We start from the raw sequence: 72,089 nt of genomic DNA on the forward strand, positions 1-72,089 counted from the left end.
AGTGATACACATTTTCATGCCAAAAGATAGTAATGATAGTACCACCTACTTGTGGCACTGCCACGTAAGTCATATCGGTATAAAACGCATGAAGAAGCTCCATATTGATGGATCTTTGGGCTCACTCGTTTTGGAAAAGTTTGAGACATGCGAACCATGTCTATTGGTGTATATGCATGAAGAAACTCCATGCAAATGGATCGTTTGGACTCACTTGATTTTGAATCACTTGAGATATGCAAATCATACCACATGGGCAAGATGACTGAAAAGCCTCGTTTTCAGTAAGATGGAACAAGATAGCAACTTTTTGGAAGTAACACATTTTGATGTGTGCAGTCCAATGAGTGCTGAGGCATGCAGTGAATATCGTTATGTTCTTACTTCACAGATGATTTGAGTAGATGTTGAGTATATTTACTTGATGAATCACGAGTCTAAATTATTGAAAGGTTCAAGTAATTTCAGTGTGAAGTTGGAAGATCGTCGTGATAAGAGGATAAAAATATCTATGATATGATCATAGAGATGAATATCTGAGTTACGAGTTTTGGCACACAATTAAGACATTGTGGAAATTGTTTCGCAATTAATACCGCCTGGAACACCATAGTGTGATGGTGTGTCCGAACATCATAGTTGCACCCTATTGGATATGGTGCGTACCATGATGTCTCTTGTCGAATTACCACTGTCGTTCATGGGTTAGGCATTAGAGACAACCACATTCACTTTAAATAGGGCACCACGTAATTCCGATGAGATGACACCGTATGAATTATGGTTTAGAGAAACCTAAGTTGTCGTTTCTTAAAGTTTGGGGCTGCGACGCTTATGTGAAAAAGTTTCAGGATTAAGCTCGAACCCAAAGCGGATAAAATACATCTTCATAGGACACCCAAAACAGTTGGGTATACCTCCTAATTCAGATCCGAAAGCAATATGAATTGTTTCTAGAATCGGGTCCTTTCTCGAGGAAAGGTTTCTCTCGAAAGAGTTGAGTGGGAGGATGGTGGAGACTTGATGAGGTTATTGAACCGTCTCTTCAACTAGTGTGTGGCAGGGCACAGGAAGTTGTTCCTGTGGCACCTACACCAATTGAAGTGGAAGCTTATGATATTGATCATGAAACTTCGGATCAAGTCACTACCAAACCTCGTAGGACGACAAGGACACGTACTACTTCGGAGTGGTAAGGTGATCCTGTCTTGAAGGTCATGTTGCTAGACAACAATGAACCTACGAGCTATGGAGAAGCGATGGTGGGCCCGAATTCCAACAAATGGTTAGAAGCCATGAAATCCGAGATAGTATCCATATATCAGAACAAAGCATGGACTTTGATGGACTTGCCCGATGATCGGCAATCCATTGAGATAAATGGATCTTTTAAGAAGAAGACGGACGTGGATGGTAATGTCACCATCTATGAAGCTCGACTTGTGGCGAAGTGTTTTCCGACAAGTTCAAGGAGTTGACTACGATGAGTTTTTCTCATCCGTAGCGATGCTTAAAGTCCGTCGGAATCATGTTAGCATTAGCTGCATTTATGAAATCTGGCAGATGGATGTCAAGACAAGTTTCCTTACTAGTTTTCGTAAGGAAAGGTTGTATGCAATACAATCAGAAAAGTTTTGTCGATCCTAAGGATGCTAAAAGGTATGCTAGCTCCAGCGATCCTTCTAAGGACTGGAGTAAGCATCTCGGAGTTGGAATGTACGCTTTGATGAGATGATCAAAGATTTTGGATTTATACAAAGTTTATGAGAAACTTGTATTTCCAAAGAAGTGAGTGGGAGCACTATAGAATTTCTGATGAGTATATGTTGTTGACATATTGTTGATCAGAAATGATTTCTAGAAAGCATATAGGGTTATTTGAAAGGTGTTTTCAATAGAAAACCTGGATCAAGCTACTTGAACATTGAGCATCAAGATCTATAAGGATAGATCAAAATGCTTAATAATACTTTCAAATGAGCACATACATTGACATGATCTTGAAGGTGTTCAAGATGGACCAGTCAAAGAAGGAGTTCTTGCCTGAGTTGTAAGGTACGAAGTTAAGACTTAAAGCTCGACCACGGCAGAAAAGAGAGAAAGGACGAAGGTCGTCCCCTATGCTTAAGACGTAGGCTCTTCAGTATGCTATGCTGTGTACCGCACCTGAAGTGTGCCTTGCCATGAGTCAGTCAAGGGGTACAAGAGTGATCCATCAATGGATCACAGGACAGCGGTCAAAGTTATCCTTAGTAACTAGTGGACTAAGGAATTTTTCTCGATTGTGGAGGTGGTAAAAGAGTTCGTCGTAAAGGTTACGATGATGCAAGCTTAACACCTATCCGGATAGCTCTAAGTAGAGATACCGGATACGTACAATGGGGCAACAATTTAGAATAGCTCCAAGTAGAACAGTTATTTGGAATAGCTCCAAATACAGCGTGGTAGCTACATCTAGGAGATGACATAGAGATTTGTAAAGCACACACGGATCTGAAGGTTCAGACCCGTTGACTAAAAACCTCTCTCACAAGCAACATGATCAAACATAAAACTCATTGAGTGTTAATCACATAGTGATGTGAACTAGACTACTGACTCTAGTAAACTCTTGGGTATTAGTCACATGATGATGTGACCTGTGAGTGTTAATCACATGGCGATGTGAACTAGATTATTGACTCTAGTGCAAGTGGGAGACTGTTGGAAATATGCCCTAGAGGCAATAATAAAAGTGTTATTATTATATTTCCTTGTTCATGATAATTGTCTTTTATTCATGCTATAACTGTATTATCCGGAAATCGTAATACACGTGTGAATATATAGACCACAATATGTCCCTAGTGAGCCTCTAGTTAACTAGCTCGTTGTGATCAACAGATAGTCATGGTTTCCTGGCTATGGACATTGGATGTCATTGATAACGGGATCACATCATTAGGAGAATGATGTGATGGACAAGACCCAATCCTAAGACTAGCACAAAGATCGTGTAGTTCGTTTGCTAGAGCTTTGCCAATGTCAAGTATCTCTTCCTTTGACCATGAGATCGTGTAACTCCTGGATACCGTAGGAGTGCTTTGGGTGTATCAAACGTCACAACGTAACTGGGTGACTATAAAGGTGCACTACAGGTATCTCCGAAAGTATCTATTGTTTTATACGGATCGAGACTGGGGTTTGTCACTCCGTGTAAACGGAGAGGTATCTCTGGGCCCACTCGGTAGGACATCATCATATGCGCAATGTGACCAAGGATTTGATCACGGGATGATGTGTTACGGAACGAGTAAAGTGACTTGCCGATAACGAGATTGAACAAGGTATCGGTATACCGACGATCGAATCTCGGGCAAGTAAAATACCGATAGACAAAGGGAATTGAATACGGGATCGATTGAGTCCTTGACATCGTGGTTCATCCGATGAGATCATCGTGGAACATGTGGGAGCCATCATGGGTATCCAGATCCCGCTGTTGGTTATTGACCGGAGAACGTCTCGGTCATGTCTGCATGTCTCCCGAACCCGTAGGGTCTACACACTTAAGGTTCGATGACGCTAGGGTTATAAAGGAAGCTTGTATGTGGTTACCGAATGTTGTTCGGAGTCCCGGATGAGATCCCGGACGTCACGAGGAGTTCCGGAATGGTCCGGAGGTAAAGATTTATATATAGGAAGTCCTGTTTCGGCCGTCGGGACAAGTTTCGGGGTCATCGGTATTGTACCGGGACCACCGGAAGGGTCCCGGGGGCCCACCGGGTGGGGCCACCTGCCCCCGGGGGCCACATGGGCTGTAGGGGGTGCGCCTTGGCCTACATGGGCCAAGGGCACCAGCCCCAAGAGGCCCATGCGCAAGGAAACTTGGGGAGGGAAGAGTCCTCAAGGGGGAAGGCACCTCCGAGGTGCCTTGGGGAGGATGGACTCCTCCCCACCCTTAGCCGCACCCTTCCTTGGAGGAAGGGGCAAGGCTGCGCCCTTCCCCTCTCCCTTGGCCCTATATATAGTGGGGAAAAGGAGGAGCAATCATACCTAAGGCCTTTGGTTGCCTCCCTCTCCCTCCCGTGACACATCTCCTCTCCCGTAGGTGCTCGGCGAAGCCCTGCAGGATTGCCACGCTCCTCCACCACCACCACGCCGTTGTGCTGCTGTTGGATGGAGTCTTCCTCAACCTCTCCCTCTCTCCTTGCTGGATCAAGGCGTGGGAGACGTCACCGGGCTGTACGTGTGTTGAACGCGGAGGTGCCGTCCGTTCGGCACTAGGATCATCGGTGATCTGAATCACGACGAGTACGACTCCATCAACCCCGTTCACTTGAACGCTTCCGCTTAGCGATCTACAAGGGTATGTAGATGCACTCCCCTTTCTACTCGTTGCTGGTCTCTCCATAGATAGATCTTGGTGTTGCGTAGGAAAATTTTTGAATTTCTGCTACGTTCCCCAACACTCATACATTGCCATCATTAGTCCTGGACACAACTTGGAGCAAGGCCTTAGCCTAGCACAGTGCCACCGCCTCTCGCCCGAGCCCATACCGGTCAGGAGGCAGTTCCCATGGGCCCCACATGACCAGGGGTGCCCGTGTGGCCCCTAGAGGGCCCCTGGCCCCATCTTCTTGCTTCATGGGTCTTTTCTTCTTAAATAATTTCCGATTTTTTTGGTGATTTACTAAGCTCCAGAAAATTACTTTCTTTACTACCATTTTTCTGCTCCTGCTTTCAGCTTTCCGGTAATTTTCCTCTTCGTGTAATTCATGCAAATTGAAGGGGAGATACATTAAAATTGAGCTATAATGTGAAAAATGTCAATGATAAATAGGAAATTATAATAGAAAATGGTGGTGCAAAATAGGCATATCAACTCCCACAAGTTTAGACCTTGCTTCTATCCAAGCGGAAACCGAGGGTAAATATGGCTGCAGGTTTATGAAAAAGAATATGAAATTGACAGCATCACTATTTACTCTCATGATTAAACATTCAACAATCATGTCTTACAAAGCTTCTTATAAGGAGGTCATGACACCCTAGGTTGAACATATAATTTTTTTAGTATAACAAACCATGTTCTCAATTTAAAAAATTGCATTCTATTACTTTTTCAGAAGGGTCTATGTGAGACTTGTTTGATCAACAAATATCACATGCTCAACTATCTTTTAGTCTTTGCATAATTATCTAGCACTTAGGAGCATTTTTTTTAGAATAAATGTGTTTCAACCGAACACAAAGAAAAAAATATTAAAGGTTAGTAAGTTCTTAGCTTCTCAACTTATTTGTCTCGGGTATAATGTCAACAGTAATGAATCGAAATAATTATGCACATCAATAGTTTACATGTTCATGGATCTTTCTCCACCATGCTATGTTTACCTTAAGAGTTTAGAACGATAAATGAATTGACTCGACATACCTTCGCACAGGGGAGCAGAGATTAGCATGCGCTTTTTTCGGTTTTGGTTGCACAAGAGATTACTGGAAAATAATCTTACTTTACATTGCCGCTTATGATGGCGCCCCATTTGCTTTATTATTATGGTTGTACAGCTCATCACAAGGTTGCGTAAAGGTTCAATTCCCTTCTAATAAAAACTCATACTTAATTAAATGGCAACATTGATGCCTGCCGAAAAAGGCTTTCGCCCCGCTTTATAAATAAAGCAATGACCAACAACATCCAGGTACAGACGCACACCACCACAACACACGCACACACCCAAGGCGGATACATAGGCGCTGAGCGCAGCAACACGACCCCCAGCACTACTCGAGCACCCGGGACTCCACCAGTGAACACGCCACCACGAAGAGAAGCAACCGCATACGACGAACCGTGGGCTTCAAGACGGTGCCTTCAGGAAGGGTACGACCCGGGAGCGTCGCCACCGCCTGATCCGAGTATCAAGGTTTCCCCCGGAGCCACACGACAGACAATGAGAGCCGCGACGACGCCTTCAAGAAAGGAGCGAGCTACGCCGCCGCCGGTCTGTCCGAAGAAAGAGCAGGTTTTCACCCCGGCCAATACTCACTGCCATCGAACGCCGCACCCCGACAACGCATTGCATACCTACACAAATGAGACTTGTATACACCCTAGGTATGCTCCGGGCGTGTGGATCACATACCCCAACGGAAGGGTCTATTCGTCCTACAACATTGATGCCTAAACCGATGATAACTTGCTTGGAAGGCATTTCTTGACCCATAGGTATGCATACTGGACGCTCAGGAATGAAAATGGGGTTTAGGGTTTTTCGGATGCACAAGCAGAATTCAAGCTTAGTGCATGATTTAGTCTAGCAAAGGTTGAAGTAAATCATGCATGTTGGAGGACCCGTGACATATTCTTTTTCCCATTTCCTTTTTCTTTCCTTCTTTGGTTTTCTTTGTTCCTTTCTTCGGTTTTCATTGATTTTCTTCCCTTTTCTCATTTTCTTTTTTCCTTTTTAATACATACCTAAGTTTTTCATACACATTGTACATTTTTTCTTATACATCAGGAACAACTTTTATACAGGTTTAGTGTTTTTTAAATACATTATTAACATTCTCCAAATATATGTTTTCATGTCTACTTTTTTCATACACACTGTACATTTTTGTATGAATCTATACTTTTTTATACATGTTTAACATTTTATTCTAGTACATGTTTTTGAACAGTTTCCGAACACGTGTTAAACAGTTTCCAAATACATGTTTAAACATTTTTTTGAATGATACGATTTTTTCAAACTATGTGAATTTTTTACATTCTATAAACATTTAAAAAATGCTTCAAACATATTTTTCAAATGCATGATTTTTCTAAACGCAGTATATATTTTTTTTGAATGGTACGAAACATTTTTCTAATTACACGAACAATTTTTACATTGTAGTAACATTTTTCAAAATGTTACATACATTTTTTTGACACACGTGAACATTTATTAAATGTCACATACTCTAAAAGTTGAGCGAACATTTTTTTACACCGCATGAACATTTTTAAAATGTGTGATGAACACTATAAAAAATATTTTTTTTCATAATGTATATGTTTTGTATTTTTCAGAATATACGAAACGTAAAAAAACACGCCCGTGACGTGAGCTTGACGAACCCACATGACTTTTAGGCGAGCCGAGCTACTATCTCGCCCCAAGAGAGACATAGCCGCTCCCTCCAAACACGCCCGTACACTCTGCACATTTTATTCTTGACCATGGACTTTGTGTTAAACGAGAATGATCAACAACGGCTCCACAAACATGTGCAACATCGTCTGCCTACGCATGATAGTTTTCTCGGCAAGATACTTCCAACATCTTAAACGTGGTGTGGTTTCCAACTGAACTGAAGTGCGTCGTCCTGATTCTTCCTTGCTGCCGTTCCTCCCTCACGAATCCTTCCTCAACTCCGAACCAACTGACCCTGTAGCCGCGGCTGCCGGAGACCGAACAACTGCCGCCTTAATGGCGACTGGCTCCATTAAAATGGCGCCCAGCGTGGTGTGGCTTCCGATCAAACGGACGGCAGCCCTGCGAGCGGACGAGCGAGGGGGGAGATCCGAGGAAGCGGAAGGGAGGATCGATGGCGAAGGGGAGGACGGAGATGGAGGTCGGGTCCGACGGCGTCGCGGTCATCTACGTCGCCAACCCGCCCGTGAACGCCCTCTCCATCGACGGTGAATCCATCCCCTCTTCCTCTCCTTCTTCAGCCGGCATTTGGGAGAGAGATTCCCAGCAGCCTCCTTACCTAGGGGCTATCTGCTAGTACTTGCCATTGTGCTGTGTCCTTGGAATAATTCTTAGATGCATCTGGGGAATAAGTAGAGTACTGACCATTGATCATTTAGATGCAAATTATTCTGTCAAGTAGATCAACAGGTTCTCACAAACACTATTTGCTCCTTAAGACCTTGAAGAAGAATATTAGCCATTAATTATTCAAGTTCTTTTGCCTAAGATCCTTCTCGTCATATATTTTCAGTCCTGTTTAGCTTGAAAGGGCACTACGAAGAGGCGCTTCGAAGGAATGATGTGAAAGCTATTGTTCTTACAGGTAATAGACAGTTTAAGATACAGGTACCATTCTGTGGATAACGTGCACTTCAAAAAATCCTAAAGAAAATGCACGCACCACAATCTTGCCGATTTTTTCTCATCTTTTACTCTGTAGCAGTTTTCCTTCATGTGAATCTTTTTAAAGATGTGTGTGGAAATTCTTTTTGGGGGAATTAATTTTCCTTATGTGTGGGAATTTGTAACAGGAAGTGGAAGGTCATTTTCTGCTGGACTCGACATTAGTGCCTTCGCTGATATTCGCAAACGTGCGATTAGCCCCCATTAAGCAAATTTTCTGTCGAGATCGTCATTTTACTGTGTCTCTACATACCTACTATACCAGCATTGACATACAGAATTTATATGTTCCTAACAGCGGAGCAGCTAAAGGATCACTGCATATTGATTGAATCCATGACTGATATTTTCGAAGGTGTTTGAGCAATTCATCATCTTTTCTCAAATATCTTTTCTGGCAATACACGTACCATCAGACTAGTAGATTTAAAAGTTCCATAATACATTTTTCGTGGGCGTTATCTCTGTCAGATGCTGGGAAGCCATCAGTGGCTGCTATTGATGGCCCTGCTCTTGGTGGAGGTTTAGAACTTTCCATGGTACAGAGTTGACCTCCTTCCTCAGTTCTCCACCTTACAAGAGAAGTTTTGAAATGAAAAGTCTTACTAAGTTTGAATTCTTCTATTAGGTATGCCAAGCACGCATTTCAACTCCTAATGCTCAATTAGGCCTCACGGAGCTTCAGTTTGGAGTAATACCTGGATTTGGAGGTACTGTCACTTTTATATTTTCTTACAGAAATAAGGCTATTATTATCTATACTTGATGTCGTAGCTGATCCAATGATTTCCCTTGATTACACTAATATAGGAGAGAAAGTTAATGTATTGATGTTCCTTGTGATATGCTATGCACTCCAATTTACCATATGCATCACAAAACATAATTAAGTTATTTCCCTTCCGTTGTTCCTTGTACCATGCCATGCAATAGATTATGAATTATTAATATCAAGAACTGCTGTCATGGAATTGTACTTTATACGATGTGTTTGGCACTGGTCGATCCCACATTTCAGGAACACAGCGCCTGCCCCGCCTTGTGGGACTGACAAAAGCACTTGAAATGATGATGGTACGTTCATTTACTTCTCTCATTTCACAAAATTCCTTCTTTCATTCCTATGCTATTGCACACTAACTTCTTACATTGAAAACCCTGAAACACACTCATTTTCACCAGCTCTCGAAGCCAATTAATGCCGAAGAAGCCCATGAGCTGGGTCTGGTCGACGCTGTTGTTTCACCTAATGATTTGTTGAATGATGCCCGCCGTTGGGCTTTGGACATCTGTGAGTCGAAAAGGCCATGGGTCCGAGCCCTCTACAAAACCGACAAGCTTGAATCCCCTGAGGTGGCCAGAGAGATCCTCAATTCTGCCAGAGTTCTGTCTCGTAAGCAGGCTGCCAATCTTCAGCATCCACTCGTCTGTATCGATGCTGTCGAAGAAGGTATAGTTTCAGGGCCACGAGCCGGGCTTCGGAAGGTATGATTGTCCTCACTGTTTAGCATTTGGCTTGACAAGAAAACTCAATACAAATTTAAGATTTCACCTGAGCTGTGTGCAACACAAATGCAGGAAGCCATGGCTTTTCAGGAACTCTTTTTCTCAGATACATGTAAAAGCTTGATTCATGTGTTCTTTTCACAACGTGCAACATCAAAGGTAAAGAACAAGGAAAAAACACTGTGCCTGTTCGAGATAAAATGTCATACCTTTGAGTTGCATTGTTTGAAGCCATGAGAGTATGAGATATACATGTTGTAGGCAGAATTATACCCACTTACCCGTAGCTATATTATAATGCATTACAGATGTTCCAAATTATAAGCCGTTTTGGATATTTCAATATGGACTACATACGAACTGAAATTATAGAACAAACGCACCAAAACGCATCTATATACATCCGATTCAGAAAAAAGTTTGAACATCTTATAATCGAAACGGAGGGAGTAGCAAGTCTTATATCAAATTGCAGCAGGTTCCTGGGATCACAGACTTAGGGTTGACGCCAAGGAAGGTATCTAAAGTTGCCATCGTTGGTTGTGGACTTATGGGTTCTGGGATCGCAACCGCGCTGATACTAAGCCATTATCCTGTGATACTCAAAGAAGTCGATGAGAAATCCCTAAACGCGGGAATTGACAGGATCAAAGGTATAGAGGGTGGCTTAACATTACCTCATCACTTCCTATCTGAATATTATTTCATCTTGATGTCCAGACCAACATGAAAATGGAAGGGGGTGCCTAACTATAACACTTTGATCAGAAAACTTGCTGAGTCGTGTAAGGAAAGGAAAAATGACCAAGGAGAAATATGAGAAGACACTCTCACTTCTTACAGGTGTCCTCGATTATGAGAAATTCAAGACTGTAGACCTAGCAATCGAGGCAAGTTCTATATCTAATGGACATACATCTGCTGAATCAAGCAAAGAATAGTAGGGGAGAGCCCTACTAGAATTTACCGCTTTCACTATTTTAGTTAACCCGGTTATCCTTATGCTGCTTGTTCAGGCAGTTGTAGAGAATGTGAAGTTGAAGCAGCAAATTTTTGCTGAATTGGAGCAACACTGTCCTTCCCATTGTATTCTCGCCACTAACACTTCCACCATTGATCTTAACCTAATTGGAGAGAAGACAAATTCCCAAGAACGCATTGTTGGCACACACTTCTTCGCGTAAGGAAATGCTAATCAGGTTTAGAGTAAACTCTTTAGTTGTGATTCCTGAACTACTTCCTAATGCACTCCCTTTTTTTCGACAGTCCAGCTCATATCATGCCTCTTCTTGAGATAGTCCGCACCCCTCGTGCGTCTCTGCAAGCAGTTGTCACCTTGCTGGATGTAGGGAAGAAGATCAAGAAGACACCAATAGTGGTCGGAAATTGTACCGGCTTTGCGGTCTACCGGATGTTCTTTCCGTACACTCAGGCAGCACTCTTGCTTGTTGATCATGGAATGGATGTTTACAAGATCGATCAGGCTTGTACTGAATTCGGGATGTCAATTGGTCCATTCAGGTATTTAGATAACACTAAATCTCCTTGGCGGTCTCTCTCTCGGATATTGCAATTGTGATGATTCAAACGGGAATGCACATCAGTGAGACTGTCAGCATCATTTAGCTTGCCTTATGCACTTATGCTGATCAAATCATGTTGAATCACACACCATTTTCATTTAAAGAGCTTCTCTGCAGAATGACAGATCTGGTTGGTTTTGGAGTTGCTCTAGCCACAGGCATGCAGTTCCTTGAAAACTTCCCTGAGCTGGTCTACAAGTCAATGCTGATTCCTCTCATGGTTGAAGACAAAAGAACAGGTAAAATAAATCATTTATAACTTGCAACGTTTCCTTGGTTCCCATTGATGAGTATGCTGTCCACAGGTGAAGCCTCCCAAAAGGGGTTTTACAGGTATGAGGGTAAGAGGAAGGCGAGCCCTGATCCTGAAATCATGAACTATGTCAACGAGTCGAGGAGAATTGCAGGAGCCACACCTGATCCCGAGGTTTGGTTTCACTTTCCAGTGTTTTTACCTACGTTCCTTTGTTCTTAACTTTGTCAATATGATCTTTTCTTGAGGGTTTGTGAAAAGAAAAAAAATTGGAAATGTCAACATATGTTTCCCAGTACACATTAAAAATAGGTTCTTCATGAGGTTAGTGTTGGCTTGTACTCCCTCCGTTCGGAATTACTCGTCCAAGAAATGAATGTATCTAGATGTATTTTAGTTATAGATACATCCATTTTTATCCATTTTTGTGACAAGTAATTCCTAACGGAGGGAGTAGATAATACGTGCTGATCGTCAAATAAGCAAGACAGCTTTCAAATTAACCTGCTGTCTTTGGTGAAATCTCACTATGTGGTGGACTAGATATAAGCTAAACTAGTTTCAGTATTGATGGCAGATAGATTTGTCTCACTGGTGCATACATTTATTTGGACTGAATGGATCTCTTACTCTCCATTAACACCATATTTCAGTTGAAGGCAAAATGTTGATAGATACTCCCTCCGTTCCGATTTACTCGTCGTGGTTTTAGTTCAATTTGAACTAAAACCACGATGAGTAAATCGGAACGGAGGGAGTATCAGAAACACAAATGGCCATTTCTAATCACCATGATTCTTGTACATGATGGCAGTTGCTCAAGCTTGACAACAGCGCGATAGCAGAGATGGTGTTCTTCCCGGTTATCAATGAAGCCTGCCGTGTCCTGGGCGAGGGCATTGCCTTCAAGGCCTCTGACCTTGACATCGCCTCCATCTTCGGCATGGGTTTCCCACCATACAGGTGATGTTTCCGAATCATCTATAATTTTGAAAGCTAATAAGATGATTCGTCAAGCTCTGTGACTGCCGACAAACTGCTGAAGAAACCAATTGTGAAATGCAACCAGGGGTGGCATCATGCACTGGGCGGATTCCATCGGCGCAAGGCGCATTTGCACGATGCTGTCGGAGTGGGAGATGAAGTATGACCAGTTCTTCAAACCTTGCAGCCACCTGTTGGAGAGGGCAGGTGCAGGTCTTCCTCTGGTGAGAACAATGTCTGGGCACACTGCAGTCTGGTTCTTCAGATATCTCAATTAAATTTTTGTGTGAGATTATGCATGTATTTTGATTATTGTGTCCTGAAAATAAAATGAATTCCATTTGCAGAGCGCATCGGCGACGATGATGATGAACCAGGCCAAGACCAAGATGTAGGTATTTTTTCTTCATTCTACCATCATGTGTCCTTTGCCGGTGTTGATGCAGAATATGATTAACGTGGCTTCGAATCACTTCCAGACTGGGAGGCTGCTGAATCATGGAAGGGTTGAGCCAGGAGACTGAATAAACAAATAATGATTTGGCAATAAGTTCCTTTCCATTTGGCGAGGTGATTTCACAAAAGTTGATAATGCAAAATGTGTCTGAAACTCTGAATAAGAGTGATCAAAGATGTGTCGCACGAATCCCTTACTAATTGTAACAAATTTCGGTCATTGCATATATCATGTGTGATGTGTGATTGGATTATAAACGGGGTTTAAATCTTGGTTTGTGAAAGAAGCGTTCAAGCAGGATGACCTAACAAGAGTTTGAACTTTGTACTCCTGTTTTACAAGTATTTAGTGCACTATTAAGTTGCTTTTTTATCATAAGAATGTCACTCATCTGACATCATAGCGGTCTTGTTAATCATAACTCCTAGGTGTCCCAATATCAATACCAGCACCAATTAAGACTAATCACATCGTCATCTCTCATCTGTGAATATGCAGTAAATAAATAGAACTAAATGTTTATCTCTTTGGTTGTTAGTATCTTAGATGTGCTTTCATGGGAATCAACCCTGACAATTTCTTTTTATATTTTGATAAGCAAATTATTCCAGTCCTTTCTAGGATTGGTCATGGAACAAGAACCAAAAATAGCTTGGTGTCCATGTCCTCATGGAGGCAACCCCCTTCCCTTTCTTTGACCGAACTCTCACTTCGGTTTCTTTTGATGCCGAAGACCGGACCCGTCTAATTTGCTAAAAGCACAATTAACATACTTGCCTGGAACTGCTGAGCGCTTCCCTATTTTATTTCACTTTGACCACCACGAGTCATTCGATCCAGACCAATGATCTTTTTTTAATATAAATCCAAGTTAGATAAATGAATGTACTTGTAAAAAAGCGCACATGCATAGGAAACAATCTAACAATAAAAATTCCTCGGTTTTCTAATCCATGTGGCCATCCAGGTTCATCAACATCAACAAAGTTTTTTTGGATCTAATTATTACTATAAAATTCCCTCTCGAGAGTGTTAATTTCGTTCCCCACAACCACTGGCGAAGCTAGGTCAGATGTTTTTCTGGGGGCCGGGGGGGCAAACACAAGATATGGATGTTTGGAGGAGGAGGGCGCGGGGGGCGGGGGGGGGGGGGGGGGGGGGGCAAAACACTGTATTTTTCCTAATCTAGTCTCCCTGCAACAGTCAACTTAGCTCCGCCATTATTATTCCAAAAAGCATTATTATACAATAAAACAACATAAATAACAGTAGGTAAACATGATTCAAAATGGACATATCACGACGCCCTCGTCATCAACGAAGGCGGCCGTGGCCCCTCTCCTCCCTCTTCCCGCCTGGTCAGGCCAAAGACCGAGCCGGGGCTGCTCCCCGTGAAGGAGCACGAGGCCATGGCCGCCAACAACGAGACCGCCCTCAAATGGGCGCGGGAGGACTACGTCCGCGAGGAGACGGCGCGCCAGCGTCGCACCCTCGAGGAGATCGCCGCTCGGCGCCGCGGGCGCGAGGAGGACGGCATCATTGTCCTCGGGGACAGCGGCGACGAGGCGCCCGGGCCATCCACCCCCCCCCCCCCCCACACACACACACGCATTGGCGACGCTAGTCAGGGGTGTAGCAGGGACGGTGGCGACAACGACGGCGGCGGCGGCGATGACTACACCACCAAGATGTACAGGATGCTCGGCATGTAGAAGGCAAGCCGTGACGGCTTATCTAGTTGTTTTTAGTATTTTAGTAGTTTAGTTGTTTTAAATTTATGTTTTCAATTTTTTGTACAAATATGAATGAAATCGTCTAGTTTGGCCGACTTTGTGTTTCGTTTGGCCGAATTTCGGCCGAGTTCAGTTTTCAAAAAACGGCATCTGGGGCGGCCTTGGGGCGGCGGTTGGGAAACCGACCGCCCCATGCCGATTTTTTCGCCAGCGCGCCCTCAGGCGGCGCTATTTTCAAACCCCTGGAGGGGCCGAACGAGTGGAGTTGCTCTTAGCAATGGATGAATGTAGCAAAATTCCTTGCTTGCAGTACAAAAGCGGATGTCAATTGCAGCAAAAGACGTCGTCGCTGTCGCAAGTCACACCTCCACCGTGAAGATGGATGTAGTTCTCGCAGGTTCCAGCACGAGGTCACCCCCCCCCCCCCCCCCACACACACACACCCCGACGCAAGATATGGATGTTTGGGGAGGGGGGGGGGCAAAACACTGTATTTTTCCTAATCTAGTCTTTCTAAAAAAAATTCATGTATTTGTACCAAGGCTGGGGGAGGGGGGGTGCCCCCTGCAGGAGTCAACATAGCTCCGTCGCTATTATTCCAAAAAGCATATTATGCAATAAAACAACATAAATAACAGTAGGTAAACATGATGTAAAATGGACCTATCACGACGCCCTCGTCATCAACGAAGGCGGCCGTGGCCCCTCTCCTCCCTCTTCCCGCCTCGTCGAGCCAAAGACCGAGCCGGGGCTGCTCCCCGTGAAGGAGCACAAGGCCATGGCCGCCAACGACGAGACCGCCCTCAAATGGGCGCGGGAGGACTACGTCCGTGAGGAGACGGCGCCTCGTCATCGCGCCCTCAAGGAGATCGCCGCTCGGCGCCGCGGGCGCGAGGAGGGCGGCATCATCGTCCTCGAGGACAGCGATGACGAGGCGGCCGGGCCATCCACCCCCCCCCCCCCACACGCATCAGCGACGCTGGTCAGGGGTGTAGCAGGGACGGCGACGACGACGACGACGACGGCGGCGACGATGACTACACCACTAAGATGTATAGGATGCTCGGCATGTAGAAGGAGAGCCCCGACGGCTTATCTAGTTGTTTTTAGTATTCTAGTAGTTTAGTTGTTTTAAATTTATGTTTTTAGTTTTTTGTACAAATATGAATGAAATCGCCTAGTTTGGCCGACTTTGTGTTTCGTTTGGCCGAATTTCGGCCAAGTTCAGTTTTCAAAAAACGGCATCTGGGGCGGCGGTTGGGAAACCGACCGCCCCCATGCCGATTTTTTCGCCGGCGCGCCCCCAGGCGGCGCTATTTCAAACCCCTGAAGGGGCCGAACGAGTGGAGTTGCTCTTAGCCGTGAATGAATGTAGCAAAATTCCTTGCTTGCAGTACAAAAGCGGATGTCAATTGCAGCAAAAGACGTCGTCGCTGTCGCAAGTCACACCTCCACCGTGAAGATGGATGTAGTTCTCGCATGTTCCAGCACGAGGTCACCCCCCCCCCCACACACACACACACACCGACGCAAGATATGGATGTTTGGGGAGGGGGGGGGGGCAAAACACTGTATTTTTCCTAATCTAGTCTTTCTAAAAAATCTTCATGTATTTGTACCAAGGCTGGGGGGAGGGGGGGTGCCCCCTGCAGGAGTCAACATAGCTCCGTCGCTATTATTCCAAAAAGCATATTATGCAATAAAACAACATAAATAACAGTAGGTAAACATGATGTAAAATGGACCTATCACGACGCCCTCGTCATCAACGAAGGCGGCCGTGGCCCCTCTCCTCCCTCTTCCCGCCTCGTCGAGCCAAAGACCGAGCCGGGGCTGCTCCCCGTGAAGGAGCACGAGGCCATGGCCGCCAACGACGAGACCGCCCTCAAATGGGCGCGGGAGGACTACGTCCGCGAGGAGACGGCGCCTCGTCATCGCGCCCTCAAGGAGATCGCCGCTCGGCGCCGCGGGCGCGAGGAGGGCGGCATCATCGTCCTCGAGGACAGCGATGACGAGGCGGCCGGGCCATCCACCCCCCCCCCCCCACACGCATCAGCGACGCTGGTCAGGGGTGTAGCAGGGACGGCGACGACGACGACGACGACGACGGCGACGATGACTACACCACTAAGATGTATAGGATGCTCGGCATGTAGAAGGAGAGCCCCGACGGCTTATCTAGTTGTTTTTAGTATTCTAGTAGTTTAGTTGTTTTAAATTTATGTTTTCAGTTTTCTATACAAATATGAATGAAATCGCCTAGTTTGGCCGACTTTGTGTTTCGTTTGGCCGAATTTCGGCCAAGTTCAGTTTTCAAAAAACGGCATCTGGGGCGGCGGTTGGGAAACCGACCGCCCCCATGCCGATTTTTTCGCCGGCGCGCCCCCAGGCGGCGCTATTTCAAACCCCTGAAGGGGCCGAACGAGTGGAGTTGCTCTTAGCCGTGAATGAATGTAGCAAAATTCCTTGCTTGCAGTACAAAAGCGGATGTCAATTACAGCAAAAGACGTCGTCGCTGTCGCAAGTCACACCTCCACCGTGAAGATGGATGTAGTTCTCGCAGGTTCCAGCACGAGGTCACCCCCCCCCCCCCCCCCACCACGCCGGGGAGGAAGGTGCTTTGAGAGGGGATGTTTGCAACACAGGTGATCCTCCCCTCGACAGCGGTGCGAAGGAGTGGTGCAGCGACGACGTTTTGTACAGAGAAGGAAGACGGGATAAGGAGGCGTGCAAACAGTGTGGGAATGTGCTGGTGGTCCTAGCTATTGCATGGATGGTCGTGTGCGTGAGGAGCGAGTCGACCGGCCAAAGACCAATTAAAATCGTTTCTCTTAAATTTTGGTTTGCAGATTAAGTTGGAGCTGCTCTTGAGTCTCGACTCCTCACTGTCCTCCTGTTTCAGTTCCAGTAAAACTTTGTACTGTACTGTATTTTCCTTGGGAGAAAAACATCAAAAGTTCTTCTCTGCTCCTGCTGTTTTACCACAAACTTTATTTATCGTCACAGCCGCCCATCGTCCAACGAACGGGCGATATCTTCGCCTAAGCGAACCGGGGTTCCAAAGGATTTCGCGATCCCCATCTCCATCTCTCTCCCATGGCAGAGCCGCCGCCGCCCCCGTCACAGTCGCCGGCGCAGACGCCGCCGCCTACGCAGCAGCAGACGCCCGCGGCAAACGCGCGGGATGGCATGATGGCGTGCGTGGCTGCGCTGGAGGCGGCGCTGTTGCCGTGCCTCCCCGCGCGCGAGCTGCAGGCCGTCGACCGCTCCCTCCAGTCCTCCCACCAGAGTACGTACCCTCTCTCGCCGTCCTCCCTTCTCCTCCTCCTCTTGTCGATCTGAGCGGCCATGTTTCGGGCCAAGATTCGTGTTCTTGGTTGGTCGCTGGCCCCGCTCTCCCCTCGCGCACGCCAGGTGTTCGTTTTAGGGATTATGTCGTGATTGGCCCGTTTGATTCCCGGTAGATTAGACATCAGGTGCTTAGACTAGAGCAATTTGTGTATCTGTAGTTCCGATTGCCGTGTTACTTACTAGTGCCAAATTGGAGATGATGACTGAGGTTTTGCTGTGGACAGTTGATGTCGAGAGGCACGCCAGGGATTTCATGGAGGCCGCCAAGAAGCTTCAGTCTTACTTCATCGGCATGCAGCGCGAGGACCAACCAACAACCGAAGAACTGCTTCGTAAGGTGTGATTCTTCAGCTAGATCCTTCACTTGGGATCACTTCATTGCTTTCTGACTGCAGGTTGAATGAACATGTACATGGTTCTGTGTGTTACGGTAGGGGAGAGGCAGTGGGAGTTTGTTCTGGGGGTCTAGGAATAAACCTATAGGGTACTCTTGCATTGCTGCTACTAGGCTGAGGGTGGGCGAGGTTTGTTACACCATAGTGGCGTCATAGGTGAGTGGTGACACCTGAGTTGGAATGGCCAGGGAGAGGGTGGTAAAAGGAATTCAGACAGTTTTGGTTTAGTTTCATTGGCAGTATTCTTGACATGAGTTGATCAACCCATAGTCCAACCCTTATGATTGTAGGTGGTCCTTAAAGGTAACTAATTTTAACTATAACTTTTACTATTATCAACTATAATATTAATGGCATATTTGGGTAAGGCAGTAGTCTCAAGCACAGCATGGCAAGTGCTGAAGATACGCCGCAAGCGGGCTTTAAAAGCAAGTTGGCGAATTGAATTTTTAGAGAGGGGATTTTTTATTTTTGTTATTTCGTAATGTAAGATATCTTTGCAGTTCAATTTGAACTGCAAAAACGTCTTACATTAAGTTACAGAGGGAGTGGTAGTTTCTTGCATGAGTTTATCAGCTATGAATGGGCGTGGGAGTGATCATACAGTCGACATTGATAGCCATCCGATCAATATCTTCTCATCCCTTGGAACAAATTCCGATGTTCAGATTGGATGGTTCTAAGCATCGACTTAAAGAGTTGTTTCTCAGTTGCCCGAGAAATTGCAAAAGCATTTAATATTATCTTCTGGTAACATGTTTGTTTGAAGAAAATTACATTTGGTACTACGGGCACCATTGTAAAAGCAGCTCTAATTGTAATCTGACCTCACTTTCACTTCTGTGAAAAAGCATAGGTATGTGAATAGGGAGTGTAATGTTTGTGCTTGAGGAGCTTGATGCAACGCTTTTGTGCTATTATTAGCCTCGATTGTGTACTGCACAAGTATATAATTTTATAAAAAAAAATCACATGTATGTTCGCAGGGAGCATAATTTTTGTGATTGAGTGACTTGATGCAATGCTTTTGTGCTATTCAGCCTCAGTTCCGTACTATTAAATGGTATAAAAAGAAACATTCAGACAGATTCAGAAGTGAAGAATCTTAAGAAACCAGTAGCCTTCTTAAAAATCTTTTTTGCTTGAAGATAAAACAAAAATGGTTTCCGGCATGAATATGTAATTATGTTGACACGGGTACAATTAAACACTTCAAAGGCAGGCTTTGTTTATTCTGTATATTATCTTGTACTCCCTCTGTAAAGAAATATAAGAGTGTTTAGATCACTACTTTAGGGGGACAAATCTTAAGTACCTGCAAGTTGAGAAAATTCATATGCAGTATGGCCTTGAAGCTTAATAAATAAATTGCCAGCTCTGAACATATTTTCATGTTTGAGCTGCAGGAGATTACTACAATGGAGGAAGAACTGAAGACCAAGTCTGAGCTCATTGCCAAGCACAAGAGTCTCATTGAAGGGTGGCAGAAAGAACTTAAGGACCAGCTGGGCAAGCACAACACCGAGCTCGAAAGAGTTTGATTCCACCATGTACATTCCCTATTTCGACCAGAATGACCATGAAATTCTGTGTGGCTGAATGTTAGAGTCGTCCCTGGAAAAATTGTGTCAGCCAGGAGACAAGCCAGCATAACTAATGTTTAGGATCTAACCAGTCAAATTGTTCATCGATGTCTTGTTTCGTTGTGGAACATGTAATTTTTTTCTATCTGTTTGGTTACCAAATGTCTTGATTCGGACGTTTGGGGCAAATTTGCCATGCAAAACATGTAGTTAAAAGTTGAAAACAATCTATACATCAGCTAATTGTCCGTGCATTGCAGAGGCAATAACTTACACCCACCATATTCTAATGGTTCAATGCCAGTAGTGTCCAACATCTAACTTACACCCATCATGTTCTAGTTTTTTGGTAAGATTTGATTTGAGTATGTGTAGGGGATGGCAATGAAAGTTTTGATTTAGTTAGGCTCTAATAAGGTTTGAATTGATTGAGTTTAATGTAGGAGATGGTTTTGTTAAGATTTGATTTGAGTTAACAGTTTGTCAAGGAAAGGAAAATATCGATTTGATTTATATTATTCCAAACCAAGGAGGGGGGGGGGGGGGGGATTGAGGAGAACATACCAACTCCCCTTTAGTAGAGAAAGATGATATTGCATGAAAGCAAATTTTCACATGTTCTAGAGAAACAATTGTCATCACAAACATCAACATAATACTCGAAGCTCAGGTTTACGGTTTGTGAGGAACTTGTGGAAAAATAGCGACAAAAGTAGGAAATGGTTATTAAACGAAATTGGCAACATATGATTTGACAAAATATTATCACGACGATGCCAAGCCCAAATACATTACTGGAAATAGCTTCCAAGCATGGACGCATAAATGCAGCTGAACCGTACATTAATTTACTGGATTATCCATGGTGTAGTCTACCTTACATGTGAAGAAAATCTACCAAATGGTGCAAAACCAGGGCTACAACATTAATTCAAGTCAATACAGCTCATCAAGTTACTTCTTCGCATATGTGATGCGCATTGGGTTCTCTTTGATTTTGAAACCCTGAAGAAGGTTCATGGCTGCGGTCGCCTGCCCCTCGTCTCCATACTCCACGAAAGCGATACCAGGCTTTGCTTCGATCATCCGCACTTCCTTGAACCCAGGGTACTGGCAGAAGAACATCTGCAGCATCAAAGCCGTTGCATCGTGTGGGAGTTCTTGGACGAAGAGAATGTTGTTTGGTACAATAATCTCTGGCATCATGACCTTCGGTCCCGCACCAAAAGGTAGCTGAGAGAGCTGCACAAGAAAAGTCAAGCCAGTAATGATGTGAAGAAACTAGTTACAGAATAAACGTGAAAAGATGCCCAGCCCTAGTACTGGGCGTATATATGATAGTAAGCGAACTTTGCACTAAGTCTGAGTCATGACTCATGACTATTCCCTGCTAAATCTCAAGCTATTTCTCGAAGCAAAGTGAATCGCCTTAATATGTTGAATGCCAATTTTACTTGACCTAATTATGCAAGCAGGAATCACTGGCTTGCACAGACAGACAAACTCCATCCCCAAAATATAATGATGTGAAGAAACTAGTTACAGAATAAACGTGAAAAGATGCCCAGCCCTAGTACTGGGCGTATATATGATAGTAAGCGAACTTTGCACTAAGTCTGAGTCATGACTCATGACTATTCCCTGCTAAATCTCAAGCTATTTCTCGAAGCAAAGTGAATCGCCTTAATATGTTGAATGCCAATTTTACTTGACCTAATTATGCAAGCAGGAATCACTGGCTTGCACAGACAGACAAACTCCATCCCCAAAATATAATGACAAAACAGCAGGTAGGATGTCTGGCAAAGAAGTTAAAATTAGGAAATTGTGCATGTGAACACAAAGCAAAGAAGATTGGAGCTTGGATAACATGGTCACGATAACATATTCCACCGTTCATATGCAACAACAAAAACCTCTACGCAACAGAATATGAATAAATAACAACATTTCTAATCAATTGTACAGCACTTACCGGCGGAGCCCCATAAGCACCAGGATAGGCATGCATGCCCACGCCAGCCTGGTTAACATCGTGGTGCTGCTCACGCTTCTGCTTCTTTTCAGCTGCATTATCAAAGAATAAGGCAAACCAAGTTTTGCTCGTGAATTTAAAAGGATGCCAAGTTGCCATTAAGCTCGTATAAAAACCAGTAAAACAAGTACTCCCTCCGTCCCAAAATAAGTGTCTTGAGCTTAGTACAAATTTATACTAGAGCTAGTACAAAGTTGAGACACTTATTTTGGGACGGAGGGAGTACCTCCCAGTACAAAGCAACTCTATCAACAAAGAGTCAAAGTGTGTAAAGCTAAATACAGTGAATTGAACAGATATCTGATATTTAGACCTGGCGACGACTGCTTTACTGATCTTTTGCTTCTATTCAAATTAATACTGGTACTCTTGTAGAAGTAACAGTAAGTGCAAGAACAGAGTAAAACATGATCACGCAAAGGAACATTCAGAAATTTTAGTTTTCATAATCTGGAATTCTTTAGGCGAATGAGTATATCTATTGAGCTTAGTTGCAAAATCTGCATACACCACCTAAAAAAATGTTTAAATGGGGGACTGAAGACTGGAATCAAGGACCACAAAAGGTCTGATTCTTGCTGTTTTAAACATTTTAGCAGTAATGTATGCCCGACTACATGTGCAGAGGAAAAGTGAGAACTATGATAATGTATTAGTAGTGACACCAATACCTCCTCAAGTCAATTTATTAACCTGTTAAAACAACAATCCATGGCTACGTGCAAGAGAGTCCATCTCCAGCACATCTTTCAGTTAAGTTTTACGAAATATATGCTAACAAACGACAAGCCACGTATCAAAACAAAATAAAGAAGTGCAAATCAATAGAGTTCCGAGGGGCCAAAGTAAAACCGCAAACGTAAAGGCATGCACATTAACCGGAATCTTACGTTTCTCATCATTCCTCTTCCTTTTTTCTCGGGGTACAAAGGTGCCATCAGCTTTTGCTATAACATCTGACTTGGTCTTGGCATATTGAATTTTCTGAAATCAAATAGACAATATTTTATGAGTGATAAAATAGTACAGCTTCAGAAGTCAAAATGTAATGCAAAGGAGCAGATGAAAGAACATATATGCATGTGTATGGCAGTTAGTCAAGCAATTTGAACAACTCAAGTGTAGTTTGGTATTGACTAGATATGCCCAGTAAGAGACCTAGTGTATACAAATAATATACTCCCTCTGTATCAAAATATAAGATGTTTTTTGACACTAAGCAGAACAAGTTTATATTTTGGTACGGAGGGAGTATCATCTAAGCACAAACAAGCTAGATTATAGACCACCTAGGCAGTATGTTGTTTAGAACAAACCTTGCTTCAATAGAAAGAATTGAATAAGCTTAAATGCTAGACTATATTAGAGAAACCATAATATTATGACATAATTGCAAGCAGTACAGATGCTCTTTTTTCTGTTGAGATGGTATTCATAAACCCAATATGCTTGCCTAACAACACTACAAACAACAGGATATAGTAACATATCTCAAAAAAGAAAAATAGGATATAGTAACAATCAGATCAGATCAAATTACGGGACAACCAAAGCTGTAACACCAATTCAGGCTCTAAACTCACCATGGGTTTGTCATAGAAGGGAAAATCTTGCATCCTCTTCAAAGCCTCAGTTGCTGATGCAACATCTTCGAACACAACCCATGCTTGCCCTTTATGCTTCAAAGTCTTAAAAGCAAGCACCTCAATGATTTTCCCAAACTGGGAGAAAACGGCATTGAGGGACTTCTTAAGCGCTGTAAAGAATTCAGCAAATTATATTAGCCAGACGCATCGGTTCCAAAAGTAAAACTAAATAAGGCTTAACAGAAATATGTAACGACTTCTAAATTTAGAGATGCAGTACAGGGTGTGCAATTGCTGTTTTTGTTCGGTAAACATGAGAATGTAATCTTACTTTCATGACCCAGATTCGACTCTATTAGCTCGGTACATCAAACAAAGAGGACTATCCTCGGATTAAGCAGACCACCAGATCTCTAACACCAGCACACGCTAAACCGCTAATCCGCGAGATATCTGCGGCGCTCGTCCCTGAGAAAACGACCACCTCCGCCGGAAACCAGCCGGGAATTTCGATAGCGGGTGCCAATGTGACTGACAGAACGGCCTATAGGGTTTTAGGTCCTGAAGACGCACCGAGATTTCCAGCGGGCCACCGCAGAGGAGCAACGGGGAACCAGAGGTAGCGAATACATTACCCGGAAAGAAGAAATCCGCGAGAATCTACCTAGGGTTTAGACAGGGGGGCGCGGAGGAAGGCGAGAGGGCTCAAGCAGGGGAAAGATACCTTCGAGTTTGATCTTCTCGTTGAGGTTATTGATGTAGATGGTCACGTTCGGCTGTACGCCGTTCGCCTCCCCGCCGCCGCCGGCCGCCGCCTCGCCGCTCATATCCTCGTCGCGCAGCCGCCGCTCGAGAGCCTTCTTCTCTCTCTAGCCTCCGGGCTCCTTCGTGTCCTCTGTCGCCCTCTTTTTTTTCTCGGGTTGGGCCTTCATGTCTTAATCTCGCTTCAAAAGAGGCTTGCCGTCTGGGCTCGTTGGTTCGGCAAACATCAGATCTGGGGGCGCGACTTTTTTTTTAAGGTGAACTTGTAAAAGTTGAATCGTCTATTTTAAAACGGAAGGAGCAGAATTCAGTGACGTTTGGAATACAAATGATGTCTGAAAAGCACCATGTGACGACCCACTGGCAGTGAAACAGCTGCCTTAACTAAATCACGACCTTCAAAATTACAGTACCTATGCTCAAACTTGAAAGCTGAAGTCGTTGCTCTGAAACATTTGGGACGCAACTATGCCGCTTATAGCGAGCCCATCTCCTAGCTGACGCCCGCGAGCGTCAACAGGAGGAGCTTTCGTGCAGGGCGTGCATGGAATTGGGCCAGTCCATTCGATGGCTTCACTGTAAGTTGCATTTACAAAATAGCAAAAAAAGGATGTTCTGTTAAGGAATCGAACTCACAACCAAAAGTACAAAGTAAGTCTATATTACCATTTGAGCTAATGATGGTTAGTGATTTGAAGGGTGTGAGTATATTTAAGAACTAAGCACAGCGGCAGATAATAACTCAAAAAAAATCAACCATTGAACATCATTTTAGTATACGATGAATTTTTTTTAAATAAACATTAAACATTTTTGTGGTATACACTGATTTTTTTAATAAGTATTGAACATTTTTTTATATACCATGAACATCTGTCAAGTACATAATGAACATTTTTAAAAATGCGATGAACATTTACTTAATATAGGGTGAAAATTTTGTTAAATGTACGATGAACATTTTTGTAATACACACTGAACATTTTCATAATGATAGTGAACTCTTTCATAATGTAGGGTGAAACATTTTCTTAACATACGATGAACATTTTGTAATAGGAGATGAACTTTTTCTATAATACACAAAAAAGAGAAGAACAAATAAAAAAGAAAAAGGAAAGAAACAAAAAAGAAAGAAAAAGAAAGGAAAAAAGGAAGCAAAAGCAAAAAATTAGAACAAAACCACTGAAAACCGGAAGCAAAAAACCACAGAAGAAAATCGAAACTCGCAGGAAACAGGGAAGGAAGCTGTAGCGAATTCTATATGAAATGGAGCCCGGGGGTGATCCCTTGATTATCGAGAAAAAAAAGCTATAGTGAACGAAGAAACGCGTACCTATATATGGGCTGGCCCAACCGGCAGCTCGCCTCAGCGAAAGCAGAACCTTTTTAACGCTAACGAGCATCAAATAGGGTCTGCCTATAGCGAGACCGGAACTCTCGCCTGAAACCGGCGACAATGGGCCGGCCAAGCGCGCAGGAGGTACACAGGCCTTAAGCGTGCTCTTTCTTTCACATTTGTTCTTCTTTTTTTTTGATTTGCTTTTTAAAGTTTGTTTATATTCCAAAATATTCTAAACATATATATTATAAAAATGAAATTGCATAATATTTTGAATAAATGTTATGCGTAAACGTTTATAGAATATACAAAAATGTATAATGTATATGAAAAAATAGACACCAAAAAATATATGAAAAAAGTAAACATGTATACAAAAAATCTGATGTATACAAAAATTATACATGGTGTATGAAAAAAAGTATACATCAAAATGTATATTTAAAATGTTAATCATGTGCGAACAAACTTGTGGTTGGATGGTTAGGAGAACAATGTTACCCCCAGCCCACCAGGGTTCAAATTCTAGACTTAGACGTCGGTGCTCTTATTTTTCTGAATTTATTCCAAGCCTTCATACGATGTGTATTCCCTGAGAGGAGACGTTCTCGTCGGCTAGGAAGGCATATGTAACGATTTTGTCAATATTAAAATGATGTGTCAGATCAGTCTCTCGAAGATGCTCATAGGGTAGGTGTGCATGCGTGCGTTTACAGAGATGAGCGTACGTGCGCATGAGTATCTACGTTTATACTATGTTAAAAATATATCAAACATGTATTTTAAAATCTTGAACGTGTATGTATAGGAAAGATGTAAAATATGTAAGAAAAAATGTTGAATCGAAAATAAATTTTAAAAACTGTAAAACATGTACTTCAAAAATGTTAAACCCGTATAAGAAAAAAAAACTTATGTATTCGAAAATGTACCTTTTTTATGAAAAAAAAGTAGACATCAAAATATATGTCTGAAAAAATGTTAATTATGTACTTTCAAAAATATTAAACATGTGTAAGAAAAATGTTATTTATGTATACAAAAGATGCACAATCAATATGAAAAAAGTAGACATCAAAACATATAGCTGAAAAAATGATAGTAATGTATTTGAAAAACATTTCACAAGTATAAAAAGTCCTTACTATATACAAAAAATGTACAATATACATGAAAAAAGTAGACCCAAAACATATATCAAAAATGTTATTCATGTATTTAAAAAACAATAAGCATATATAAAACATGTTCCTGTTTTATGCAGAAAATGTACAATGTAAATTAATTAAGGTAAAAAATTAATGACATCTATTAAAAATATTAATTCTTTATTTAAAAATGTTAATCTTTTATATTAAGTAAATCCTGATGTATACAAAAAATGTACATTGTGTGCAAAAGAAATTGTTGCCATTAAAAAAATGTTGACCTTGTGTTCAAAACATGTATTTAAGAAATAATGTATGTCGTTTATTTAGAAAATGTTCAATGTTCAACAATATGTTTCATGTGTACACTAGAAATGTACATTGTGTGCTGAAAAAAGTAAACGCGTATTGAACAAAACAGAAACCAACGAAAACCAACAAAGAAACACGGAGAAATGAAAGAAAACCAATAGAACCCAAAAACAAATAAGGAAAAAGAAAAGAAAACCAATAAAAACAATGAAAAGTGAAAAAGAAACAAAGAAAATGGAGAAAACCAAAATAACAAAGAAAAAAGAACTAAAAGGAGAAAGAAACAAAGGAACCAAAGAATCATAGAATAAAAATCAATGAAACCGAGATAGAAATGAAGGAAACTAAAAAAAAGAGAAAGGAACAATAAAAAAGCAAAGTAAAACCGCTGCAAAACAAAAGAAATAGTGAAAATCAAAGAAAACCAAATCAAAATAGTGGAAACAATGAAAACTAAAGAAAAATGAAGAAAACCGAAAAAATAAACCATTACAAAAGAATGGTGAATACAATGATAGAATATCGAGCCAACCGAGTACTATAGCGAGAGGAGAAACGCTTCACGTGAGGGGACCATACATCTCGCTATAAGCAATACCTTCTAGTTTGATCTTCTTGTTGAGGTTATTGATGTAGATGGTCACGTTCGGCTGGGTGTTGTTCGCCTGCCCGTCGCCTCCTCCTCACTCATATCCTCGTCACGCAGTCGCCACTCGAGAGCCTTCTTCTTTCTCTAGCCTCCGGGTTTCTTCGTGTCCTCTCTCATTCTTTTCTTTCTTCTAAGGGGCATTTTCTCTGCTATTTTTTGCATTGGGCCTTAATGTCTTAATCTCGCTTCAAAAGAGGCTTGTTGTTTGGACTTGTTGGTTTGGCCACCATTGCCTCATTTGCGACAAACACTAGATTTGATGACAACCCGTAAAAAACAAGATTTGATGACACTTCACTAGATTCTCGAAAAAGAAATAGTGACAGTCCACTATGATCTCAAAAAACATTATGACACCCTCAAAAACAAAATTTGACCGTTCACTAATAAATAAACCCATATCATGACGAAACCATGTGATCATCAAAGTGAAAAAAAATAAGAACAACACTTCCTTATTAATGTTTTCCATGCACACATCCATAATAATGTAGTGTTGAAGATGAAGTGTCACTCTATTTTTACGCTTTTTGGTTTCTGCGTTTAAGAATCATGTGAATCAAGGAGATCTTAGGATTCAAATCCTCCAATATCTCTACTATTAAAAGGGATTTTGTACATTCGCAAAAAAAGGGATTTTGTACGTCGTTTCGTTTCATTTCGTCCCTCCACCTATCATACAATCTCCCTCACCCCATCGATTTTTTCTAAACCGATACCCCACATGCCCCTCGATCCCATACGCACCATGCAGGAGACCTGTCGGGTGAAAAGAGGGAAAAATTAATGGTTGTCTATCCATGTCTCCCCTCGTGAGATCCCCAATAGTCGGCGCTAGACCAAGATCTAGCCTCGGCTCTCTCACCGATTTGCTTGCAGCTAACAACAGAAGCAGACCATCAAAATATAACATTATACCCACAGAACAAGACCTTCAAAATATCAATAAAAGAAAACACACTTCATCATCTCCCCCACAAACCAAACCAATTTTTTATGAAATTCGAAAAGCACATCCAATCCTTCTAGTGCTAATTAAGTATACTAAGCTGCGACCCTGGAAGAAGGTTTGGTCTTAATTCGCTCCAAGTTTGGGAGGCAACCAACTAATTGTGCAATCCATTAAACACTTGAATCGTATCATTGGATAGAGAGATGAGATAGGAGTTGCAGATGCACAATTACTTTCATAAAAATGTACCCCCTGCACAGTCAAGAATCAGCAGGTGCATGCGAGAAATTCTGCACATCCAAGGCGGCCAATGCGATCGACAACCAAATCGATCGGTGCCAACGTCTAGGTGGTGATATGCAATGGGGATTGAGTTTACATCTACTATAATGAAGCCAACAACGGCTAGTGTATGCTATTGAGCTCAACTACTATTTATAGCGGGAGTTGGCTCCTTCCATTTCCATTTCCATGTGAGCTACTCCACAGTGATCTAAAAAGTCTTATATTTCTTTACAGATGAAGTACTTAATTTTCACTAAATGACTTTTGGCTTTTGTGCAATCTATTGCCCCATCTTACTAACACTAGAGAGTGTCTACCATGTTTGTGAAAAAACACTAGCAACGAGTAAGAAAGCACTAGGCATGAGGGGGTTTAAACAATAAGCTCTATTTTTTGCTGAGGAAAAAATTCTCAGTTAAATGAAAAAATTTGGTCCGACAAACCTTTTTGTATTCGTGACTCTTCGTAAATACACTCATATATCCTGGACAGTAGATGAATCACAAGAATTTAATTTACATGTAGACATACTGATTGTTGATGTTTTTAGGATTTGACACAACTATCCGCCCAGGCCACAATACAAACTAGTTAATGCAAATGATAATTTCTCATAAAGTAAGACAACACTGAGATAATTGACATAAGTAGAGGAAAGAAAGAAAGGTAGACAAATAATAAACTAAGCTGAGAGAATATGATGCGGATTTAGAGAGATAATAGACAAATATTGATAACATATATGTATGTAGGCGCACATAAAAAGAAAAAACGGAAACAAGTTACCACTTCATGTAACTAATTTAGTACTCCCTTTACAGAGGGTCACTTCTAAAACAGACATGGACATGGTACATAAACTAGCACCACCAAAGCACCAGAATGAATCCCTATAATAAAGTTTCATACCAAAATACATAAAGAACTGCATTGATAGAACTATCAAGACCCAGCCAGTTGTTTGTTGCACAGAACAGAGCATCAAGAAAGCATGACAGAAAAACAAAAGTACACTAACCATATAAAGCTTAACACAACACAGGGATGCCGAATCAATTGTTCAATCGTCGCCATCAGAATATGCTTGATAGGCCTCAAGAAGGTCACCAAACGATATTTGGGCAGTATGGAGCCTCTAAAGAATACTATCTTGATACTCTAACACATGTGACGCTTGACCAGATTGCCAGTTGAAAGTGTAGAGGGAGAGAAGTTGAAAGATGGTGCAGGGATGCTCGGTCATAGAATGCCACAAAAAGGCGGGCATGTTTAGGTTCATTGAAGGACCGGCTCCACCGGCAACACTCATGGCGTTCTTAACTTGTTCTCCGTCCTTGAGGTGGTATATGTCTGTTGATGGTGAACTTAGGCACTCGGTGAAGTAGATGCAATTGGCTTCAATGGACGGGAACTTATCGGCATCGAGGGAGAGGCACCTTTGAGAGCGACCGATGAATATGGAACGACTGCCGATGTTCTTCACGCGCACTAGCATATTTCCGCCCATGCCATCCATCTTGAAGACCTCCACACGATTCACGAGCTTGAAGATGACCAGAATTTCTCCAGCAGATTCCACGAGGAAACAACTTTTCTGAGAATCCAACTGAATGTCAGGGGGAAACCCGATGATGAGCGGAGTCAATAGATCAGCGATCTTGGCGACAACCGTCGCAGGAAGTGGTGGCAACAGTCCTTGGTGGCCGTCAACAGCGACACAACCTTGGACAACCTTCCTGACGAAAGGGCAAGCATAATTAGTTATGTACCTGATGAAGCTTGCAGTGTCAGGGCTGGCCATGTATAGCTTCATGGTGTCATGGCAGTAGAGGACAAGGCGGGGTGGGGATGAGTTGGAGACAGCTGCCGCGAGCACGTTGGGGCGCATGCGCGCCACAAAGTGGACCATGTGACCCGTGAACGGGTTGAGGACACACACGGCGTGGGGCGGGATCTTGGCCATCAGGACCAGGAGCCCGTCGATGGTGATGGAGATGATGTAGTACTTGCGGAGTAGCGGCATATCCCTGCCATGGTACCGACCGGAGACGGTGTTCACTAGAAGGCACACGTCCTCACCGTGGGATGAATAGTCGAGCATAATCCAACGGTGTGGACGGAAGCGGATGTGTAGAGTATTCTTGGGGTCTACGGTGGCGCCACGCCAGTTGTGGCAGACGGCACGAAGGGCCATGTAACAATCAAGGTCGGCGGTGTCCAGTAGGCAGCTACCGATGCGGTCGACGAGTTCGGGCATGAGCGAGGACCAACACCGGGTTCCCATGGTGGTGGAAATATTGGAGGCTTGCAATCTTAGATCTAAAAGTTGGAGGACTCTTCCTTTTGTCACAAGATGAATAATGTGGGCATGTGCTAATTAATTTCCCTTCCTTCCTTATATGCTTTCAAAAACCACGCCCGGATCCTTGTTTTCCCCATTTTTAATGTAACAAGGGTCCCGAAGGACCAAGAAAAGCATGTATTAGATATCTACAAGGATTCAAAAGAAACATAAGTTACATATCATTTCTTCTTTTTGCAAATAGGACCCTAGCTAACAATATTAGACTGCTTGTAGCACTCTACCAAGATAGACACATGGTAGGCAGATGGACACGTCGCACCCACGTGTCGTAGAGTTGGGCTAGCGTTGGTGTGGGGTAGGATATGAAGATTGGGATACACCGAAGGACATAAAAGCATGTAGCCACTCGACAATAAACTTCTAGAAGGACTCAAAGAAAAAAGAAATAACTTTGAAGGGTCACCCTTCGTCTAGAAGATTCAATGTGGGGTAGACTGGCTTTCGACTTTAAAGGTCAGATTCAGTATGAAGGTGGACGACGAAAGAAGGGGATGTAGCGCTTCTCCAAGCGCCGCTAAGGATGAGGTCACCATGTTGCCTCAAATCCATAGATCGAGACTCATCGGAGGTTTTATTCCTAGGAAGAAAGAAGGGGATGGGAAAGGGAGCAAAGTCGGGGCCACCTTGGCCACCGACGATTGCCAGTGGCAGGGAGAGCGACGGGAGAAAAGCTTAACATAAGTGGTCCAGGAAGGGGGGAACATGTGGGGTCATCTCTCACAAGGAGGAAAAAATTGATCACTCGAATCCTTCCTGGTCCATCTACTCCATATTATGATCGCATTTTCAAAAAAGAAACCTCCATATTAATGATGATTATTTTTTGCTCCACAACAAGGAAAATATTGTTGGGAAATGTAGCATGCAATTTCAAAAAATTACTACGCTCATGCAAGATCTATCTAGGAGATGCATAGCAATGAGAGGGGGAGAGTGTGTCCGCGTACCCTCGTAGAGAGAAACCGGAAGCGTTAACTTAACGCGGTTGATGTAGTCGAACGTATTCTCAAATCAACTGATCAAGTACCAAACGTACGGCACCTCCGAGTTCTGCACACGTTCAGCTCGATGACGTCCCTAGAACTCTTGATCCAGTAGAGGCACAAAAGATTCGACGAGTTCCATCAGCACGACGGCGTGGTGACGGTGTTGGTGATGTGATCCATGCAGGGCTTCGCCTAAGCACTACGACAATATGACCGGAGGAGTAAACGGTGGAGGGGGGCACCGCACACGGCTAAGAAACAACTGTTGTGCTTTGGGGTGCCCCTGCCCCCGTATATAAAGGAGGAGAGGGGAGGCCGCCGGCCCTAGGGGGCGCGCCAAGTGGGGGGAGTCCCACTAGGACTCCTAGTCCTAGTCGGTAAAGAGGGAAGTGGAGGGAGAGAGGGAGAAGGAAAGGGGGGCCGCTCCCCTCCCCCTTGTCCAATTCGGACTGCCATGGGGGGGCGCCACCTCTTGTGACCTGCCTCCTCCTCTCCACTATGGCCCAATAAGGCCCATTACTTCCCCGGGGGGTTCCGGTAACCCCTCGGTACTCCAAAAAATACCCGAACCTCTCCAGAACCATTCTGGTGTTCGAATATGACCTTCCAATATATCAATCTTTACTTCTCGACCATTTCGATACTCCTCGTCATGTCCGTGATCTCATCCGGGACTCCGAACAACCTTCGGTCACCACAACACATAACTCATATAATACATATCGTCATCGAACGTTAAGCGTGCGGACCCTACGGGTTCGAGAACTATGTAGACACGACCAAGACACCTCTCCGGTCAATAACCAATAGCGGAACCTAGATGCTCATATTGGTTCCCACATATTCTACGAGGATCTTTATCTGTCCAACCGCAATGTCAACATACGTTATTCCCTTTGTCATCGGTGTGTTACTTGCCCGAGATTCGATCGTCGGTATCCTCATACCTAGTTCAATCTCATTACCGGCAAGTCTCTTTACTCATTTCGTAGTGCATCATCCCGTAACTAACTCATCAGTCACATCGCTTGCAAGGCTTCATATGATGTGCATTACCGAGAGGGTCCAGAGATACCTCTCCGATACTCGGAGTGACAAATCCTAATCTCGATCTATGCCAACCCAACAAACACCTTCGGAGATACCTATAGAGCATCTTTATAATCACCCAGTTACGTTGTGACGTTTGATAGCCCGCAGGGCATTCCCCTGGTGTCCGGGAGTTGCATAATCTCATAGTCGGAGGAATATATATTTGACACGAAGAAAGAAGTAGCAAGAAAACTAAACAACCATTATGCTAACCTAACGGATGGGTCTTGTCCATCACATCATTCCACTAATGATTTGATCCCGTTTATCAAATGACAACTCATGTCCATGTCTAGGAAACTTAACCATCTTTGATCAACGAGCTAGTCTAGTAGAGGCATACTAGGGACACAATGTTTTGTCTATATATTCACACATGTATCAAGTTTCCGGTTAATACAACTCTAGCATGAATAATAAACATTTATCATGAATAAGGAAATATAAAATAACAAATTTATTATTGCCTTTAGGGTATATTTCCTTCAGTCTCCCACTTGCACTAGAGTCAATAATCTAGATTACATTGTAATGAATCTAACACCCATGGAGTTTTGGTGCTGATCATGTTTTGCTTGTGGAAGAGGCTTAGTCAAAGGTCTGCAACATTTAGATCTGTATGTATTTTGCAAATCTCTATCTCTCCCTCTTTGACCAAATCTCGGATGGAGTTGAAGCGTCTGTTGATGTGTTTTGTCTTTTTGTGAAATCTGGATTCCTTCGCCAAGGCAATTGCTCCAGTATTGTCACAAAAGATTTTCATTGTACCCAATGCACTAGGTATTACACCTAGATCGGATATGGACTCCTTCATCCAGACTCCTTCATTTGCTGCTTTCGAAGTAGCTATGTACTCCGCTTCACACGTAGATCCTACCACGACGCTCTGCTTGGAACTGAAGGAAATATGCCCTAAAGGCAATAATAAAGTTGTTATTTATATTTCCTTATATCATGATAAATGTTTATTATTCATGCTAGAATTGTATTAACCGGAAACTTAGTACATGTGTGAATACATAGACAATACATAGTGTCCCTAGTATGCCTCTACTTGACTAGCTCGTTGATCAAAGATGGTTATGTTTCCTAACCATAGACATGTGTTGTCATTTGATGAACGGGATCACATAATTAGGAGAATGATGTGATGGACAAGACCCATCCATTAGCTTAGCATAATGACCGATAAGTTTTATTGCTATTGCTTTCTTCATGACTTATACATGTTCCTTGATAGAGGCGAGGTGTCCCGATCTTTTGATGAGACGATAACTATCGATTTGGTGGAGTAGACTTTGACGATCCAACTACAAACGTGCACAACTTTGCACCCTAGCAATCGCTAAACCAATCTCCTAAGGTTACTGACGATGCCAAAAGCACGATTAGCCTGACCATGAAGGCCTATTCCTGCAAGCAATCAAAGAACAAGCAAGAATATGATAAAGCAATCTGAATATTGCGAATATGGATGAGGTATTTATAATGGTGGGGATCCGAAAGCAGTCTTGGTCTGGTCGTTGAACACAAACGAAGTACACGAAGTTGCATTGGCTAACTTTTAACTAAACAAATCCCAAGGAAAAAGCTACTAGATGGATCTACTTATATAGGAGCAAGGGGTGCCAGCCAAGGAGGTAGGAGGACGTCCCAAGGCAGCCTAAAACTAACCCTAGGTCGTACAAGGCCAATGGGCCCAAGTGGAGTGACGTAACACCTTTGGAGTTGTAGTTTGACTCGAATTCTGCTGCAGCATCAGATTGTTTTGTCCATAACTCAACGCTCCGGACGAATTTGAAGGTGAATCCAATTGGGTTGGAAAGTGCACGAATTCTTTTTCCAACAAAAAAAGAATCACCAAATTCAGAGTCTGGATGAAAAAGTTATTGATGTTTTGAGTCAGGTATGTCTATGCAGTTTGAATCTAAGTCCAGAACGTGAGAGAGTTGGACTCTATCTTCTCTTGGGCCAAAAGTGGCGTGAGAGAACTTTTTGAACAACAAGTAAACATCTCTTTCTCCCTTATCTTCATATGTGGATTGTACAAATGTCTCATACACCTGCAATTAGAGATGACACAAAAGTTTGTGAAGTGTTTTTGTTCTGGATGACATAAATAAATTATTGCATAGTTTGCATTAGAAATCACCTCACAAATATATATGTATGCAATATGTTTGGTCATATCCATGGTAGTCATATCCTCATCATCCTCCCCTTCTTGAAAACAAAGCCGTCCTCAGCGTTGCTTAATATGAAATGTGGCTAACAAAAGAGACAAGGTGTACATATTGTATATGTATATGTCATCCATTTTTACTTCCCTTAATTTTTGCACATATGACACATGTATACATGAGTAACTTTCATAGTTCATAAAATGTAAAGCCAAAATATTATCACAAGTATTAGAAGGAATGAAAATATTTGCAACTCAATTTGCACATATAAGTGAGGCTCTTATTCATATCAAAGGATTGACAATGTTCATCATTAAACCATCCCAACATTGGTGAATAAACCTTACTTAAATAAAATTTACATGCTACAACATACTTAAATAAGCAAACATGAAATAAGTCATTTGACACAGAATCATCACCAAGATTAGAGGTCATATCAAAATGATTAAACATTGGTTCTTTTGCATCAACAATTAATTTAATGGGTACACTCAAAATTGTTGGTATTTCAGTTGTTTGATCACATGACACATTCATGACAGTAACACGAGTCTCTAAACTAGGTGGTGTGCTTAAATCAATAGGTAACTCAACACATGATGTATTCAAGTTAACTAGGCATGCATCATTCTCATGTGAAAGTAGAAAATCTGTACCTTTGTCATTACCTCTTATGATCAACTCAGATGATGCAGGCACTCTCGATGATGATGTGTCACATGGTGGAGATGACGTAGTCCTCGCAACAACAGATGTGGTTGTCATAGTATGCCTAGTAGTTGAAGAAACATCTGTATCAACAGTTGGAATATGCATCATGCGCTTGTTCTCCTTGTGGGAAACACGTCATTTTATTTCCTTTTTAGCTTTGCGAGCAATACGAAACAAATGGTCCATAGGATAACACTCTTCATGAATTAGTATCTCCTGAATATCATGGTTTAATCCTCCCAAAATCTATCCATAAAATCTTCTTTACTTTCTTCTAAAAATGAGTGCAACAAGGTAGTTTGTAAATCATCATAATATTTTGTTACGGTGTCACTACCTTGTTTTAAATGTTCTAGTTTTTAAGCATGCCACGAGTATAATAAACATCGACGAATCTATCTCTCATGACATGTTTTAAACCATCCCAAGTAGTAAGTATATAATCAGGGTTTAACCGACATTCACTCCCCCAAACTAAAGCAAAGCTACTGAAAGTACTAACCGCATCTTGAAATTTTCCATGCTCATCAAAAGTGTGGGAAGCAAATATAGCATTTATTTCATACTCACATTCAATATATAAATCAGGCCTAAAATGACCAGTAAATGGGGGCATGGAAACATTAACCTGATTATGTGCATTCTGATGGTGTTGCTCCTCTTATGACAGTTGTTGTATTTTCTTAGGTGATGGCAAATCTCCCACGATCGATGAAGCCCAAGAACTAACAACTCCGGAACCTGCCATAGTTAGTAGAAAATAAGAAAAAAAATCCGAGAATAATGTTCCTATGAACTACTAGGATGTGGTGGTAAAACGCTCACAGTATAGAGAAAATATCAATATCTTACAAGTTCTTACCATGTAGCAGGTGGTGACAGGCAACCAGCAGTGTCAAATAACTCCGAAGATTGAGTAAAGCGATTGCCAGGGGAACGTACATATACACGGTGTAAAAATATGTGGAGCTTGGAAGGCTTAAATATTTTGTAGCAAAAGATTAGCAATAATCAATTCAGAGATGCAATGTTGAATAAACGCTCAACGACGGTACAGTGCTGGTCCTAGGCTAGACCGGACTAGAGACGCGAGCCTAGAACACTAATGAGGTCACGACGTAGCACAACTAGCATCAATAAAGGATATGAAGTAGCTCTGAACAGCAAGATAAAAGTGAAGATCACAGTAGCAGTAAAGATAATGATGTGAAACAACTGCCAAGCAGGATATACCAATAACTTTCTCTCCAACTTTCCTCCGGAAAATTTTGTGCCAATTTTCTGATACTTGTTCTCGATAATGGCACTAACTCAAGCTTTCAAACGCCAAAAGAATCATTCAATTCCGAGTTGATATGAGGAGTCAAATTTTTTTTAAAACTGACATGAAAATCTAGAATAAGCCGTGTTCACGAACTTCAGAGGGCAAAAAGACCTATTTAGAAGCTGATTTTGAGGTGTCAAATATTGAACTAGCTTCTGCAACTATTTAGATGCGGCTCGTTGCTAGCTTTAATTTGAGTACTCACGAAGGCAAAACAGACTTCATATGAGGAAGATACGCCTGTTTTATTAAACAGTGCGCAAAACAGATTCGAATTAGAATTCAGGTACGAGGTTGTGTCTAGATAAATCCGAATTTTCTGTTTTTTTTTCTTCTATTTTTTTCTCACATTTTTTCTTTTTCTTTCTCTCTCTTTTTTCTTTTTTCCTTTCCTTTTTTTTCTCTTTTTTTCTCTATCTTTTTTTCTCCCTCTTTCCAAGACAAACTAGATAAGATGCCGATTGGATCAGGCGAAGATGTGAATGGCCTCAACTATGATTATGACAATGAACAGTGCGTAGCACATGGTGGAAATTGATGGATGGGATGGTGGACAGCGGAAGGGATAATGATGCAGCAGCGGCATGACTAATGTGAACAGAACTCGAAACTCTAAAGGAACTAGACACTAAGACCAGCAACTCGACACGGCGATGCAACCGATAATTCAATAATGCAAACAATGAAAAGAAAATTGCAAAGACTCAGATTGGCTAGGACAAAGGAGGAATAGATCTAACGTTTTTTGGCTTTTTCTTAGACAATAGGTAAGAAAATAAATCGAATCTAGGGATAACTGAAAATTCTCACCGAGCAACCTGAAAACTGATACCACTTGATAGAGGCGAGGTGTCCCGATCTTTCGATGAGACGATAACTATCGATTTGGTGGATTCGACTTTGACGATCTGACTACAAACATGTACGACGTTGCACCTTAGCAATCGCTAAACCAATCTCCTGAGGTTACTGACGATGCCAAAAGCACGATCATCCTGACCACGAAGGCCTATTCCTGCAAACAATCAAAGAACAAGCAAGAATATGATAAAGCAATCTGAATATTGTGAATATGGATAAAGTATTGATAATGGCGGGGATCCAAAAGCGGTCTTGGTCTGGTAGTTGGACACAAACGAAGTACACGAAGTTGCGTTGGCTAACTTTTAACTAAACAAATCCCAAGGAAAAAACTTCTAGATGGATCTACTTATATAGGAGCAAGGGGTGTCGGCCAATGAGGTGGGAGGACGTCCCAAGGCAGCATAAAACTAACCCTAGGTCGTACAAGGCCAATGGGCCCAAGTGGAGGTGACATAACACCTTTGAAGTTGTAGTTTGACTCGGATTCTGCTACAACATCAGATTATTTCATCCATAACTCAACGCTCCAGACGAATTTGAAGGTGAATCCAATTGGGTTGGAAAGTGCACGAAATCTATTTTCCAACAAAAAAAGAATCACCCAATTCAGAGTCCGGATGAAAAAGTTATTGACGTTTTGAGTCAGGTATGTTAGTGCAGCCTGAATCTAAGTCCAGAACGTGAGAGACTTGGACTCTATCTTCTCTTGGGCCAAAAGTGACGTGAGAGAACTTTTTGAACAACAAGTAAACATCTCTTTCTCCCTTATCTTCATATGTGGATTATACAAATGTCCCATACACCTGCAATTAGACATGGCACAAAATTTTGTGAAGTATTTTTGTCCTGGATGACATAAATAAATTATTAGTTTGCATTAGAAATCACCTCACAAATATACATATATGCAATATGTTTGGTCATATCCAAGGTAGTCATGTCCTCATCCCTCTGACTATGAGATTATGCAACTCCCGAATACGGGAGGAACACCTTGTGTGCTATCAAACGTCACAACGTAACTGGGTGATTATAAAGATGCTCTACAGGTGTCTCCGAAGGTGTTTGTTGGGTTGGCATAGATCAAGATTAGGATTTGTTACTCCATTTATTAGAGAGGTATCTCTGGGCCCTCTTGGTAATGCTCGTCACTATAAGCCTTGCAAGCAATGTGACTAATGAGTTAGTTGCGGGATGAAGCATTATGGAACGAGTAAAGAGACTTGCCGGTAACAAGATTGAACTAGGTATGAAGATACCGATGATCAAATCTCGGGCAAGTAACATACTGATGACAAAGGGAACAATGTATGTTGTTGTATGGTTTTGACCGATAAAGATCTTTGTAGAATATGTAGGAGCCAATATGAGCATCCAGGTTCCGCTATTGTTTATTGGTCGGAGATGTGTCTCGATCATGTCTACATAGTTCTCGAACCCGTAGGGTCTGCACGCTTAATGTTTGATGACGATTTGTATTATGAGTTATGTGTTTTGGTGACCGAAGTTTGTTCGGAGTACCGGATGAGATCACGGACATGACGAGGAGTCTCGAAATGGTCGAGAGGTAAAGATTGATATATTGGAAGGTGGTATTCAGACACCGGAAGGGTTCCAGAGTGTATCAGGTACAAACCAGAGTACCGGAAGGGTTACAGGAACCCCCGGTGGAAGATATGGGCGACATGGGCCATGGGAGGGAGGCTAACCATCCCACAAGGGGTTGGTGCACCCCCTACAAGGGAGGAGGTCGAATTGGACTAGGGAAAGGGGGTGCCACCCCCCTTTCCTTGTCCTAGTCCCTCTCCTCCCCCTTTCCACTTCCGTAAGAAGGAAAAAAGAGGGGGGGCCGAATCCTACTAGGACTGGAGTCCTAGTAGGACTCCCCCCTCCCTTGGCGCACCCCTGGTGTCCGGCCTCCTCCTCCCTCCTTTATATATGGGGGCAGGGGGCTCCCCAAAGGCACAACATGTCTTAGCGTGTGCGGTGCCCCCCTCCACCATTTACTCCTCCGATAGTATCGCCATAGTGCTTAGGCGAAGCCCTGCGCCGGTAACATCATCAACACCATCACCACATCGTTGTGCTGACGAAACTCTCCGTCCTCAACTGGCTCAAGAGCTCGAGGGACGTCATCGTGCTGAACGTGTGCTGAACACGAAGGTGCCATACGTTCGGTACTTGGATCGGTTGGATCGTGAAGACGTTCGACTACATCAACCGCGTTACTAAACACTTCCACTTTCGGTCTACGAGGGTACGTGGACACACTCTCCCGTCTCATTGCTATGCATCTCCTAGATAGATCTTGCGTGATCGTAGGAATTTTTTTGAATTACTACGTTCACCAACAGGAACTGCACCAACTGACAGCTCCACCATTCAATAAAAATACGTATCCGAATTGTGACTTAGAGTCATCTGGATCAGTGTCAAAGCTAGCATCGACGTAACCACTTACTGTAAGTGCATCTAGTGCCCCTTAGTGATTTTGGTGTATTGAAGACTTATAGGTTAAGGGACTAATGCGTTTGTGAGTGTACACAGGTCTATAAGTCTATGAGGAGTTTGATATTTACAGAGAAAGTCGACCCCTAAAAATGAAGTTCTTCAACTGAAGACTTTGATATTCTGAAGACTTTCTGAAGACTTTGAAAGTGAAGAAATTGGTGTGACCCTGAAGACTTGGTATTCATTTGTGGAACATGGAGCGTGAAGACTTTTGTTTTCGTAGTTTCATTTTATCCTTCTTGAGTCATAGGAAACACCGTACTGTTAAAGGGGGTCGAGGAAATACTAAGGAAAAATTTCCATGTGATGCTCAACTCAAAATCCTACACCTACCAATCCCTTCGAGTGAAGCCTTTGGAAATCTCATACAGTTCAGTCACTTTCTTCAGTGACAGAGATGAAGTTCTTCTGGTCGCTGATGAATTTGTTCTGACTGAGGAGTTAGGAATTCGCCAGTGCGAATTACCTACATAGTGAGGAACATGATAGCCCTGAGGAATTTGAGAGTCAAATTTCCGCCCATTGCTGTGCTGCGCGCCAGCTGTCCTAAAATATCTTATCCACCTAACGGTCATATCATTGAGGGGCATTTATGTCATATCATGTCGGGCTGCTCCCTAGGCTATAAATAGCCGCCCCCTACAACCACTAGCTGGTTGGCTGCTCCAGGAGAACTTGACACTTGTCATTTGAGAGCAACCCATCCTCCGAGGACTTTGAGCGAAAATCATCAAGTGAGGAAAATCCCAAACCCAAACACCTACAAACCCAAAGTGATTGAGCATCACTGAAGAAATTGATCCCGCGTGGATCCGACGCTTGTTACCTTTGAAGACTGTGCTTCTTCCAGACGGTTAGGTGTCAAGGTCTAGAGCATCCAAGAGAAATTGTGGATCGGTGAGTGACCAAGTCTGTGAAGGTTTGGAAGTCACCTGAAGACTTACCACGAGTGATTGGACGGGATCTGTGTGATCTTAGTTCAAGGAGAATACGGTGAGGACTGGGTGTCCTGAGTTGCGTGCTCAGTGACTGGGTGTCCGGGACTGCGTGTCCTCGAGTTTAAATACTCAGCCGCTCCAACCAGATGTACAACTGAGACATCAGTTGGAACTGGTCTACCAAATCATTGTCTTCACCAACCTAACTGGTTCTATTTCCTCAACCCTTTCATTTCCTCATTACTGTGTTGAGTGTTTGTTCATATCTGTGTTTGAAGACTTTGACTGAAGACTTTCTCAATTTCCTCAGTTCAATTTCTTCAGTCTGTTTGTCTTCATCTTGTGTTATCCTATGATTACGCTTTCTGTACTCTGTGCTAGTCCTCATTTCATCATGATGACTATGCGTGTACTCTATTATGCTTACTTCTGAGTACTTATTCCGCTGCTAATAGTTCTTCGCTAAGGAATTTACTCACCGGCAAATTCCTCAGTGAAGAATTCATAAAAATCGCCTATTCACCCCCCTCTAGTCGACATAACGCACTTTCACTTACGACAAGCTCTTTGTCACCTCCATAAACGAGAAACATATCCCAAGTCCTTTTCAGGTACTTTAGGATGTTCTTGACCGCTGTCTAGTGATCCACTCCTGGATTACTTTGGTACCTCCTTGCTAAACTTATAGCAAGGCACACATCAGGTCTAGTACACACCATAGCATACATGATAGAACCTATGGCTGAAGCATAGGGAATGACTTTCATTTTCTCTCTATCTTCTGCAGTGGTCGAGCATTGAGTCTGACTCAACTTCACACCTTGTAACACAGGCAAGAACCCTTTCTTTGACTGATCCATTTTGAACTTCTTCAAAACGTTATCAAGGTATGTGCTTTGTGAAAGTCCTATCAAGTGTCTTGATCTATCTCTATAGATCTTGATGCCCAATATATAAGAAGCTTCACCGAGGTCCTTCATTGAAAAACTCTTATTCAAGTATCTTTTATGCTATTCAGAAATTCTACACCATTTCCAATCAACAATATGTCATCCACATATAATATTAGAAATGCTATAGAGGTCCCACTCACTTTCTTGTAAATACAGGCTTCTCAAAAAGTCTATATAAAACCATATGCTTTGATCGCCTCCTCAAAGTGTATATTCCCACTCCGAGATGCTTGCACTAGTCCATAAATGGAACACTAGAGCTTGCACACTTTTTAGCACCTTTTGGATTGACAAAACCTTCTGGTTGCATCATATACAACTCTTCTTTAAGAAATCCATTAAGGAATGCAGTTTTGACATCCATTTGCCAGATTTCATGATCATAAAATACGCCAATAGCTAACATGATTCTGACAGACTTAAGCATCGCTACGGGTGAGAAAGTCTCATCGTAGTCAACTCCTTGAACTTGTCAAAAAACATTTGCAACAAGTTGAGATTTATAGACAGTAACATTACCATCAGCGTTAGTCTTCTTCTTGAAGATCCATTTATTCTCTATGGGTCGCCGATCATTGGGCAGATCCACCAAAGTCCACACTTTGTTCTCATACATGGAACCTATCTCAGATTTCATGGCCTCAAGCCATTTATCAGAATTTGGGCTCATCATAGCTTCTTCATAGATCGTAGGTTCGTCATGGTCAAGTAACATGATCTCCAGAACAGGATTACCGTACCACTTTGGTGCGGATCGTGCTGCGCCAGACCTATGTGGTTCTGTAGCAACTTGATCTGTAGTTTCATGATCTTTATCATTAGCTTCTCTCCAGTTGGTGTAGGTATCACCGGAACAGATTTCTCGAATGAGCTACTTTCCAAATTGAGAGAAGGTACAATTACCTCATCAAGTTCTACTTTCCTCCCACTTACTTCTTTCGAGAGAAACTCCTTCTCTAGAAAGGTTCCGTTCTTAGCAACAAAAATTTGCCTTCGGACTTGTGGTAGAAGGTGTACCCAATTGTTTCCTTAGGGCATCCTATGAAGACACATTTCTACGATTTGGGTTCAAGCTTATCGGGCTGAAGCCTTTTGACATAAGCATCGCATCCCCAAACTTTAAGAAACGACAGCTTAGGTTTGTTGCCAAACCATAGTTCATACGGTGTCGTCTCAACGAATTTTGACGGTGCACTATTTAAAGTGAATGCAACTGTCTCTAATGCATAACCCCAAAACGATAATGGTAAATCAGTAAGAGACATCATAGATCGCACCATATCCAATAAAGTGCGGTTACGACGTTCGGACACACCATTACACTGTGGTGTTCTAGATGGCGTGAGCTGTGAAACTATTCCACATTGTTTTAAATGAAGGCCAAACTCGTAACTCAAATATTCTCCTCCACGATCAGATCGTAGAAACTTTATTTTCTTGTTACCATGATTCTCCACTTCACTCTGAAATTATTTGAACTTTTCAAATGTTTCAGATTTGTGTTTCGTTAAGTAGATATACCCATATCTACTCAAATCATCGGTGAAGGTCAGAAAATGATGATACCCACCATGAGCATCAACACTCATTGGACCGCATACATCGGTATGTATTATTTCCAATAAGTCACTAGCTTGTTTCATTGTTCCCGAGAACGAAGTTTTAGTCATCTTGCCCATAAGGCACGGTTCACAAGTATCAAATGATTCATAATCAAGTAATTCGAAAAGTCCATCTTTATGGAGTTTATTCATGCGCTTTACACCAATATGACCCAAAAGGCAGCGCCACAAATAAGTTGCACTATCATTATCAACTTTGCATATTTTGGCATCAATATTATGAATATGTGTATCATCACGATCAAGATTCAATAGAAATAGACCACTCTTCAAGGGTGCATGACCATAAAAGATATTACTCATATAAATAGAACAACCATTATTCTCTAATTTAAATGAATAACCGTTTCACACTAAACAAGATCTAGATATAATGTTCATGCTCAACGCTGGCACCAAATAATAATTATTCAGGTCTAAAACTAATCCCGAAGGTAGATGTAGAGGTAGCGTGCCGACGGCGATCACATCGACCTTGGAACCATTTCCGACGCGCATCGTCACCTTGTCCTTAGCCAATCTTTGTTTAATCCGTAGTCCCTGCTTCGAGTTACAAATATGAGCAACCGAACCGGTATCAAATACCCAGGCACTACTACGAGAATTATTAAGGTACACATCAATAACATGTATATCAAATATACCTTTGTTCACTTTGCCATCCTTCTTATCCGCCAAATACTTGGGGTAGTTCCGCTTCCAGTGACCAGTCCCTTTGCAGTAGAAGCACTGAGTTTCAGGCTTGGGTCCATTTTTAGGTTTCTTCCTGGGAGTGACAACTTGCTTTTCATTCTTCTTAAAGTTCCCCTTCTTTTTACACTTTCCCTTTTTCTTGAAACTAGTGGTCTTGTTAACCATCAACACTTGATGCTCCTTCTTGATTTCTACCTCCACGGCCTTCAGCATCGCGAAGAGCTCGGGAACAGTCTTTTCCATCCCTTGCATATTGTAGTTCATCATGAAGCCTTTGTAGCTTGGTGGCAGTGATTGAAGAACTCTGTCAATGAAACAATCATCTGGAAGATTAACTCCCAGCTAAGTCAAGTGATTATGGTAACCAGACATTCTGAGTATGTGCTCACTAACAGAACTATTCTCCTCCATCTTGCAGCTATAGAACTTGTTGGAGACTTCGTATCTCTCAACTCGGGCATTTGCTTGAAATATTAACTTCAACTCCTGTAACATCTCATATGGTCCATGATGTTCAAAACGTATTTGAAGTCCCGATTCTAAGCCGTAAAGCATGGCACACTGAACTAGCGAGTAGTCATCAGATCGAGCTTGTCAGGCATTCACAACATCAGCTTCTGCTCCTGCAGCAGGCCTTGCACCCAGCGGTGCATCAAGAACATGATTCTTCTGTGCAGCAATGAGGTAATCCACAAGTTACGGACCCAGTCCATGTAGTTGCTACCGTCATCCTTCAACTTAGCTTTCTCTCGGAACGCATTAAAATTCAAAGGAAAGGTAGCACGGGGCATTGATCTACAACATAGATATGCAAAAAACTATCAGGACTAAGTTCATGATAAATTAAGTTTAATTAGTCATATTACTTAAGTACTCCCACTTATATAGACATCCCTTTAGTCATCTAAATTATATGTGATCCAAATCAACTAAACCATGTCCGATCATCATGTGAGATGGAGTAGTCTTCAATGGTGAACATCACTATGTTGATCATATCTACTATATGATTCACGTTTGACCTTTCGGTCTCCAGTGTTCCGAGGCCTTATCTGTATATGCTAGGCTCGTCAAGTTTAACCCGAGTATTCAGCGTGTGCAAAACTGGCTTGCACCCGCTGTATTTGAACATAGAGCCTATCACACCCAATCATCACGTGGTGTCTCAGCACGAAGAACTTTCGCAACGGTGCATACTCGGGGAGAACACTTATACCTTGAAATTTAGTAAGGGATCATCTTAAATGCTACCACCGTACTAAGCAAAATAAGATGCATAAAAGATAAACATCACATGCAATCAAAACACATGACATGATATGGCCATCATCATCTTGTGCTTTTGATCTCCATCATCGAAGCAACATCATGATCTCCATCGTCACCGGCTTGACACCTTGATCTCCATCGTAGCGTCGTGGTCGTCTCGCCAACCATTGCTTCTATGACTATCGCTACCGCTTAGTGATAAAGTAAAGCAATTACATAGCGTTTGTATTTCATACAATAAAGCAACAACCATATGGCTCCTGCCAATTGTCGATAACTTGTTACAAAACATGATCATTTCATACAACAATCTTATATCACATCATGTCTTGACCATATCACATTACAACATGCCCTGCAAAAACAAGTTAGACGCCCTCTACTTTGTTTGTTGCAAGTTTTACATGGCTGCTACGGGCTTCTAGCATGAACCGTACATACCTACGGCACAAAAACCACAATGGTGATTTATCAAGTTTGTTGTTTTAACCTTCACAAGGACCGGGCCTCAGTCAAACTCGATTCAACTAAAGTTGGAGAAACAGACACCCTCCAGTCACCGTTATGCAGAACTAGTTGCATGTCTGTCGGTGGAACCGGTCTCATGAACGTGGTCATGTAAGGTTGGTCCGGCCGCTTCATCAAACAATATCGCCGAATCAAAATAAGACATTGGTGGTAAGCAGTATGACAATCAACGCCCACAACTCTTTGTGTTCTACTCGTGCATATCATCTACGCATAGACCTGACTCTGATACCACTACTGGGAAACATAGCATACAATTTCAAAAAAATCCTATGCTCATGCAAGATCTATCTAGGAGATGCATAGCAACGAGAGGGAGAGAGTGCATCCATGTACCCTCGTAGAATGAAAGCGGAAGCGTTAACTTAATGCGGTTGATGTAGTCGAACGTCTTCTTGAATCAACCGACCAAGTACCAAAAGTACGGCACCTCCAAGTTCTGCACACATTCATCTCGATGACGTCCCTTGAACTCTTGCTCTAGTAGAGGCACGAAGGAGTTGATGAGTTCCATCAGCACGATGGCATGATGATGGTGTTGGTGTTGTGATCCGCGCAGGGCTCCGCCTAAGCACTACGACAATATGACCGGAGGAGTAAACGGTGGAGGGGGGCACTGCACACGTCTAAGAAACAACTCTTGTGCTTTGGGGTGCCCCCTGCCACCGTATATAAAGGAGTAGAGGGGAGGCCGCCGTCCCTAGGGGGCGCGCCAAGTGGGGGGGGGATCCCACTAGGACTCCTAGTCCTAGTCGCCCCCTTCCTTTCCAATGGAGGGAGAAAGAGGGAAGTGGAGGGAGAGAGGGAGAAGGAAAGGGGGCCACGCCCCCTCCCCCTTGTCCAATCCGTACTGCCATTGGGGGGCACGCCGCCTCTTGTGGCCTGCCTCCTCCTCTCCACTATGGCCGAATAAGGCCCATTACTTCCCCAGGGGGTTCCGGTAACCCCTCGGTACTCCGAAAAATACCTGAACCTCTCCGGAACCATTCCGGTGTCCGAATATGACCTTCCAATATATCAATATTTACTTCTCGATCATTTCAAGATTCCTCATCATGTCTGTGATCTCATCCGGGACTCCGAACAACCTTCGGTCACCAAAACACATAACTCATATAATACATATCGTCATCGAACGTTAAGCCTGCAGTCCCTACGGGTTCGAGAACTATGTAGACATGACTGAGGCACCTCTCCAGTCAATAACCAATAGCGGAACCTGGATGCTCATATTGGTTCCCACATATTCTACGAAGATCTTTATCGGTCGAACCACAATGTCAACATACGTTATTTCCTTTGTCATCGGTATGTTACTTGCCTGAGATTCGATTGTCGGTATCCTCATACCTAGTTCAATCTCATTACTGGCAAGTCTCTTTACTCGTTCTGTAGTGCATCATCCTATAACTAACTCATTAGTGAGATTTCTTGCAAGGCTTCGTATGATGTGCATAACCGAGAGGGCCCAGAGATACCTCTCTGATACTCGGAGTGACAAATCCTAATCTCGATCTATGCCAACCCAACAAACACCTTCGGAGATACCTGTAGAGCATCTTTATAATCACCCAGTTACGTTTTGACATTTGATAGCACATAAGGCATTCCTCTGGTGTCCAGGAGTTGCGTAATCTCATAGTCGGAGGAATATATATTTGACACGAAGAAAGCAATAGCAATAAAACTGAACGATCATTATGCTAAGCTAATGGACGGGTCTTTGAAAGTGTAACTAATCCCTGGGTGGTTTTGGTAATTCCTAACAACATATAGTTCATTGAACTAATGATCTTTCAAGATAATCATTTCAGAAAGTTCAATGATTGGCATGGCATGGACTAGAGTCGTGGACCCCTCAAAATGCAAAGGACATATATTGGCAACAAGCTTAAGACTCTAAATTTTCATTCTAGTGATCCAAGATCACATTGAGTCCATAGGAAAGCCAATACTATTAAAACGGAATCTCTTCAACCGCTTCAAGAGACTCGACAATGAAAATGTCCAACAAACCTTCGATCGCCTCACTGACATCTCAAATGAGCTTCAAGCCCTCGGTGCCACTGACATCACTAACCATGAGGTGGTGAAGAAACTGTTGAGATTGCTTGATTCCTCATTTGATACTCTGGGTCTGATGATACAAGAACGGGCTGATTACAAGTCTCTTGATCCTGCCGATATCCTCGAAAGGCTAAATACTCACGAGTTCCAGCTTGCTGAAAAGAGAGATCTCTATGGTTCGAGTTATGGCAAACCACGTGCCCTGAAGGCCAAGGTTGAGTCTGAGTCTGAATGTGAGGACTCTGGTAGTAGCCTTGGTGATCCTGAAGAATTGAGCCAGGAGCTAGCACTGCTCGTGAAGAAATTCCAGAAGTTCTCAAGACGTGGTCGCTTTGGAAAATCCTCAAGAAACAGTGATTCCTCATCAAGTGACTATAAGAGAAGGCTGTGTCACAAATGCAAGAAACCTGGTCATTATATTCAAGATTGTCCTCAGTGGGAAAAGGAATTGAAGAAGAAGAAATACAAGGATTACAGTTCTGATGATGTGAAGAAAAAGAAGAAATCGTCAAAATCTTCGTCATCAAAATCCTCAAAGTCTTCATCTCACAAGAAGAGCAGCTCCAAGAAGGCTCGGGCATTCATTGGCAAGGAAATGGACTCTGAAGCTGAATCTGAGGAAAATGAGGAAGAGGAGGCGTCTGAAGAATCCGAATCTGGTGTTGCGAGTCTGGCCTTCGCTACTGCGTTCGTTAGCAAGTCTATCTTCAACACTGAAGAAACTGACCCCACCGACAAGCCTGATGAAGATGATGATGACTACGCTCCCACCTATTGCTTCATGGCAAAAGGTGCAAAGGTACTCAAATACACCTCCTCTAAATCTAGTGAAAATGAATCTGATGAGAATCTCAAGCCCAGCTACTCTAAACTTGCAAAGATTGCTGTAAAACAACAAAGGGCTTTTGAAAAGGTTCAAAACATGCTAGACAAAAGTGATGATATGCTGGGTGAAGAAATGGATCGCACTAAAGCCCTGACTTAAAATCTTCAGAGACTTTAGTCTAGGCTTGATAACCTTCAAAGTCATCATAACACTCTCTTATCTGATCATGAGAAACTTTCCTATGAATTTCTTCAAAGAAAGCAAGATCTTGAGAAGCTAAGAGTGAGTTATGAAGATCTTCAGAAGGAACGCGATTCATTACTTGCTCAACAAATCAGCACTTCTCAGGAAGAATTTGTTCCTCCATGCTTAAAGTGCATTGAACGTGAATCTGCTAATTCTTCACCTGAATGTTCAAATGCTTCAACTGTTACAAATTCTTCACCTGCCTCTGCTATCACTAATCCCTCATCTGAGGACATTGCTAGTATCACTAACGATGCAGGGCTGAAGGAACTGTACACGACAGGCATGTACAAAAGCCTCAAAGGGCATCAGATTCTTTGTGATGTGCTCAAAAAGCAGATCCTCAACAGAAACCCTAGGAAAGAGGGTATTGCCTTTGAGAGGAAACTTAATGCTGATGGAACATATTGGAAACCTGAGCAGTACCCCAAAACCTCATGGGTTGCTGCAAAGGGACCTCCAGTTGATCCATCCTTGTTATCTGGCTTTACATGTGAATCTCCTCATTCTTCTGATGAGTCATTTGACTCCAACTATAAACTGTTCAAAAATCAGAATGGTGAAGTATTTGCTAGATATGTTGGGACTAACTGCAGGAACGGTTCCCCTATGAAGAAAATCTGGGTTCCCAAAAGTTATGTTGAAAGTCTTCAGGTGAATGTCCTCATGACACCACCTGTGAAGAATAGGAACCCCAGAACAAACTCTTCATATGGACCTAATTCTTCATATGGATCCAAGTCCTCATACGGACAAAATTCCTCACGTGGATCAAATTCCTCAAATGGATCAAAGTCCTCTTATGACCATCATCGTGCTAACAACTCTGTTTCGCAGGGTAGAGCTAAGGGCTACGAATATGCACATTATTCTTCAAATCATTATGTTCATAAGTCCTCGAAGAATTTCTCTGCTTATTCATATGCTTACCCTAACCCCTCTTATGTGAAACGAAATGGTTTGGCTTCTATGCCACCATTCTCATATGGTGCTCGCAGAGTGATGAACTCTTTGCCACCCCTTCAGATGTGGGTGGTGAAGAAAAAGAACTAATCTCTTATGCAGGGTCAGGTCTCCAGACGTGCATTAACGTCTGAAGAATTTGCTGGGGACCTGACAAACTGCCTGAAAGGACGCAGGCTAACCATGATGAAATGAATCTTCATTTCACACGTCCTCCTACTGCTATATCTGTTTACCGCTTGATGAAATTCATCTGATGAACTTGATATCATATTCTTCATTGATGAAGCATATGAGATTGTAAGTTACACTAATTCATCTGCAGGATGATCAACCCAAAACCACTGAATGGGTCCTCGATAGTGGATGTACAAATCACATGACTGGTGACAAGAATCTTTTGATGGATGCTCCCTTATCACCGTCACATCTGAAGCATATCATCTTTGCTGACAAAGGCAAAAGTCAGGTATTGGGTCTTGGTAAGGTTGCGATCTCTAAGGATAAACACATGGACAAAGTCATGCTTGTTGAGTCCTTAGGATACAACCTCATGTCAGTCTCAATGCTTTGTGATCTTGATATGGTTGTTGTCTTTGGCAAGTATCGCTGTGTCGTGATTATGGAAGCTGACAATTCCAAAGTCTTCGAAGGCTTTAGGAGAGGAGACTTGTATATTGTTGATTTCTCTACAGGACCACAACCAGCCGTGTGTCTACTTGCAAAAGCTTCAGAAGGCTGGCTATGGCATCGACGACTTGGTCACGCAGGCATGAGGAATTACACGCTTGCGAAGAAGAAGCATGTCATTGGCATTGAAAATGTCAAATTCCTCAAGGATCACTTATGCGGAGCCTGTGAAGCTGGAAAAATGACCAAGGCCAAGCATCCAGCGAAGACTATCATGACCACTACTCGTCCATTCGAATTGCTTCACATGGACCTCTTCGGACCAAATCATTATTCATCATTCTCTAATGCTGCATCTCTATATGGTTTTGTCATTGTTGATGATTACTCTCGATACACATGGGTACACATTGTTACTTACAAACATGAAGTGCAGGAAGTCTTCAAACGATTTTCCTCGAGGGCTTCAACCAACTTTGGTGTGAAGATCAAGCACATCAGAAGTGACAATGGAACTGAGTTCAAGAATTCCGGTCTTGATGACTATCTTGATGAACTTGGTATTACTCATGAGTTATCTGCTCCTTATACTCCTCAGCAAAATGGCGTCGTGGAGCGCAAGAACAGAACTCTTGTTGAGATGGCTCGCACTATGCTTGATGAATACAAAACGCCTCATCGTTTTTGGATTGATGCAATTGATACTGCGTGCCACATCATCAACAGAGTATATCTTCACAAATTCTTCAAGAAGACGGCCTATGAACTCCTCACTGACAAGAAACCCAATGTGAGTTATTTCAAAGTCTTCGGTGCTAAATGTTGGATTAGAGATCCTCACCACAATTCTAAATTTGCACCGAAAGCACATGAAGGTTTTATGCTTGGTTACGGAAAGGACTCGCACACCTACAGAGTCTTCAACATCGCTCTTCACAAGATTGTTGAAACTGTAGATGTGCGGTTCGATGAAACTAATGGCTCGCAAAGAGAGCACCTACCTTCTGTGTTAGATGAACCAGCACCTGAGGATTCTATCAAGTTCAAGGCAACTGAGGATGTCATTCCTACTGAAGAACTTGCTGAAGAATTCATTCCAGTACGCGAAGAACGTCGAGCTGACGCACCTGAAGATAATGATGAAGACAATGGTGCTGAGGAAAATGATCAAATACCTCGACGTCAACCAGCTCATCCTCGCGTTGCAAAAGAAGTACAAGTTGACAAGATCATCGATGACATTGAAGCGCCAGGTCCTCTCACACGCTCAAAAGCTTCACATTTATCTAACTTTTGTGGGCACTATGCTTTTGTCTCTATCACAGAGCCCACTAAGGTAGATGAAGCATTTTTGGAGCCGGAGTGGATTCAGGCTATGCAAGAAGAATTACATCAGTTCGAGCTCAACAATGTCTGGGAACTGGTCAAACGTCCAGATCCTCGCAAGCATAATATCATTGGCACAAAGTGGATCTACCGCAACAAGCAAGATGAAAATGGCCTTGTGGTAAGGAATAAGGCACGACTAGTAGCTCAAGGCTACACACAGGTTGAAGGAATTGATTTCGATGAAACTTTTGCACCTGTTGCTAGACTTGAGGCTATTCGCATATTACTTGCTTATGCTAATCATCATGATATCATCTTATATCAAATGGATGTGAAAAGTGCATTCCTCAATGGTAAGCTTGAGGAAGAAGTATATGTTGCTCAACCCCCAGGTTTTGAAGATCCAAAGAATCCTGACAAAGTCTTCAAACTTAATAAGGCCCTCTATGGCCTCAAGCAAGCCCCTCGGGCGTGGTATGATACATTGAAGGAATTCTTCGTGAAGAATGGCTTCACACCCGGTTCACTCGACCCTACTCTCTTTACTAAATCTTATGATGGTGAACTGTTTGTGTGCCAAATATATGTTGATGATATTATCTTTGGCTGTACTGACCAACGTTATAGTGATGAATTTGCCTATATGATGAGTGAAGAATATCAAATGTCTATGATGGGAGAGTTGAAATTCTTCTTAGGTCTTCAAATTCGTCAACAGCGCAATGGCATATTCATATCTCAGGAGAAATACCTCAAAGATGTACTGAGGAAATTCGGCATGCAAGATTGCAAAGGCGTCAAAATTCCTATGCCCACAAAAGGCCATCTATGCACTGATGAAAATGGTATTGACTTCGATCACAAGGTATACCGCTCCATGATTGGTTCTTTATTGTACTTATGTGCATCTAGGCCAGATATAATGCTTAGTGTTTGCATGTGTGCCCGATTTCAAGCTGCACCGAAGGAATCACACCATAAGGCTGTGAAGCATATTCTTCGATATCTAGCTCACACACCAACACTAGGATTATGGTACCCCAAGGGCTCTGTCTTTGATCTCATTGGATATTCTGACTCTGACTATGCTGGTGATCGTGTGGACCGCAAGTCAACTTCTGGCACTTGTCATTTCCTCGGACGATCTTTGGTCTGTTGGTCCTCGAAGAAACAGAACTGCGTATCACTGTCTACTGCGGAAGCTGAATACATTGCTGCTGGCTCTTGCTGTGCTCAACTGCTTTGGATGAAGCAAACACTCAAGGACTATGGCGTCAACGTGAAGAATGTGCCTCTCCTCTGCGACAATGAGAGTGCCATCAAGATTGCTCACAACCCAGTTCAGCACTCGAAGACAAAGCACATTCAGATTCGTCATCATTTTCTTCGTGATCATGTGTTGAAGGGCGACATCTCCATCGAGCACGTGAAGACTGAAGAACAGCTAGCTGATATCTTCACTAAGCCCTTGGATGAGAAGAGATTTAGCAAGTTGCGGTGTGAGCTAAATATCTTAGAATCTTCGAATGTTCTTTGAAAAGGACACACATCCTAACACTTATGCAAAATTGATGACTTAGATGTGCAACACATGAAGAAACGTTTTTCTTCAATCAATGAAGAATAACACTCTAAGTGTGAAGAAATTAATGAAGAATTTGATTCTCAGAACCCTACGACAATTGTACGCGGTGTCTGAAATCATCATTCTTATACGGTGGGTCACGCCACCACAAAAAGTTGAAAATCTTCAATTTGAGTTTTTCCTCAGTTTTGAAATTCTTCAGTTTTTCAAATTCTTCAACTTTGCAAAATCTTCACTGTTCCTTCGTTTTTCTTCATTGGCTATATAAATATATATGAGTTTATGTCCTCTACAGCATTCACTTATAGCTATTTCTTCAAGTTGTTTTTTCTGCTAAGTGAATGTGATCGGACCCTTCCCCCTCTATGCTATACTCAACCCAATCTATTCACAAATTCTTCATGTGCGTTCTATTTGAAACTCGTTCAAAATCTTCACTGTGTCCTTGTCAGCTGAAGAAATTGCGAACGAAACTTTAAAACAAATCTTATCCAAATTTTCGGTTTTGCCGCTCAAACTGTTCCGCATCCCACGATGCATTATTCTATTCACCCACGATCGTACACGATCTCCACTACACAGTACGTGGGTGACACATGTCGCGTGAAGGAGAAAGGGCAGGGGCACGTTCGTCCCAAATCTTCGGGCGAACAGTTTTTCACCGTGTCTATAAATACCCCTCTCCCCTTCCTCACTTCATTTACTCCGCTCGACCATCTCTCTCCCGCTCGAGCTCCTCAAACCCTAGCGCCACCGCTACTCCATCGTCGCCGGTGAGGAAGAGCTTCGCTGCCTCGACCTCGTCGCCGCCGTACTCACGCCGACCGCGGAAATCTTCACTCCGCCGCCGCCGTAGCTGTCTTCCTCCGCCGAGTTAGGGCAAGGAAGATCTAACCTGACGAACTTCCCATCTGTTCTTCTCTGTTCGTCGTGTTCTTCATTTCGGGTAATTAAAAGTTACTTTTATTACTCACTTTGATTCTCAAACTTTCCTGAAAATCTTCAAAGGTGTTTATTCTTCAAATCTTCACATATATGAACACCTCAAACAAACTATGCTCTTGATTCGTTTCTCTAAGCAATGATTTTCCTCAAGATTCCTCAATTGTGTGGATCCTCGATCTATACAACTCTAGAACCTAAGACAAAGATCACTTAGTGAAATTCTTCAAGGCTCATCTGGTCAAATTCCTCAAAACTTGTTCTTTTCGAAAAACCTTCTCAGAACGCATATGACCTCTCCAAATTCCTCGCACCTGTACTCTGTTCACAGGTACTCATGTCTGCTGCTGAATCACTAGGTTCTCATCAACTTAACTCATTTGCAGCGTTCCTCGAAGAAAAACTGCATACTTCTTCAGAGAACTCAATTGTTCAAATTCCTCAACTGAAGAATATGGCAGACGGTAAGAAGCCGCAGAAGGGAGGAAAGAAACCTGAGGTTATGACTGCGTTTGAGATCCCTGAGGAAATTTATGCTGACTATTGCACACCTGATGAAGCAAAATATGGCAAAGAAAACAAAAATCAGCGCAAGGTGCGCATTCAGAAGATTGAACGGAGATGGGCAAGGGAATGGAGGGAATACAGATATGTGACTCCAAAGTACATGAAGAAATTCGCCCTCAATCCTCCGTGCCCAAGAGCTCCATTGGCACCTGGCCAAGTAGCTGATCCCACAAGCATCAAACGTGGTGAGGACTTTCCTGAAGAATGGGCTAAGCGCCAAGCCAAATTGGCAAGACAAGCCAAGGAGGCAGTGAAGAAATTCAATGAGGATTCTGCCACTGCTACTGCTACTGAGGCCTCGGTCCAACCGAGGAAATCCATGCCAAAGAAGCCTGCTCGTAAGCCAAGTGCTTCACCATCAGCGCCCTCACGGCCAAGTTCCTCAGCAGCGCCCTCACGGCAAATTCCTCACACTGCTCCTGCTCCACCCAAGTCCTCAGCAGTTCCGACAAAGTCCTCAGCTCCTGTGCATCTGACTACATGTCAAAGGACTGCTGGTTTCTCGATTGCCTCTGGTGTCTCAGCAAGTTCCTCAGCTGCACCAATTTCATCATCTGGCCCGACTCTGCTGAAGACCAAAGCAACAGCTGGACGAGGTCCTTGGCCAAGTCCAAAGAAGAAACAGGTCGCATTCCATGTGCCATCTGATGATGAAGCTTCTGATGATGAACTCGCAGAAATCATCAGAGACAGACAGGTGAAGGCCGCTAGAGCCAAAGGCACATCTGTGCCACTGCTGTTGGATCCGAGGAAAATCCTCGATTATATTGATCTCTGGCACAAGGATCCAAACACCCCAATGCCTGATTTTCATCTGACTCCTGGACAAAGTCATATGTTGACCCATTTCATCACTGAAGAGAAATGGAAGTTTGAAAAGGCAAGAGAGATCAAGAAAGCTCAATACAGAAAGGAGAAGTTCCTGAAGAAAAACGTTGTCAAAATGACACCTGAAGAACTTCTCAAGGTCCAGACTGAAATTCAAGACCTCAGCAAAAACTTCGATGCTTATTATGCTGATTGGCAAGGGGCCAAGGTCAGATTCGTCAACCTGACGAAGAAATTCACCAATGTTGCAGCCCCAACGCAACATGAAATTCCTCAGGCTGAAGCCTCAGCTCAGCCGACTGAAGAACATGCCAGCACCGCTGATGAAGTTCAGGCTGCTGATGAAAATGCTAGTTCCAGGGCTGATGATCCCATTCCAGCCGCTGAAGAAATTGCCAGGGCATCCACTAGTGGTGCGCCTGAAGAAACTGAAGAAGTCAGGGCAACTGCATCAGTTGCGCCTGAAGAAATTCAACCAGATTCCTCAGCTCCTCCTGCGCCAACACCAACTCCAATTCTTCCATGTGCATTTGATGTGAAGAAGACAAAGGCTGCAGAACGAGCTGCAGTGAAGAAAAGGAAGGCATCAGCTGTGTCAAATTCTTCGGCTGCGAAGAAAATGAAGCCAATGACCAGCTCACTTGAAAATCCAATTGATGCTGTTCCGATTTCCTCCATGCCATCAAAGGACCTTGTTCCTTTTGGAGAAGACTATGAGATCCCCATCGGATCTGATGAAGAACATCATTCTGCTGCTTCGTCAGAGCAGATTGATGAAGAAATTGAAGTGGACGCAATCCCTTCAACGCCAGTCATTTCCTCACCTATGCCTCAGTTCACAGCTGAAGAGGCTGGTGTTGAGGAAATTGAAGATGAAGATGTGGATATAGGATGCACCACACCTGTGATGAATGATGACTTTTGGGAAAGTCAGCATCCCAATACTCCTCTCTTCACCCCGCTCCAACAGATACCTCAGTCCCCTGCACCAACAGTTCAATTGGGCTCTGAAGAAACTCAACCCACTCTCTCTGTGCATGAAGAAATTCCAGCCACTAGTGCTGATGAACCTGCTGCTGCTGATCCTCAGACTGCACCTGTTGAGGAACAAGAAATTCCTCAGCCTGAAGAACCTGAGCTCGCGATTCCTGAGGTGGTGATGCAACTCACTGACACCCCTCTGCCAAAGCAAAAGAATCCGTTCTCAAGCAAACAGAAGTTCAAGGCTGAAGATTTCTTTGCCGAGCACGTATTCTTCACTGATTACAATCCATATGATTCTGCTCGCATAAGGAAGAGGCGTTTCTGGACTGCCAGCCAAGCCAATTTCTATTCCTCAGTGCTCTTCAACAAAGACAAAGTCTTCGATCATGCACATATTCCTCATGTGGACATGGAGTCTCTGCCCGGCTTTGAGCCAGTCCTCAGTGTTCTTCACGACGCAGGACTTCTGAATTTCTGCATTGATATCTGTGACTGGAATGAAGAACTCATTCTTCAATTTTATGCAACTCTGCACATCACCGGAAACGCTGAAGACGTGAACTCATGGGTATTAGACTGGATGTCTGAAAATACTCACTACAAGGCACCAGCAACTGAATTGCTTCGTGCTCTACCACTCAGTCCTCCACTTGATGATGCTCGTTGTATCTACAACGAACCAGAACTTTCAAATCACTATATGCAAGTGCTGATGAAGCCATTGAAGCCAAGGCAGGCCCCACGAACCAAATTCCTCGTCAAGGAATTACTCTATGTGCCTCGGACTGTCTATCGAATTCTGACGAAGACAATGAGTCCTATCAAAGGCCACGACTCAAATGATGAAGAAGTCGTTGGCATCATGAAGAATATGCTTTTCAACATCATTCATGGCGTTCCCATCAACTTCCATGATTTCTTCATGAGGACTCTGGCCAATATTGCTATGTCACCATTCGAGCTGAAGCCCTATGCTCCTTGGATTATGAGATTCATCAGGGCAAGATCTTCACTGAATTACAAAGCTGACACTCTGAACCACGGTAGCTACTTGCCTCCCATTGAAGTCCTCAAACGGACAGTTTCATCAGCTGATGATAAAGGCAAGGCCGCTGCTGTGATCGATGAAGGCATTCGTCCATTGGATGGTCAATTTCGCAAGGCTGCATCTTACTCTACCAATGACGATTCTGCCACACATGACTCTGCCGCAAATACCTCAGCCAAGCAAAATCCTCAAGCCACAGCACCCAGGGTGATGACTGATCGTGAGTTACTCCTCAGTCTTCATCAGAAGGTTGATCGCAATCATAAATGGGTCAAGCGTCAGTTTGGTTCAATTCTTCACAACATGACCTCAACACACAATGCAGTGAAGAAGAACCACTACTACCTCCATGAAACCCTCAACCGCACCTGGGCTGTTCTCTCTCATGTCTACAGCGCTGCAGATCTGAAGAATATGGGTCTCAAGGAAGAATTTGACTGGTCTGCACCTCCACCGAAGAAATTCAAGAAGGTCAAAGTCCCTTCCTTGGTGGCCAGCTCTTATTCTTCATCGCGTGACACTGATGAGTTTGAAGATTTGGACGACACTGCGGCAGGCCCTGCTCCAACAAACAACCCCGACAACGCTGGCGCTCCTCCATCAACTTGAAATTCTTCAGGGGCGTTAGTCCTCAGTTTCAATCCTTTTGGTCATTTGATGACAAAGGGGGAGAAATCTGAGTTAGTCTTCAAGCGGGTCTATATTAAGGGCATTTTTTTAAGTTACAACTCTCGTTCTTCTGAAACTTTTATTTGGATCGAGTTGTAATCTTAAACCCGATGGTGCGCTGATACTTTTGTTGCATTATGCTTTGCATGCTTATTCCTCGTTAATGACATTGCACGCATGCTGAATCTCATCAGGCACCATATTTCATCATGCATTTCAAATTCTTCATATTATATATCAAATGCGTGTATGAATTACAAGATATAGGGGGAGATCTCCATGATTCAACTCTTCAAATGTGCATTGCTTCAAAAGCAAATTCCTCACTATGCACATCTTCAGGGGGAGTTCTTCTATATCTTGTAATCAAATTCCTCAATATCAGTGTATACACTTCATATATTTATCCCCGTTGAAAACTTAACCTATGTTGTCATCAATCACCAAAAAGGGGGAGATTGTAAGTGCATCTAGTGCCCCTTAGTGATTTTGGTGTATTGAAGACTTATAGGTTAAGGGACTAATGCGTTTGTGAGTGTACACAGGTCTATAAGTCTATGAGGAGTTTGATATTTACAGAGAAAGTCGACCCCTAAAAATGAAGTTCTTCAACTGAAGACTTTGATATTCTGAAGACTTTCTGAAGACTTTGAAAGTGAAGAAATTGGTGTGACCTTGAAGACTTGGTATTCATTTGTGGAACATGAAGCGTGAAGACTTTTGTTTTCGTAGTTTCATTTTCTCCTTCTTGAGTCATAGGAAACACCGTACTGTTAAAGGGGGTCGAGGAAATACTAAGGAAAAATTTCCATGTGATGCTCAACTCAAAATCCTACACCTACCAATCCCTTCGAGTGAAGCCTTTGGAAATCTCATACAGTTCAGTCACTTTCTTCAGTGACAGAGACGAAGTTCTTCTGGTCGCTGATGAATTTGTTCTGACTGAGGAGTTAGGAATTCGCCAGTGCGAATTACCTACACAGTGAGGAACATGATAGCCCTGAGGAATTTGAGAGTCAAATTTCCGACCGTTGCTGTGCTGCGCGCCAGCTGTCCCAAAATATCTTATCCACCTAACGGTCATATCATTGAGGGGCATTTATGTCTTATCATGTCGGGCTGCTCCCTAGGCTATAAATAGCCGCCCCCTACAACCACTAGCTGGTTGGCTGCTCCGAGAGAACTTGACACTTGTCATTTGAGAGCAACCCATCCTCCGAGGACTTTGAGCGAAAATCATCAAGTGAGGAAAATCCCAAACCCAAACACCTACAAACCCAAAGTGATTGAGCATCACTGAAGAAATTGATCCCGCGTGGATCCGACGCTTGTTACCTTTGAAGACTGTGCTTCTTCCAGACGGTTAGGCGTCAAGGTCTAGAGCATCCAAGAGGAATTGTGGATCGCCGAGTGACCAAGTCTGTGAAGGTTTGGAAGTCACCTGAAGACTTACCACGAGTGATTGGACGGGATCTGTGTGATCTTAGTTCAAGGAGAATACGGTGAGGACTGGGTGTCCTGAGCTGCGTGCTCAGTGACTGGGTGTCCGGGACTGCGTGTCCTCGAGTTTAAATACTCAGCCGCTCCAACCAGATGTACAACTGAGACAACAGTTGTTACTGGTCTACCAAATCATTGTCTTCACCAACCTAACTGGTTTTATTTCCTCAACCCTTTCATTTCCTCATTACCGTGTTGAGTGTTTGTTCGTATCTGTGTTTGAAGACTTTGACTGAAGACTTTCTCAATTTCCTCAGTTCAATTTCTTCAGTCTGTTTGTCTTCATCTTGTGTTATCCTGTGATTACGCTTTCTGTACTCTGTGCTAGTCCTCATTTCATCATGATGACTATGCGTGTACTCTGTTATGCTTACTTCTGAGTACTTATTCTGCTGCTAATAGTTCTTCGCTAAGGAATTTCCTCACCGGCAAATTCCTCAGTGAAGAATTCATAAAAATCGCCTATTCACCCCCCTCTAGTCGACATAACGCACTTTCACTTACGACAAGCTCTTTGTCACCTCCATAAACGAGAAACATATCCCAAGTCCTTTTCAGGTACTTTAGGATGTTCTTGACCGCTGTCTAGTGATCCACTCCTGGATTACTTTGGTACCTCCCTGCTAAACTTATAGCAAGGCACACATCAGGTCTAGTACACAACATAGCATACATGATAGAACCTATGGCTGAAGCATAGGGAATGACTTTCATTTTCTCTCTATCTTCTGCAGTGGTCGAGCATTGAGTCTGACTCAACTTCACACCTTGTAACACAGGCAAGAACCCTTTCTTTGACTGATCCATTTTGAACTTCTTCAAAACGTTATCAAGGTATGTGCTTTGTGAAAGTCCTATCAAGTGTCTTGATCTATCTCTATAGATCTTGATGCCCAATATATAAGAAGCTTCACCGAGGTCCTTCATTGAAAAACTCTTATTCAAGTATCTTTTTATGCTATTCAGAAATTCTACATCATTTCCAATCAACAATATGTCATCCACATATAATATTAGAAATGCTATAGAGGTCCCACTCACTTTCTTGTAAATACAGGCTTCTCAAAAAGTCTATATAAAACCATATGCTTTGATCGCCTCCTCAAAGTGTATATTCCCACTCCGAGATGCTTGCAGTAGTCCATAAATGGAACACTAGAGCTTGCACACTTTTTTAGCACCTTTTGGATTGACAAAACCTTCTGGTTGCATCATATACAACTCTTCTTTAAGAAATCCATTAAGGAATGCAGTTTTGACATCCATTTGCCAGATTTCATGATCATAAAATACGCCAATAGCTAACATGATTCTGACAGACTTAAGCATCGCTACGGGTGAGAAAGTCTCATCGTAGTCAACTCCTTGAACTTGTCAAAAAACATTTGCAACAAGTTGAGATTTATAGACAGTAACATTACCATCAGCGTCAGTCTTCTTCTTGAAGATCCATTTATTCTCTATGGGTCGCCGATCATCGGGCAGATCCACCAAAGTCCACACTTTGTTCTCATACATGGATCCTATCTCAGATTTCATGGCCTCAAGCCATTTATCAGAATTTGGGCTCATCATAGCTTCTTCATAGATCATAGGTTCGTCATGGTCAAGTAACATGATCTCCAGAACAGGATTACCGTACCACTTTGGTGCGGATCGTGCTGCGCCAGACCTATGAGGTTCTGTAGCAACTTGATCTGTAGTTTCATGATCTTTATCATTAGCTTCTCTCCAGTTGGTGTAGGCATCACCGGAACAGATTTCTCGAATGAGCTACTTTCCAAATTGAGAGAAGTTACAATTACCTCATCAAGTTCTACTTTCCTCCCACTTACTTCTTTCGAGAGAAACTCCTTCTCTAGAAAGGTTCCTTTCTTAGCAACAAAAATTTGCCTTCGGACTTGTGGTAGATGGTGTACCCAATTGTTTCCTTAGGGCATCCTATGAAGACACATTTCTACGATTTGGGTTCAAGCTTATCGGGCTGAAGCCTTTTGACATAAGCATCGCATCTCCAAACTTTAAGAAACGACATCTTAGGTTTGTTGCCAAACCATAGTTCATACGGTGTCGTCTCAACGAATTTTGACGGTGCACTATTTAAAGTGAATGCAACTGTCTCTAATGCATAACCCCAAAACGACAATGGTAAATCAGTAAGAGACATCACAGATCGCACCATATCCAATAAAGTGCGGTTACGACGTTCAGACACACCATTACACTGTGGTGTTCTAGATGGCGTGAGCTGTGAAACTATTCCACATTGTTTTAAATGAAGGCCAAACTCGTAACTCAAATATTCTCCTCCACGATCAGATCGTAGAAACTTTATTTTCTTGTTACCATGATTCTCCACTTCACTCTGAAATTATTTGAACTTTTCAAATGTTTCAGATTTGTGTTTCGTTAAGTAGATATACCCATATCTGCTCAAATCATCGGTGAAGGTCAGAAAATGATGATACCCACCATGAGCATCAACACTCATTGGACCGCATACATCGGTATGTATTATTTCCCAATAAGTCACTAGCTTGTTTCATTGTTCCAGAGAACGAAGTTTTAGTCATCTTGCCCATAAGGCACGGTTCACAAGTATCAAATGATTCATAATCAAGTGATTCCAAAAATCCATCTTTATGGAGTTTATTCATGCGCTTTACACCAATATGACCCAAAAGGCAGCGCCACAAATAAGTTGCACTATCATTATCAACTTTGCATATTTTGGCATCAATATTATGAATATGTGTATCATCACGATCAAGATTCAATAGAAATAGACCACTCTTCAAGGGTGCATGACCATAAAAGATATTACTCATATAAATAGAACAACCATTATTCTCTAATTTAAATGAATAACCGTTTCACACTAAACAAGATCTAGATATAATGTTCATGCTCAACGCTGGCACCAAATATTCGTTTTGGCCTAGGTTTAGAACTATCTTTAACGGTTTGTGTAGCCATAAATTCTATTTAATCATTGGTGTTGACTTTGTATACTATTCCGTTGTATTCAGGTCTAAAACTAATCCCGAAGGTAGATGTAGAGGTAGCGTGCCGACGGCGATCACATCGACCTTGGAACCATTTCCGACGCGCATCGTCACCTTGTCCTTAGCCAATATTCGTTTAATCCATAGTCCCTGCTTCGAGTTACAAATATGAGCAACCGAACCGGTATCAAATACCCAGGCACTACTACGAGAATTATTAAGGTACACATCAATAACATGTATATCAAATATACCTTTGTTAACTTTGCCATCCTTCTTATCCGCCAAATACTTGGGGCAGTTCCGCTTCCAGTGACCAGTCCCTTTGCAGTAGAAGCACTAAGTTTCAGGCTTGGGTCCATTTTTAGGTTTCTTCCTGGGAGTGACAACTTGCTTTTCATTCTTCTTAAAGTTTCCCTTCTTTTTACACTTGCCCTTTTTCTTGAAACTAGTGGTCTTGTTAACCATCAACACTTGATGCTCCTTCTTGATTTCTACCTCCACGGCCTTCAGCATCGCGAAGAGCTCGGGAACAGTCTTTTCCATCCCTTGCATATTGTACTTCATCATGAAGCCTTTGTAGCTTGGTGGCAGTGATTGAAGAACTCTGTCAATGAAACAATCATCTGGAAGATTAACTCCCAGCTAAGTCAAGTGATTATGGTAACCAGACATTCTGAGTATGTGCTCACTAACAGAACTATTCACCTCCATCTTGCAGCTATAGAACTTGTTGGAGACTTCGTATCTCTCAACTCGGGCATTTGCTTGAAATATTAACTTCAACTCCTGTAACATCTCATATGGTCCATGATGTTCAAAACGTATTTGAAGTCCTGATTCTAAGCCGTAAAGCATGGCACACTGAACTAGCGAGTAGTCATCAGATCGAGCTTGTCAGGCATTCACAACATCAGCTTCTGCTCCTGCAGCAGGCCTTGCACCCAGCGGTGTATCAAAAACATGATTCTTCTGTGCAGCAATGAGGTAATCCACAAGTTACGGACCCAGTCCATGTAGTTGCTGCCATCATCCTTCAACTTAGCTTTCTCTCGGAACGCATTAAAATTCAAAGGAAAGGTAGCACGGGGCATTGATCTACAACATAGATATGCAAAAAACTATCAGGACTAAGTTCATGATAAATTAAGTTTAATTAATCATATTACTTAAGTACTCCCACTTATATAGACATCCCTTTAGTCATCTAAATTATATGTGATCCAAATCAACTAAACCATGTCCGATCATCATGTGAGATGGAGTAGTCTTCAATGGTGAACATCACTATGTTGATCATATCTACTATATGATTCACGTTTAACCTTTTGGTCTCCAGTGTTCCGAGGCCTTATCTGTATATGCTAGGCTCGTCAAGTTTAACCCGAGTATTCAGCGTGTGCAAAACTGGCTTGCACCCGCTGTATTTGAACGTAGAGCCTATCACACCCAATCATCACGTGGTGTCTCAGCACGAAGAACTTTCGCAACGGTGCATACTCGGGGAGAACACTTATACCTTGAAATTTAGTAAGGGATCATCTTATAATGCTACCACCGTACTAAGCAAAATAAGATGCATAAAAGATAAACATCACATGCAATCAAAACACATGACATGATATGGCCATCATCATCTTGTGCTTTTGATCTCCATCATCGAAGCAACATCATGATCTCCATCGTCACCGGCTTGACACCTTGATCTCCATCGTAGCGTCGTGGTCGTCTCGCCAACCATTGCTTCTATGACTATCGCTACCGCTTAGTGATAAAGTAAAGCAATTACATAGCGTTTGTATTTCATACAATAAAGCAACAACCATATGGCTCCTGCCAATTGTCGATAACTTGTTACAAAACATGATCATTTCATACAACAATCTCATATCACATCATGTCTTGACCATATCACATCACAACATGCCCTGCAAAAACAAGTTAGATGCCCTCTAATTTGTTTGTTGCAAGTTTTACATGGCTGCTACGGGCTTCTAGCATGAACCGTACATACCTACGGCACAAAAACCACAATGATGATTTATCAAGTTTGTTGTTTTAACCTTCACAAGGACCGGGCCTCAGTCAAACTCGATTCAACTAAAGTTGGAGAAACAGACACCCGCCAGTCACCGTTATGCAAAACTAGTTGCATGTCTGTCGGTGGAACCGGTCTCATGAACGTGGTCATGTAAGGTTGGTCCGGCCGCTTCATCAAACAATATCGCCGAATCAAAATAAGACATTGGTGGTAAGAAGTATGACAATCAACGCCCACAACTCTTTGTGTTCTACTCGTGCATATCATCTATGCATAGACCTGACTCTGATACCACTACTGGGAAACATAGCATACAATTTCAAAAAAATCCTATGCTCATGAAAGATCTATCTAGGAGATGCATAGCAACGAGAGGGAGAGAGTGCGTCCATGTACCCTCGTAGAATGAAAGCGGAAGCGTTAACTTAATGCGGTTGATGTAGTCGAACGTCTTCTCGAATCAACCGACCAAGTACCAAAAGTACGGCACCTCCGAGTTCTGCACACATTCATCTCGATGACATCCCCTGAACTCTTGCTCTAGTAGAGGCACGAAGGAGTTGATGAGTTCCGTCAGCACGACGGCATGATGATGGTGTTGGTGTTGTGATCCACGCAGGGCTCCGCCTAAGCACTACGACAATATGACCGGAGGAGTAAACGGTGGAGGGGGGCACTGCACACGTCTAAGAAACAACTCTTGTGCTTTGGGGTGCCCCCTGCCACCGTATATAAAGGAGTAGAGGGGAGGCCACCGTCCCTAGGGGGCGCGCCAAGTAGGGGGGGGGATGCCACTAGGACTCCTAGTCCTAGTCGCCCCTTCCTTTCCGACGGAGGGAGAAAGAGGGAAGTGGAGGGAGAGAGGGAGAAGGAAAGGGGGCCACGCCCCCTCCCCCTTGTCCAATCCATACTGCCATTGGGGGGCACGCCACCTCTTGTGGCCTGCCTCCTCCTCTCCACTATGGCCGAATAAGGCCCATTACTTCCCCGGGGGGTTCCGGTAACCCCTCGGTACTCCGAAAAATACCCGAACCTCTCCGGAACCATTCCGATGTCCGAATATGACCTCCCAATATATCAATATTTACTTCTCGATCATTTCAAGATTCCTCATCATGTCTGTGATCTCATCCGGGACTCCGAACAACCTTCGGTCACCAAAACACATAACTCATATAATACATATCATCATCGAACGTTGAGCCTGCAGTCCCTACGGGTTCGAGAACTATGTAGACATGACTGAGGCACCTCTCCAGTCAATAACCAATAGCGGAACCTGGATGCTCATATTGGTTCCCACATATTCTACGAAGATCTTTATCGGTCGAACCACAATGTCAACATACATTATTTCCTTTGTCATCGGTATGTTACTTGCCTAAGATTCGATTGTTGGTATCCTCATACCTAGTTCAATCTCATTACTGGCAAGTCTCTTTACTCGTTCTGTAGTGCATCATCCTATAACTAACTCATTAGTGAGATTTCTTGCAAGGCTTCGTATGATGTGCATAACCGAGAGGGCCCAGAGATACCTCTCTGATACTCGGAGTGACAAATCCTAATCTCGATCTATGCCAACCCAACAAACACCTTCGGAGATACCTGTAGAGCATCTTTATAATCACCCAGTTACGTTGTGACGTTTGATAGCACATAAGGCATTCCTCTGGTGTCCAGGAGTTGCGTAATCTCATAGTCGGAGGAATATATATTTGACACGAAGAAAGCAATAGCAATAAAACTGAACGATCATTATGCTAAGCTAATGGATGGGTCTTTGAAAGTGTAACTAATCCCTGGGTGGTTTTGGTAATTCCTAACAACATATAGTTCATTGAACTAATGATCTTTCAAGATAATCATTTCAGAAAGTTCAATGATTGGCATGGCATGGACTAGAGTCGTGGACCCCTCAAAATGCAAAGGACATATATTGGCAACAAGCTCAAGACTCTAAATTTTCATTCTAGTGATCCAAGATCACATTGAGTCCATAGGAAAACCAATACTATTAAAACGGGATGAGGTGTTGCTTAATGATTTACTTGCTCAAAATGCTTTGTGATATGCTCCAAAACCCTCAACCACTTTCTCATTTCCACATATGTCCTAAACCCAAAAGTCAAATTCGGCCCCACCGATTTGATCTATCCGGCGCCACCGAGTTTCATTTGACATAGGCACTGCCACAAACCCTAGTTACTTCAGTCTCACCGATAGGGATCTCAGTCTCACCGAGATGGGATTGTAAACTCTCTGTTTCCCTTTTGTAACATTTCGGTCTCACCGAAATGAGCAAATCGGTCCCACCGAGTCTGCATTGCAAACTCCCTGTTTCCTTTCGTAACACTTTGGTCCCACCGAAGTGAGCGAATCAGTCCCACCGAGTTTTCCTGACCAACCTTCTTTGTACCTATTGCTGAAATCGGTCCCATCGAGTTTATGCGATCGGTCACACCGAGATTACATTATGCCCTAACCCTAGCATATCGGTCCCACCGAGATGACTATATCGGTCCCACCAAAAATCCTAACATTCACATTTTGCCTGGATCGGTCTGGCCGAGTTTGCTAATTCGGTCTCACCTAGTTTGGGAATCTGTGTGTAACTATTAGATTTTGTGTGGAGGCTATATATACCCCTCCACCCACTCTTCATTCGTGGAGAGAGCTTTCAGAACAAACCTACACTTCCACTACTCATTTTCTGAGAGAGAACCACCTACTCATGTGTTGAGGCCAAGATATTCCAATCCTACCATATGAATCTTGATCTCTAGCCTTCCCCAAGTTGCTTTCCACTCAAATCATCTTTCCACCATAGCCAAATCTGTGTGAGAGAGTTGAGTGTTGGGAGACTATCATTTGAAGCACAAGAGCAAGGAGTTCATCAAAAACACACCATCTATTACCTTTTGGAGAGTGGTGTCTCCTAGATTAGTTAGGTGTCACTTGGGAGCCTTCGTCAAGATTGTGGATTTGAACCAAGGAGTTTGTAAGGGCAAGGAGATCACCTACTTCGTGAAGATCTACCCTAGTGAGGCAAGTCCTTCGTGGGTGATGGTCATGATGATGGGATAGACAAGGTTGCTTCTTCGTGGACCCTTCGTGGGTGGAGCCCCCCGTGGACTCGCGCAATCGTTACCCTCTGTGGGTTGAAGTCTCCGTCAACGTGGATGCACGATAGCACCACCTATCGGAACCACGCCAAAAATCTCCGTGTCAACATTGTGTTTGCTCCCTCCAAACTTCTCCCATTTACTTTCTTGCAAGTTGCATGCTTTACTTTCCGCTGCTCATATACTCTTTGCATGCTTGCTTGAATTGTATTGTGATTGCTTGACTTGTGCTAAGTTGCTAAAATCTGCCAAGAACTAAAATTGGGAAACGGTTAAGGTTTTATTTGGTTAAGTAGTCTAATCACCCCCCCTCTAGACATACTTTTGATCCTACAAGTTGTATCAGAGCTTTGGTATCCATTTGCCTTGATTTCAATAGCTTTGGCGATCATAGCCTTAGTTTCACAACCTAGGAGAGTATGGCGTCTAGCGAGTGAAATTATCACCGTAGAGGTCCTTACTTTGATGATACTAATTTTGCTAGTTGGAAACATAAGATGAAAATGCATATTCTTGGACATAACCCTGCCGTTTGGGCTATTGTGTGTGTTGGCTTGCAAGGTGAATTCCTCGATGGGAGAGAACCAAACCGTGAAGCTACCGCGGAAGAATTGAAGATGTTGCAATACAATGCTCAAGCTTGCGATGTCCTCTTCAATGGATTGTGTCCCGAAGAATTCAAAAAAATCAGCCGTCTTGAGAATGCAAAGGAAATTTGGGATACTTTGATTGATATGCATGAAGGTACCAACTCTGTCAAGGAATCCAAGTTGGATGTGCTTCAAAGTCAACTTGACAAGTTCAAAATGAAGGATAGTGAAGGTGTCGCCGAAATGTACTCTAGGCTTGATCTCATCACAAATGAGATTGCTGGCTTAGGAAGTGAAGAGATGACCGAAAAATTCATCATCAAGAAGATCATGAGAGCCCTGGATGGAAAATATGATACAACGTGCACATTGATCCAAATAATGCCAAGTTACAAAGATCTCAAGCCAACCGAAGTCATTGGAAGAATTGTTGCTCATGAGATGTCACTCAAGGACAAAGAAGAGCTTCACAACAATTCTAGTGGTGCTTACAAAGCCTCATGTGATGCTCCTACATCATCAAACGAGAAACAAGCCTTCAATGAAGAACTGAGCTTAATGGTGAAGAACTTCAACAAATTCTACAAGATTAGAAGCAAGGAAAGAAGTTCCAAGTCAAGGTCCTACAATGACAAAAGATCTTCTGGTCGTGAGCGAAACTGCTACAATTGTGGAAGACTCGAACACTACTCCAATGAGTGTACGGCTCCCTACAAAAGAAGAGAAGACTCACCTAAAAGAAGAAGCAAAAGGGAAGAATCACCTCCAAGAGAGAAGGAGTAGAGATGATCGTTATGAATGAAGAACCTCTCGAAGAAGCAAGGATTCAGAAAGGAAGGATAAGTCATCAAGGAGCTACACAAAAACAAAGACATCAAGCTCATGTTGGTGAATGGGTATCCGGCTCCGACTCCGACCACCAGTCCGAGAGAAGTTATCACTCCGACTGTGAATATACTCAAGATGAAGGTGTTGCCGGTCTAGCACTTGTGTCAACCAACTCCTACGACATATTTGACTCACCAAATGAAGGAATTGGGAGTTGCTTCATGGCTAAAGTCCCCAAGTTAACACATCCCGAGTATGTTGATTTCAATAGTGATGAATATGACTTGCTAGGTGATGATGATTTACTTGTTGACAACTCTAGTGATGAATACTGTGATGAAACATCAATTAATCATGCTAATCAAGATAAAATGAATGACAATGATAAGAAGGAGATTGAGCATCTAACTAAAGAACTAAACACTCTTAAGTTAGCTCATGAAACTACTTTAGAAGATCATCGAGAACTTTTAAAAACTCATGAGAAGTTACGCTTCAAAAAGCTCAATCTTGAGCAAGAGCATGAGTTCTTAAAGGCCATCAATGATGATCTTCGGAAGAAAAGTTCTTCTTAATTGCCAAGCGTTTACTCTTGTCTACTTACATGCCACAAGTAAAATCTAGCAACAAGAACAAGAAAGATTCTTCTTCTAGTAGTAACAATAATCATGCTAAATCCAATATTGTTGCTTCTAGTAGTTCTCTTGATTCCACTAATGATTCTCTTAGCCAAGTTACACTTGAGCAAGAAAATAGCTTATTGAAGGGAATTATAGAGAAAGGTGTTTACAAAAGCCTTGTCGGAAGTAAGCAATTTGAGGAAATTGTACGTAAGCAAGGAAGGCACCGGAAGAATAAAGGTGTTGGTTTTGAACAAAAGTTCAATGCCAATGGAGTTGAATGGGAAGAAGATCAATACACCAAGACGAAGTTTGTTCCTCAACATGAGAAGTATGACCCTACTTCCTTCAAGGGGACACAAGCTCAAGATGATCTTCCACCACAAGACCACAAGCTAAAAGGTAAGGACAAGCTTCAAGAAGAGATTGATGCATTTGAAGATGCTCCGAAGGCCTTGGTCAAGTGGGTTCCCAAGACTACATCAAGTTCTACTTCATAAAGTACATCTACAACTCCAAGGATTCCCATCAAGATGATGTCGATCCCTAAGAAGAAGAACTGGAGAGTTCTTGAGGGTGACTCTGCCAACATACTTCACTCATATTTAT

General features: G+C 42.8%; 3 protein-coding genes across 5 annotated transcripts; 2 read left to right on the top strand and 1 right to left on the bottom strand.

The window, feature by feature from the left end:
• Window positions 1-7,328: 7,328 nt before the first annotated feature.
• On the top strand, window positions 7,329-13,302 carry LOC123113610 (glyoxysomal fatty acid beta-oxidation multifunctional protein MFP-a). 3 transcript variants are annotated; one of them, XM_044534922.1, is made up of 19 exons: window positions 7,329-7,672; window positions 7,978-8,049; window positions 8,258-8,317; window positions 8,428-8,484; window positions 8,601-8,668; window positions 8,758-8,839; window positions 9,148-9,203; window positions 9,312-9,614; window positions 9,708-9,794; window positions 10,111-10,288; window positions 10,404-10,525; window positions 10,652-10,815; window positions 10,902-11,156; window positions 11,336-11,457; window positions 11,524-11,645; window positions 12,286-12,434; window positions 12,541-12,679; window positions 12,803-12,850; window positions 12,935-13,302. In XM_044534922.1, exons 1-18 carry the CDS (start codon window positions 7,579-7,581, stop codon window positions 12,848-12,850), a joined length of 2,178 nt encoding a protein of 725 aa, XP_044390857.1. In that variant the 5' UTR covers window positions 7,329-7,578; the 3' UTR covers window positions 12,935-13,302. The 3 variants fall into 3 exon arrangements, with proteins under 3 accessions (XP_044390857.1, XP_044390840.1, XP_044390849.1); XM_044534905.1 differs by having other exon boundaries at window positions 7,330-7,672; window positions 12,803-12,846; XM_044534914.1 differs by having other exon boundaries at window positions 7,330-7,672; window positions 10,114-10,288; window positions 12,803-12,846.
• Window positions 13,303-17,623: 4,321 nt separating this feature from the next.
• On the top strand, window positions 17,624-20,212 carry LOC123113633 (mediator of RNA polymerase II transcription subunit 28). The gene is made up of 3 exons (XM_044534938.1): window positions 17,624-17,934; window positions 18,221-18,333; window positions 19,798-20,212. The coding sequence occupies exons 1-3, from the start codon at window positions 17,742-17,744 to the stop codon at window positions 19,930-19,932; spliced, it is 441 nt and encodes a 146-aa protein (XP_044390873.1). The 5' UTR covers window positions 17,624-17,741; the 3' UTR covers window positions 19,933-20,212.
• A 463-nt stretch (window positions 20,213-20,675) lies between these two features.
• Window positions 20,676-24,534, bottom strand: LOC123113625 (U1 small nuclear ribonucleoprotein A). Its single transcript, XM_044534928.1, has 5 exons — window positions 24,320-24,534; window positions 23,593-23,765; window positions 22,900-22,993; window positions 21,950-22,041; window positions 20,676-21,216 (listed from the first exon to the last, which is right to left on the bottom strand). Exons 1-5 carry the CDS (start codon window positions 24,420-24,422, stop codon window positions 20,929-20,931), a joined length of 750 nt encoding a protein of 249 aa, XP_044390863.1. The 5' UTR covers window positions 24,423-24,534; the 3' UTR covers window positions 20,676-20,928.
• Window positions 24,535-72,089: the final 47,555 nt, after the last annotated feature.

Source organism: Triticum aestivum, chromosome 1B, assembly GCF_018294505.1.
Source record: "Triticum aestivum cultivar Chinese Spring chromosome 1B, IWGSC CS RefSeq v2.1, whole genome shotgun sequence".
NCBI classification, from domain to species: Eukaryota; Viridiplantae; Streptophyta; class Magnoliopsida; order Poales; family Poaceae; genus Triticum; species Triticum aestivum.

Bases quoted from the DNA above. Each gene is read 5' to 3' on its own strand.
- LOC123113633 (XM_044534938.1), top strand. From the start codon at position 17,742: ATGGCAGAGCCGCCGCCGCCCCCGTCACAGTCGCCGGCGCAGACGCCG. The intron at 17,935-18,220 runs GTACGTACCCTC...TGCTGTGGACAG, and splicing joins CCTCCAGTCCTCCCACCAGA to TTGATGTCGAGAGGCACGCC. The intron at 18,334-19,797 runs GTGTGATTCTTC...TTTGAGCTGCAG, and splicing joins CCGAAGAACTGCTTCGTAAG to GAGATTACTACAATGGAGGA.
- LOC123113625 (XM_044534928.1), bottom strand. From the start codon at position 24,422: ATGAGCGGCGAGGCGGCGGCCGGCGGCGGCGGGGAGGCGAACGGCGTA. The intron at 23,766-24,319 runs GTATCTTTCCCC...AATTCTTTACAG, and splicing joins CGAGAAGATCAAACTCGAAG to CGCTTAAGAAGTCCCTCAAT. The intron at 22,994-23,592 runs GTGAGTTTAGAG...ATTTGATTTCAG, and splicing joins CCTTCTATGACAAACCCATG to AAAATTCAATATGCCAAGAC.
- LOC123113610 (XM_044534905.1), top strand. From the start codon at position 7,579: ATGGCGAAGGGGAGGACGGAGATGGAGGTCGGGTCCGACGGCGTCGCG. The intron at 8,669-8,757 runs GTACAGAGTTGA...TTCTTCTATTAG, and splicing joins GAGGTTTAGAACTTTCCATG to GTATGCCAAGCACGCATTTC. The intron at 9,204-9,311 runs GTACGTTCATTT...CATTTTCACCAG, and splicing joins AAGCACTTGAAATGATGATG to CTCTCGAAGCCAATTAATGC.